This window comes from Carya illinoinensis, chromosome 1 (assembly GCF_018687715.1).
Source record: "Carya illinoinensis cultivar Pawnee chromosome 1, C.illinoinensisPawnee_v1, whole genome shotgun sequence".
Classification (NCBI taxonomy): Eukaryota; Viridiplantae; Streptophyta; class Magnoliopsida; order Fagales; family Juglandaceae; genus Carya; species Carya illinoinensis.
The window spans coordinates 21,500,815-21,572,903 of record NC_056752.1 but is presented as its reverse complement, the minus strand read 5'-3'; the positions used below and the strand labels follow the sequence as shown (position 1 = coordinate 21,572,903).

Sequence of the window (72,089 nt, the reverse complement as noted above, 5' to 3'; positions counted from 1 at the left end):
AAACAAACTCCATCCTCTTCTTATTTGCTTCCAGATCCCCACTCCATACGATCCATTCCCCTCTCTAGTACACCATCCCCCCCATAGGCTGTCATATTTACTGTGAACTACTACTTTCCATAAAGCTTCCGGCTCCATATTATATCTCCAAAACCATTTCCCTAGGAGAGCCCGATTGAATTTTCTCAAGTTCTTTATCCCCAATCCTCCTGAAGAAATTGGTCTGCAAACCGTGTCCCATTTGATTAGGTGAAACTTGAATTCATCCCCCAAACCACTCCAAAGGAAATCGCGATACAGTTTTTCAATCCTTGCCGCCACCGAAGCTGGAATTGTAAACAAAGACAGAAAATAAGTGGATAAGTTAGAAAGAGTACTCTTTATCAGGGTCACTCGGCCTCCTTTCGACAAGTACAGTCTCTTCCATCCAGCCAATCTTCTCTCTATTTTCTCGATAACTATATCTCATATAGCTATGGCTCGTGAAGCCGCCCCCAACGGTAAACCCAAATATGTCATAGGAAGAGTGGCTACCTTACACCCCAGCGTGTTAGCCAACTGTCGAGATCTACTCACATTCCCAACTGGTACTAATTCTGATTTATCAAAATTTACTCTCAAACCTGATGCTACTTCAAAGCATAACAGCAACGCTTTCAGAGTTCTAAGTTGTTCTTGTTCAGCCTCACAGAAAATTAAAGTATCATCAGCAAAAAGTAAATGAGAGATCGAGATAATGCCCCTATTCAGATCACCCACAGAAAAACCAGCCAACAAACCATTGGTAACTAGAGCCATTAACATCCTACTCAGGGCCTCCATGATGATAACAAAGAGAATTGGGGATAGCGGATCCCCTTGTCTTAGACCTCTCGAGCTGTTAAAAAAACCTTCTGGACTGCCATTAATCAAAATTGAGAATCTTGCTGTTCAAATGCACCATCTAATCCACCTACACCATTTTTCCCCAAATCCACACCTCCTCAGTAGATAAATAAGAAAGTCCCAATTTACATGATCATATGCCTTTTCCATGTCTAATTTATAAATAATCCCTGCCATACCGGATTTTAATCTACTATCCAAGCATTCATTGGCTATTAATACCAAATCCAGAATTTGACGACCCCTGACAAAGGCATTTTGTGGCTTTGAGATTATCTTACCAATGGACTCTCCCAACCTGTTTGCTAGTACCTTTGAAATAATTTTATAGACCCCGTTAATGAGGCTAACGGGCCTATAATCCTTCACTTCCACGGCCTCGGTCTTCTTCGGAATTAATGCAATAAAAGTCGTATTCAAACTTTTCTAAAATTTCCCATACGAGAATAATTCCTGGAAGACATTCAACAAATCCTCTTTTATCACCTCCCAACAAGTGTAGAAGAACCCCATCGAAAAACCATCTAGTCCTGGCGCTTTGTCTTTCCCCATTCGTATGATCACTTCGTATATCTCCTCTTCCCGAACGCTCTTTCCAACCTTGCTGCTGTCTGTGGCTCAATGGAATCAAAAACAAGACCATCCAATCTAGGCCTCCATCCCTCCCTTTCTGTAAATAGTTGTTCATAAAAATTCAGCACGTGTTCCCGTATCACAGGGGCCTCAGTACACTCTCTACCATTTATATTCAGCATCTCAATGGTATTATTCCTCCTATGAGAGTTTGCCACTCTATGAAAAAATTTTGTACTTCTATCCCCTTCTTTTAACCACAAAGCTCTTGATTTTTGTTGCCAAGATATCTCTTCACAAGATAATACCCTTTCCAGCTCTAAAGTCAATTCTGTCTTTCTTGATCTTTCCTCTACGGTGAGAGCTCGACCTTCATTGATCCTATCAAGCACCTGTAACTCTCCCATCATGTCTTTCTTTTGCTCCCCTAGATCCCCAAAAGATTGGGAATTCCACAGTTTTAAATCTTCCTTTAAAGCCTTTAGTTTGCCTGCAAGTATATGGGAGGGAGTGCCATTAAACTGATAAGAGGACCACCAGCGCCTTACCCTATCCACAAAACCGTCGCTTTTAAGCCACATGTTTTCAAACTTGAAGTACCTATGCCCACTTTGAATGCCTCCGCCATCCAGTAGAATTGGAAAGTGATCTGAGCATAGACGCGGCAATCTTCTCTGACAAACCTCTGGATATTGACATTCCCATTCTGGCAATATTAAGAATCTATCCAACCGTGACCATGTCTGACTATTGGACCAAGTAAATGGGCCACCGATAAGTGGTAAGTCCACCAAATTCAACTCAAAGATGCAATCAGAAAACTCTGTCATGGCTGGACGTATACGACTATCCCCCGATCTTTCACTTGGGAACCTTGTGATGTTAAAGTCCCCTCCTATGCACCACGGGAGATCCCACCAGCTGTGTACCCCCGCAATTTCTTCCCAGAGTTGATGTCTGATGTTATCAACATTCGGTCCATAAATTCCTGCAAAAGCCCACAAAAAATTATCTTCCACCATCTTAAGAGAGACGGCCACCGTATATTCCCCTATGAACTCCTCCCTCTTCATCATCACCCTTTGTCCCACATCACAAGAATACCCCCCGAAGCCCCATTCGAAGCCAAATAGACCCAGTCTACGTATGGGCAATGCCATACACTTCTCACTATTTTTCTGGTTACCAGTTTCAGCTTGGTCTCTTGTAAACATACAATATCCACCCGCCATTCTCGTAGCAAGTTTTTTATGCGAGCGCTTATTATTCTCATTTAGCCCCCGAACATTCCACGACACTATTTTTGGCTTCATAAAGAAACAAACGTACCCTTCCCTTTGACCCTATCACGGCTTGAACTACCCTCATTCAAGGACCAAACCAATCTCTTAAGCTCCCTTCGTTTCTTGGCTCCTTTATTTTTAGAATGCGAGTGGCCCACCTCTATGGCGGTGAGAAGAGTCAAAAACTGTTCTTCATAGCCTACACACTTCATGCCCACTATCTGTTGAATGTCTTTAACCTTATTGAATACCCAATCCGACATCTCACACTCATTTGGTAGAAGACAGTCTAAAGGAAATGGACTCTTGTCCCCTTGCCCTTCACACTGATTATGGCCTTCCCATTCCACCATTGTGTTCACTATCTCCACTCCATCAGAGGTGGTTTCAGATGCAATACCAGGTATCTCCCTTAAGGTCATCGGCTGATTTAATTCTTGAGAATCAGGGACCATTATTATTTGATCACTTAGAGCCGTAGGATCCTCCCTTAAGATCTCCGAACTGTTCTGTCCCCCAACAGCAAGTGGAAAAGCTCTCGGGAGACGATGTTTTTCGCTTTCCTCCAAGTTCTCTTCATTCCGTTCGAATCCGTGTTCTAAGAGAAGGTCTAGGTGTTCTCCCTCTGAGCCATGTAACTCCCTTTGAGAGAAATACTCCACCATATTACCTATCGGTATGTTCTGTGCGTAAATATCTGGGAAAAGGACCATCGGAGGCTGAATCTCCTCTTTTTCCTCCACACGATGCGGTAAAATCTGCTCCACCCTTCTCGCCGGCGATGTCTGTGATGCCGGCAAAACTTTCGCCATCATTATCTGTTCGGCCTGAGTTTGGGTTGACGTAAACTTCTGTGCTGCCGACATAGAGGGGTCGGGTCTCTGGTTTCGAATCCTCCAGGTTTTTTGAGGTATCGGCCCATGAGATGAGGCCGGGTCATAAGGGTTCCTGACAGGGCCTTTACCCGCAGGTCCCTTGCTACCAAGATTAAAAGGCCTCGTGGCCCTAGACTCCTCCCCCTCCAGGCCCATATCCGGCCCAATATAAGCCTGCCCCATTTCCTTCTTTAATAAGAACTCTATTTTCCTATGCAAGTCTAAAATCTGCGTTTTTGCTTCCCACAACAACTTCAACGTTTCCCCTTCAAACACGCCACCTAGCTGTCTGCTACTACTCTGCCCCTGAACCACGCACGTCTCTTTGTCAGGGACCTGACCCAACGCCATACCTTCATTGTCAGTTTGCTCCTTCGGCTGCTCCACCATCAGTGCCTCCTTGTAGGACAGAGGCTGTGACTGCACCAACCACTGCTTGACTATCGTCTTCTTCCTACGGTCCCCAGTTTGCACTTTTCTCCTTTCATCAACAAAATCCCACAGCGCCTCCCCCATCTTATTCCACCCACTTCCCTCTTCCTCTGGTATGAATATGAAGTTCCTCCTCCCACCAACTCCATACTCTACCACTGCCAGATAACGACCTCTCGAATTTGAACACCGTTGAGCAATGAAACTACTGCTGCCTTCCCTTTTTGAGGTATAAAATTCCTTTTGATCTGCCTTTGAACAGATCGCCATGGCCTTTGCCAACCACTGCACCGCTGATGGACCCAGAGCTATCTTTGCCACCATCCTCCAAGATTTTTCTGTGATAACCACCCTGCCCCCCTCCTTTACGAGAGTGTAGCATTTTGAATCAATCACAACCTCCTTACACCATTGCATAGCGTATAACAAGAACCTAACTAAGCACCGCCGTGAGAACCGTCGTTAACTACCCCAACTAAAGAAACTAAATAAAGCTAACCATCACGGGAGAGAAAGCATTAAGAAACTGAATGTTTCTTAATGCTTTACAGTTGATGTTTTATGTATGATTATGCTTGTTTTCAAAAGAACAATGTTTTAAAAGAAAACCCTATGTTTATACCATGTTTACTGCATGATGTGGTTCTTACTAAGTATTCGACTCATTTTAGTTGTTTTTAAATGTTTTCCCACCCCAGGTGAGGAAGAGTTAGGGGATGCTGCTGGCAAGGATGTAGTCCAAGAGGTTGACATTGGCAATGAGGCTTGAGCTTAAGAATGAAAATTTGGATTCTTATCTTTACTAGTATATGAATTATGCTTCCACAATGCTTAGCACTAGTTAAACTATTATATTTAAATAAGTGCTATGGAACAAGATGTTTATTTTGAGAGATTTCTTTTAATCAAGTTTTCAGTGAGGATTTTGATTATGGAATCTTTTATGCATGGTGCAGAAAATGAATGTTTTAACATCAGTGCACCCGGTTTCCTCTAGCTCAACAAGCCATAGAGGGTGGGGTGTCACAGACATCTCGGTCAAGCAAAAATGATTGGAGAATGGTTTAATTTTTTAAAAATTTGATTTTAGCTGGGAGTTTGATTTGAAATTGGATTGTAATTATTATTTTGTATTGTGTCTTATTTTGCACGGCCAGATTATTTTTTATTCAGGTTTTTATAGATTTTAGAAGCTCTTAAGAGTTTTCTTTATGAGTCTACCTACAGCCAAGATGTGGAGTACAACAAAGTTGTACATCCTTCAATGAGCGATTGACAGATCAGTGTGTGGTTGACTCATAAAATTTCCAAGATGCACTGAATTACTTTTCAAGCAATCAGTGAAATTTAGAAATAATCAATCATGTATGGAAGCACACGTCGTGTTTAATACACAAGCAAACAACAACTAAAAAGAAAGCTTTGTTTCCTCTTTATACCCTTTTCAGGTCAGGCATTGTCAATAAGAGATAGTGGGATCACATAAATATTTTAGCAAGGTCCACAGGTTCTGTTGAAGAAAAAACATCAACTTTAATATACAGCTTTCCTACATTATAATTGTCCTCAACAATACCTTACTTAGTAAGAATAACCCATTATCTAACACCAAGAATCCAAATAAAATCTTGAAACCAAATTCAAAGAGAATAACAACAGAGGCTATGTGAAGTGAAGCATCAAATATATGAACCCCAAATAGGTCCGCACAAGTGAAAGAAGAAAAATATAGGAAATAACCATATATGGAATAAAGATGAAGAAATTCAATTCATTCATGAAGTACAGACACCCTGAAGCAAAGTAAAGTGAGCCACAACAAACTACGTGGAAAAAAGAAACCAGGAATATGCTTACAGCAATTGTCGCTATCTGGCTACGGTCCCCCCACTCTGCTAGAAATGTTAATACAAATGACTGCAAAGATTAAAACGGAATTTGTTTTTCTTCAGATATGATTGTTAAAATAAGCCTCAAAACAAATAAGTCATAAAGGAGTCAGTATTGGATATACTCCACGATATCACAGATAATAGAACTATAGAGCATGTCTAGTTTATTTACCCCTTCTGGTATAAGTATCACACATAATTTATATGTGCTGCAAATGAAGACTTAATAAACAAAGAAGGAAAATAATCGTCACTTCTAGCATTTTGAATGTTAAAAAGAAATAAGAATCATGTGTACACGGCATACCTCCAAAAATATTGGTGTACAGAATCTGGAAAAGGCACGACGGAATGTTGTTTTTCCTTGTCCAGTCTCAAGTTTCTCTTCCACCTAGATACAAGGAAAAACCAAATTTCAGAGCAAAGACAGTAGCAATCCACAAAAATAGAACTAAAGAAGTTGCAATTGCAGGACAGCACATGCTATTTAGAGCAACATCCTTCAATCACTGCCAATAAATTAGAATGTATATAAGAGAGTTGAAAAAATAACAGAACTTTAAAAAAAATGAATCTATGGGTGTGTTCCAACCCAATCAGCTCAGAAAAATTCTTTCCATCTTCAATGAAAGTTCAGAAACAAAAACCACTTTTGTCTCCAACTCCACTCACTTTTGGAGCCAATCCAATCCAGATCCTTTTATTTGGAAGTAAGAAATAACACCACTACAAGCCTCAGATACTCAATAAAACACCAACCATTTACAACTCTAAAGGTGTCGACATCCCTTCAACCAACACAAGCCCACTTTGACAAACACCCCATATCTTCGGCCATCCACACCCATACATCCATTTAATTGGCAGTGTACAACAATTGAATCTACAGAAGCATTGCACCATAGATCTCAAATGGTGAAAGCTGTGGGAGAAAGGGGTTGACATAGATCTCAAGTTTGGGAAACCTCTCAGACAGATCTGGCCATCTGTGGTTTATATATATAGAAAGCCTTACAAAGATTCAGATTACCATCGAGCCCAAGTACATACAAGAAAGAAAGTGTGATTTTGTGCCCCCCAAAAAACTGCCCATAAAAGTTACAAGAAAGACAATTGCAATCAAGCGACACGAAAAAAAGGGGGTGCTTTTTTTTTCCCTAGGAAGGTGTAAAAGTTTTTCCTGGCAGTTCAAAAGACTATTGGAAAGCCAATGAAAAAAAGAATTAAATGGTTGTATTGGGAAGCTAATTAAAGTGACTTTCTATTGGGAAGGAAATTCTGCTAGTCCCAAAAGCATTGTGAAAAAATTTAAGTATATACTTTAGTCTTTGGGGGTATGCACCCTCTAGGTCTGAGATTCAGACTGTGAGAACTGCACTCATCGTAGATGGGAACACCCTGAGTGGTAGCACCTTATGTCTCGAGATCATGCACATACTCTATATATAGACCCTAAATTCAGCACACACACTTCATTCCTCTCATTGGTACCGCACACCCCTTGCTCTCTCTCTCTCTCTCCACAATTCAAGTGACACCCTACCCACTTCACAAGCAACATATTCGGCCACCACCACGAAGCACTCCCACACCATGCACCACCCTACTCCATAGGTAAGTTTCTCTTGTATTTTCTCACACCATCACAAACACATGCATGTCACTGGTTAGCCACCCCTACCTGAGCACTTACACACTTGGGTCACAGGTTGAGCACCAAATACAAAAGCACGCACACATGTCACGGGATTAAACAACCCTATACCCAAGCACATCATCATCATGGCCCTCAATCACACTCATTGCATGTCCCAACCGAGCATGTTAGAGCACCCCAAGAACCGACCATAAGTCGAGGAATTAGGGTTTTTAAACCCTAAAGCTCTCGGCTTCCCCATCCATGTAAGGTCTCAATTTTCCCTTGGATGAGCTCCCACTCCACTAGAAGCACTAAAACCCTAAGCTTAATATGATATATTAGATAGAAAGTCCCATGAACCCTAAACCGAGCATGTATTGCTCGGCTAAGCCCTAAACTAAGAATGATAGAAGCTAAACTGAGCATGATGCAAACCTTTAACCGAGCATTTCATGAGCATAAAGCCAAGTATGTCACATAGTTAGAAACCCTATGCCAAGTATATTATGAGCATGAAACCGAGTATGCCATAGCATAGAGTCAAGTAGGCATAGTGAATGTCTCAAACTGATGATTATGGGATGTGGATGTTGAATTGTAGGTTGTTTGGCAAATTGGGGTATTACAGATGGAATTGGGGTATAATCCAAGTTGACCTGGGTAAAAATTTGATTTTAAGGGAAACTCTATTGGAGTCGTTGTGACTGTCCAAATTGGGACATGGTAGGAAAATCTAATGTTTGTTTAATACATGTCTTGGCTAATGAGAGGAAATTTGGGTTTTAATAATGGCTAGCATGTCACCTTTGAGTTAAGCGAACGTACTCGAAAGAAATAGAATTGGATATATGGGTCTTGATAAATCCGGGTCATGGGCAAATTGGCCTTTAAATGTATTTAATGTATTATGGACCACTAGAGTGTGTTACAGGATTTTTGCTATGATCTATTTAATTCTTAAAAGTACTAGCTAGTTCTGTTAACTCGTAGATTGTGTTAATTATGTTTAGGTGTTGATTGATTTTCGCTTGATTCTATCGTGAGGCAGTTCAAAGATCAAGTTCAGGTAAGCGATGCTCCTATGCCAAACTTCGCCCAAAAGCTAACAGAGATCGATTTTGAGAAACTTGCATATTCTGTGATTTAAAACTACTTGGGTTATTCTATGCATTATTCTCTGTACTTGACCATTGAAATGAGATTTTTGTCATGACTAGTGTAGATATGAAATTTTTGTACTCTATTTCTCAACTGCATAAAATATGAATGACTTCTGAAAATTTTTATGTGATTATATGATATTATCTATTCAGTACATTCTGGTTCCGAGCCCTGCCACAGGTAATAATCGAGGCACTCATTTTGTTAATAGCCCTACCATAGGTAATAACTGTGGTCTGTTCTATTTCTAGCCTTGCCATGGGTATAAAATGAGGCCTCTGTTCTGAGTGCACTTACTTTGGAGACAAATTGGATTTTGTTTCTGCTTCGCTAACTGTAGATATGCACAACCTTGCCAAGGGAGTAAACATGACCTCTGATCCTGTTTATAATTCTGATGTTGTTCCAATTATCCTTTTGTCGATGCTCTTTGTCTATATTTTTACTATTAAATGCACATGAAATATTGCTCTGTTATTTTTTATACCTTGTTTTGTTCTACATCCTACAACTAGCTTGTGTTTCCGCACTATAAGGGTTTGATGCTTACTGAGTCGGTGGACTAACCCGTTTACTTTTATATTTTTCAGATGAAAATTGAAATAGATGGCTCAAGGCAAGATAAGAAGAGAGTAGTAAAATAAAGTACCAAGTGGCACTAGTGGATTTGCCAAGTTTAAGAGAGAATTGCAACTTATGTTTCATGGAAAGATTTTTTTGTGAGATGATGAGATTATTGTATAAAGGATTTGTATTGTAGTTCTTGTTAAATATGGTTGAAAGAGTCACCCCTGAGCACGGGCCGTGACATTGGCATTCCTCATATTAATAATGGATTCACAATTTGGTATTCCACCAATCCTAATTTGTACCCCAACCTGACTCTTGTTGGAGGGAGAGAAAACCTACCACTACCCAAGCTGACACGTCATGTGGGAAATGTCAGGGCTGGTTAAAAAATTGGATCTGTGGAAAGATCTGAATCATAAGAGCTGAACCCAGCATCTCTTGAAAGTCAACGTATATTTGGGCATTTTGCAAGAGAAACATCGACAAAAAAAACAAAACTAAATTCAATATCATTAGATGGCTCAATGGTCCTTTGTGCATATGTCAAAATCAATGCATGGAGGTAACTGCTACAGCCCTCTTCACTTGGCAGTAACTTTACAAAAATGCATAAAATATAAGCATAGCATAAGTGGAAAAAGTGCTACTATACATGACACTATTGTGGAGTTTAATTTATATCCAGCATATACTCTTAAGTACTAATGATGTAAACGGGATGGGATCCAATGGTGAAGTGCTGATGGAACCAAATAACACATGGGTCTGTCGAGGAAAAGCTTGCAAATCTGGTAGCTCTGCAAGGCGGTTAAGATCTATCCCAACTAACATATTTGATGCAGATTGGCATCATCTGTTCACATTCCCAAGTTATTTTCACATACCACAATCCTAACAGTTTCTCTTTTCTTTTCTTTTTTTATGAGTAATCAGACTTTATTAATAAAGACAGGTATAGCCCAAGCACACCAATCGTATATTTCATTCAATTATGAAATATATACTTCATTCAATTATGATAGACATAAAAACAAACATGAAAGAATTTACTATGCAGGTAGACTTATTAGTACCATTTTCATATAGACATCCATAAATTTTGAAAGTGGTATCAGATGCCCGAATGGAAGATAATATACACAAATTTAAAGGTAGATTTGAATTCATGAACTACATACTTCTTCCATCTCTTTCTTCTGAGAAGCTTTTGAATCTGATCTCCAGGCAATGTAAAGTAAACGCAACCCAAAAAATGCGTACAGAACTGCATATAAAAACAATACAGAAATCTTATGTTCATTTAACCTATTCATTTTTTTTATAACCTCATTCATATGCAAAAAAGTGTTATCCACCACCTGTCACATATTGTTTATCCTCTATTCCATTTTAATTGTGCTAAAATGCTATGCATTTAAATCCACACATTATGCAATTGCTAGACTTCAATGGACTAAGTTTTCATGATTTCATTGCATCTTTTTCTATTTCTCATTAGGTGTTTCTCCTGTATACATCCTCTGTAATGGGGCTAGGCCTTTTGTTTTCATCAATGAAATTATCAATTTCTTATAAAAAAAAAAAAAATGGGCACAAATTAAAGACCTGTATCAACTTAGCCTTTAATTTATTTGAGAAGTCAAATATGGGGTTCATTTGTTGATTCATGTTTAAATTAAGGAGAGTAATTTTGGAACTAGAAAACCTTTATTTGAAAGAAAAGAATGGTGTCCACTTAAAAGCAATGTTGACGTCCCCTAAAGATAAAAATTAACTATTTTCTAGAAGGACAAACAATATGGAACAGCACGAGTAATTTCATAGAAAAATAACCACTATTTAAAAGTTCAATACAAATCCAAGAGTTGGAAGAGGGAACGAAAAATTCAAAGGTTCAATCACAACTTAGTAGAGATACAAGAAAGACAGTACAACATAACAGTTTGATACAGTGATTTGAGCTCTTTTATGCAATTATACAGTGATTTGAGCTCTTAGCAAGGACATACTGTAATCCATCAAGACAAAGTATCAATAACTTCAATTCAGGTGGAATAGCCCAGCACCAAATTTTTTCAAAGGGGATCTTTGGATGTAAGATTCTTTTGAAAATTACTGAGACTTTTGATAAAAAAAAATTTTAAAATAAGTTTTATGCGGTTTTATGAAAGTGGTAGACCCATCAAAACTCTATATGGATTAAGAAATTTTTTTAGAGGTTTTATTGGGGATTGAAAAGGTGGTTGGGTTGTTTTGGTTTTTGTTTGTTACAAAATTTATGGTAAGAAGTTTTGATGTTTGAGATTGTTTTGATGTAAAGATGTTTGGATTGAGAGGAAAATTTTGAAAAAAAAAAAATTACAAAAACTCTTTGGTCCCAAATATAACCTAAGCCTTTGGAGTTCAATAGGCAATAGTAACCAGGAACAAACCTCATCAAAACTGGCATGTATGGCTTGTACTCAGGAAACACTTATTTTGGATGCAGATTAACTTCTTCATATCATTATCCGAGAGCTATTGCCAGATTATTGAACATTGATTTGATATTTCCATATAATCACAAGTAATTTTTAAGTCAACACTGCTAGACTACTGTCAATTTTCTGCATGCTTCACTATCTATGAGTAATGTGCAAGGGAGGACAGAATCAATTAAACAGGCGGCAAAAAATAAAAAAGCAAAAATAGAGACTCATTAAAAAAAAAGAAAAAAAAATAAAAAGAAAAAACTATATAAGCACGTATAGCATTTCGGATAATCAATGTAATAAATGTGAGGTTTCAAAATGGAGGAAAACAAACACAAAAGAAGAAAACAATACATATACCTGTAGCTGCGCTATTGGTATGCTTCCTGGATATTAAATTTGGCACAATCCTACCAAGCCCAGTGGATAGCACCTAAATGACATGTACAACCTTTTCAATATTGATAGCAATAGGACAAAAGAGCACTTAGCAGAGCATTGTAGTTACTGGAACAATTCCCTTACAGAACCAATAAATGCATAACACCATCAGAACAGCATAAAAAGAGCAAGGGGCAAAAGAAATTATTCCAGTATTGCAATCAAAGAAACTAAGCCAACTTACTGTCATTACAACCAAGGCAGTGAGCGCACCAGATAAAACAATTGACTTGGGGTGACGCATTGCCATCAGAGCTGCTATTATAAATGTCTCATCTCCAATCTATCAGCAAAATTGTCAGTTAAAGAGGAAAAAATCATCAAGTCAATGAACAGAAATCCCATAAAGAAAGCAGCGTCTATGATATAGCCAGCACCAAAAATCAGGCTTAGTCAATTATTTGTTAATGTGACTCAGTCTGCCATTTTCATGCTCTTACTGTCTGGAAATTTTATTTTATTTTTTGATAGGCACCGGGTGTCCAGGAACAGCATCCTGACTAATCCCACAAGTGCACCTCAAGTAATTCAAGGGGAAAGTCCCACAGTCCGATAGCCCCTATAGATTGCACCCAAGGGTATTTGAACCTTAGACCTAGGGGGAGCATATCCCCAAGCCGAAGGCCTTTACCACTAGTGCCAACCCCTAGGGGTTTGTCTGGAAAGAGAATAAAAATGAAAATGAGAGCTTATAGATAAGTTTTGCCTAAACCTTTGCTAAACAACGCAAGGAACTGAGTGCACCAACCTCACTGACAAGAATCATTGACAAACTAGCTAAAAAGGCATCGAACATTCCAAGCCCTTCAGAGTCCAAGCGGAGACCGACGCCAACAGAATCCATGATAGCCTTGTCCCCAATATTCTTGAGGTCACTCAAATTGATCTGTACACACATTAATTCTTTTTTATAAGTACAAAAAATGCTATTTGGAAGCCTTCAAACTTCTAACGTGGACTTTTCTTTTCTTTTTCTACATAAATTATCTAATTTCTTTTGCATCACTTAATAACAAAAACACTAATTTTTTTTTTATTTATAAGTAACAAAAACACTACTTTGCCTCGGTTCTCCCCGTCAAAATAACCAAAATTTAAATATTCACTCAAAGGAATATAAAGTCCAGAATTCAGATATTGTGCATATAGTAAAATTTTCATTATGTTGTTTCTCGTCAAGCTTCTCAGCAGCCAAACAGTATATTAGAGAGAGAGAGAGATGTGAGAGTACCTTGCTACGGCGGCCCAGATCTTCGGATCCACTAGATTTCTCCTTCTCAGTTCCAAACACAGATTCCTATGTTAGACCAAAGACAACAAAATTAAGTAACACAAACTCGTAAATACATCTATACATATACATATATGTCGAGAGAGAGATAAAGGAGAGACCTGCGCAGAGACCGGGTGGGCAACCCATAAGACGAAGGCGGTGAAGAGAATGAGTAAGAAGAGAGAGGGAATAGTGATTCTAGGGTACGAGCGCAAATCCATGACAATACGTTTTTCCAGAAGCTCTGCTTCCCCCCGTTTTTTTTTCTTGGAGAAAATTTTAGATCTGTGTTCTGAGAGAGAGAGAGAGATCAAAATGGATCGTGCAACTCCGCTCTCTCCTCTTTCTCCAGCTGAAATTGAACGCAAAGCTTTTGCTTTGACTTACCCGTCGAGATATGAGAGAGATCCTGCGAAGATCTCCCAAAGGTGAAGTAGAAAGACGTTCGAATATAAAATAAAATAAAAAAATTTTAAAAATAAAAAAATCTTGCAGCGGTGCTATAAAGTGACTATTTTTTTCAAGGGACTTTCCTATTGAAAATTTTTAGGCCTCGTTTGGTAAGAAATATGAAACAGATGAGATGGAATAATCTGTACGGTTAAACATTCTCACGTATTCAAACGAAATGTCAAACATAAAACATCTTATCCCACTAGGCTATGTTTGTTGATACACTACTAATATTTATAAATAATTTATTAATATTCACAAATTATTCACTATTTTTTATTACTATTTACTATTATTTACTATTGAGAAAGACTAAATAACAGAGGTGCAAAAGCCATATTTACACCATCCACTCATAATTTGACATGTGTTTCTCACCAAGTTTACAGTACATTTGAGTATATGAAAATAAATCTTGTGAGACCCATTTCTCCCTCCCGGGTCAATCCCTCTCTCCTTATCTACTAGCCAGATCAAACCATTTCTTTAGATCTCATTTTCACTCTCTCTCCCTTAACTCAGAATCTCATTAAATCAAAACCTTTCACCTCCATTCTAACTTCCGTTTGGGAATTTAGTAAAGAATTTTAGATCTTTATTTGGTTTTTTTCCCATAGAAATTACTGCAAGATCCGATCTTTCATACTAAATTTATCAAGAACTTAATACCCAACCACTCTTACTATTTTTCCAAGGGTTTTGATCCAAACCTATTAGGAAAGGGTCTTAACTCACTCCTACACTGTTGTTTCATCAAGTTATTTTGGCTTAATGATTTAGGGTTTCAAAAAGGATAAATTAGAATTTCGAAAAGAGGAAGAAGGGAGAAGAGAAGAGAAGAGAGAGAGAGAGCTTCTTTCGGGGGAGCTAAGGTGGGGAGATAAGGGAGAAGAGAGAGAGAAGGGAGGAGAAGAAAGGGAGAATGGGAGAGCCTTCTATCAGGGACGAGGAGAGAAGGAATTAACCAAACCATACCCATAAATTCCTCCACTAAATTGCATACATGGGATTAGGCCTGTGCAGATGACCCGGCACCCTCAGTGGCCCAACCCAACCCATCAAATGACGGGTTACTAATAATCAGTTCACCAATCAGATCGAGTATAAAGGGTTTGTCTTTTTGTGTCAAACAGACCGACTACCAAGTATAAACTTCTTATTTAGCTCAAACCCTAGCCTCCAAGGTTGCCATGGATGAGGTGGCAATTATGCATCTAGGCCACGAGATCTCACAAGGCCTTGTAGTAGTGCATGTGGGCAGTGATGTCGATGACAAGGTTGAAGGAGGAAGATGAGTGAGCGAAGGCCATGGATTCTTCTGCTCTTGGGTTCTTTGTTACTGCCCTCGATGCCTTCAAATCCCAAATCAATTTCGGCTAAAATGTTAGTGTCTTGGCTACTAACTAGTCTATTGAAACAAACTAAAAAGCTTGACAGCTGAAAAAGTTTTCAAGTTATTTGGCCGGCTTTTTGGTTCTATTATATAAATGGAGTTGTTTGTTTAGGTTTTTAAAAAAACAAAAAATAGAGCCTTTCCTACCTGGAAAGAATATGAATATAGAGATGAGAAAGAAGATGAACATCAAAACAAACATTCCCACCTAGGTCTCAAAGGAACAGAGAATGAGTTTCATAAAGTAATCTTGCGATGGTGGTGGGGGCAGCATGGTGGAGAGGGAGTGATGGATCAATTTTGTTTTGATGGGTCTCGAAGGAGCATAAAATGAGTCTCGTTGGGAAACTTTCAAGTTGTTTTTTTTAAAGATCAGTCAGATCATATGGGTTCGACTCGATTTTGTTTTAACGGGTTGGTTTGGATCAAGTTGGGGTCTTAAACATAGATGCTCGGGTCGGGTTGGGCACAAACCCGGTAACTACAGCTCGAGTCGCAAGCCTATGTGGGATGTTATGATTAGAGGGTGTAAAACCATATTTTACACCAAATCTATTTTGAAAATATTCTCTTCACTATTTTTTCACTACTATTAACATATCATGTGAAATCACCTCAGTATCCAAACATAGCCTTAACTTTTATCATCTTTGTTCACAAAAATGACCCTTCGTACGGCACTAGGATATAGATAATTATAGAAAAAGATTTTACCTGGAATTGATTTGCGATAAACCCACCTCGGAGGGTTCATTCTTTTTTTTTTTTTTACCAAGCAGGCTCAATGGAGTGTTCTTTTTTTTTTTGTCTCTTTTAAAGGCAACGGAGGGTTGGTTCTTTTTCCTTCATTGGTGAGGGAGATGAATGTTATAGATTATAACTATGATTTAACTTGATGAAGTCGTCGTTTCGTTGAGTTGCACTGCCTTTTTACTTTGTTTAGTTATAGCAAAATTTTATTTAAAGTAATGAAAGACCTCTAGATTTCCTCTAGATTTCTAGACATCCAATATTTTATCTCCGTAAATCCATAATTCTGATGAGGTTTGTGGGGCTTAACGACAAGTTTTATGATTGAATAAAGAGAGTGTATGTGAGTTGGAGTGATCATGGGAGGCCCAAAAGAGCTAATTACTGAATCAAAGGCTTTCGTTTTGATGAAGGAGGAAGACTCCTTAGTCATTACAGAAAGGAGTTGGAAGGTAATGAAGGAGATAAAACTTGGGAAAGTAATGGTGCACTGGTTTATTAGAATTTTGGAGGAATGTCTAAGGGAAGGTGATAGAAGCTTCATAGCACAGAGGTGCTCGAATGCTCATGGCAAAATTATGGCGCTAGTGGAATATTGTGGGGGTGGAAGATGTAACTTTATCTTTATTCTAGAAGATGAGGAGGGGAGGGGTTAAAGGAGGACGGTAGCTGCGTTGAAGGAACAGTGACTGTCAGAGGTGAACAATAGTACACATAATCGATCATACAGGAAGGCTTTAATACAGTCAACAGGGCCAATGTAGTCTAGGGAACAATATAGGGGTGGAGTTACTGGCGGTAAAGTAGCTCATAGTAACTGCCATAAGTCAAATATGGCTCCTAAGCTCACTGGTATAGTACGTACGTAGAGGGAAGGAGGTGGTGGCAAGTCCTTTGTCAGCCTGTCAAAGAGCAGCATGCACAGTACCTTGAAAAAAATGCAAGCATAATTGGAGGCCCTATAGGAGCAAGTTAATTTATTGATACAGTGCATTGAGAAAGAAGCTGAGGTGGGCTTGGGCCATGAGATAGGGTATGGATAAGGTTGTAGGCCATAGCCATAGGGCAATTGGAAAGTGATGAAGTCTTTGTGGGCCTTATGAGTGGTAAGGGCTAGATGATTATGAAAGAAGTGAATAAAGATTGAGTCTGTAGGCCACAGCCCATGGGGCATGTCAAGGGTAAAGCGAAAGTAGGAACCCAGCTCTTATGGAGAATCAGAGAGGGAGGAGAGGCTAGCCATTCCACTGGCGGGAGGCAACAAGGGGAGACTATGGAGATAGTGGTGTCACTGGAAGAAGCATAAATTGATCCTATGGTTGTCACATAATTGAGCATCAATTCTCAGTCCCAACAAGGACAAAGAAGGCTAATGGATAGTGGAGGACAACCCTTTCTTGAGATTTAGGCAGAAGCTTTGCTTGCAAGTGGTTTTTACCCACTGGATGTAGTCTGTGTGCTATTTTCAAAGACCGAGAGTGACGAGGGCAAACATGAGGCCTTAACGAATGCTAGTTATCACAAGTGATTCCTCTAAGTGGGGGGAAGGCCTATCTGTCCCAAGGAAGAATTTGGAGTGCCGATGAAGACACAACAAACACCTAGGGATGAGATAAACATGGGGGGACCCGATACCTCTAAAATACATACTGCCAAATGAGTTTAGTGTCTTTGATTGGGTGTTGCATAAGATAAAGGAAATTAAACATTATTTAAGACTTAAGTGTAAGGGTTTCAAGAACAATTCATGGCTTTACTAACAACCATTGAAGATGGACATAGTCAGTTAAAGAAATTAGGTTCTAAAAGACAGTGGGAACTAAAGAGGCTAACATGGTCTTTAAACTATGGGAGTAGCTCAAGTTCAAGTAGAGAAAGAGCCAGGGGGAGGGGCAAGCTCCATATTTATAAAGCCCAAAATCGTATATTAGAATGTTCGATGGCTCAATGAGGCAAATAAGTGCCTTCAGGCAAATGAGTGGGAAGTGGACGTTGTATGTTTACAGAATATTAAGTCGAAATTTATCTCAAGGAGAATTGTTCGAGTTTATGGAGCTATACATATGTGGATTGGGCCTATCTTGCTTCATATGGTACTTCGGGAGGTGTATTGATGATGTGGGATAGAAGAGTGGTGGAGAAAATGGAGGAATTTATTGGGGAGTATAAAGTGGTATGTACCTTTAAGAGTGTAGATGATAATATTTTTATGGGCTTTTGCTAGTATTTATGGGCTAAATCTAGACAGCAGTAGAAGAATCTTATGGGAAGAAATTACCAAAGTTCATTGCTAGTGGAATCTACCATGTGCATAGGTGGAGATTTTAATGTTGTAAGGCCAAAAGTCTCGTTAGAGTTAGAAATCCACTGTCTGGACCTTTGCCAAAAGTGGTTGTCTTGCCTTTGTTCAGATTATTTCCCATTATTACTAGATTGTAGAGGTATTCAAGGAGGGCGCTAGTATTTTAAATTTGAGAATATGTGGTTGAAAAATGAAGGTTTTGTGGAAAGGGTTAGGCAATGGTAGTCTTCTTATCAGATTCATGGCACCCCTAGTTTCATGAATTAAAGATCTAAAAAATGAATTAAAGTTATGGAATACTCAATTTTTTAGTGATGTACGTGACTGTAAAAAGTCCATGTTGGAGGAGCCTCAAGAGGTAGAGAGGACACAAGGGGGTCGAGTTCTTTCCTCAGAGGAAGTATCTTGGAAGGCTGAGTTAATGGTAGAGTTAGAAAGGGTCATGCTATTGGATGAGATCTATTGGCGTAAAAAATTAAAAGCATTGTGATTGAAAGAAGAAGACCAAAGTACAAAGTTCTTCCACAGAGTAGCCAACTCTCACAGGAGAACTAACACTAATGACATGCTAAAAATAGATGGTGTGGATTGTGTGGAGGCTCTTATGATTAGGGAGCACATTGCTAGATTTTTTTAACACTTGCTTCATGAACATATGGGATGGTGGCCAAAACTTGATGAAATAGCTTTTGAGTCCATTAATACACAAAAAGTCTTGTGATTGGAGAGGCCTTTTGAGGAGATGGAAGTTCACAGAGTGATAAGGAGAATGGTCAAGGATAAAGGACTTGGTCTAGATGGTTTTTCCATGAGATTTTTTCAAACATGTTGGGATATGGTGAGAGAAGATCTAATGAGAGTGTTCCATGAATTTTTTTTAGTTGTGAAGTTTGAGAAGAATCTTAACGCCACATTTATTGCACTCATTTCCATGAAGGTTGGGGTATCAGAGGTGAAGGATTTCGGCCCATTAGTCTTGTGAAGGGGATGTGTAAGATCATATCAAAAGTGCTTACAAATCTCCTAGAGGAGGTTCTGGGCAAAATCATTATAAAACCCCAAAATGTATTTGTTAAGGGTAAGAAAATTCTGGACTTAGTGCTCATCACCAATGAATGCATAGATAGTAAGCTAAAATCTAGTCAGTTGGGGATCCTATGCAATTAAATATAAAGAAGGCATATGACCATGTTAATTGGAAGTTTCTCCTTTATTTGCTTAGAAGGTGTGGTTATGGGGAGAGATAGTGCTCGTGGATTAGATGGTGTGTTTCAACGGTGAAAATTTTCAATCTTGGTGAATGGCAGCCCAAATGGTTTCTTTAACAGCTCTCGAGGTCTAAGACAATGAAACCCTTTATCCCCACTTCTATTTGTCATCGTTGTGGAGGTTCTTAGCGTAATGATCATATCCCCACTCTCTTGCCTTTATTGATGGATTCTCAGTTGGTAATCCTATTATGGGCTTTATTAACATATCTCACTTATTGCTTGCAGATACACCAATTTTTTGTGAGGTAGAACAAAACCAAATTCAGGAATTGAGAGAATTTTTACTTTGTTTTGTAGTGACATCAAAGATGAAAGTGAGTTTTGATAAATCAAAATTGGTGCCAGTGGGTAATGTTTGTAACATCCGACAGTTGACTAATACTATTGGATGTAAAGTGTCCTCTCTTCCCTTGAATTATCTTTAGGCCCTATTTGGTTGTTGGAGTATACTAAGATCAACTTAGTTCAGTCTAATTTTAAACTGAGTCTAATATCCAAACACACAACTCTCAAATCACTAAACTCAGCTCAATTCAAAACCTTCTTACACTTGGGACCCACAACTTTTTTTAACTCAACACATCTTTACACGTGGAACGCACAATCTTTTTTAATTTTCCATAAACAAATCTAAACTCATCTTAATATCCAAACACATCTAAACTCATCTCAGATAGGCCAGACAAAAATTATTTCACTATTTCAATACACTACTATTCATAAAGAATTCAACTCATTTAAGCTCAATTTAACATCCAAACGTAGCCTGTTTCCTTTTATAGGCAGCTACTAGATCTAAATCGGTTTGGGATATAGTGATTGAGAATATTGAACGCAATTTGGCAGATTGGAAGAGATTGTATCTCCTGAAAGGTGGTATGACCATTCTAATCAAAAGTACTTTTTCTAATTTACCAACATATTTTTTTATCTGTATTCCCAAATCTAGCAAGTGTGGCAAATCACATCTAGAAACTTTATCTTGATTTCTTATGGAGTGGGTTAGGAGACAAAGTTTCATCTAATCAAGTGGGATAAGGTATACTCTCTAGTCTCTTTTGGTGGGTTGGGTATTAGAAAGTTGAAGATTTTCAATTGAGCCTTCCTTGGGAAGTGGTTGTGAAAATACAATACGGAACCAGAAGCTTTATGGAAGTTGGTAATTGAATTCAAATACGAAGGTATGTGGGTAGGGGGCAATAGGGAGGTTCACGGGATTTATAGAGTGGAAATTTGGAAACACATTAGAGGAGAGTGGGGGATTTTTGCTCAACACACTCGGCTGGTGTTGGGTGATGGGTCCAGAATAAAATTCTAGATTGACCTATGGTGCGAAGTTCATGCCTTAAAGGATTCATTCCCTTCAATTTTTAGGATTGCATGTGAGAAAGATGCATCAGTGGCTAATTGTATAGAGTTCTCTAGGGACCTAGTCTAATGGAACATGAATTTCACTAGGGTGCCCAAGATTGAGACGTTGGCAGCATTGAGGAGTTCTTTGGTCTTATATACACCATGTTATCGAGAACACAAGGAGCTAGCATGATGTGGTGATACCCACCGGTAAAGGTACATTCTTGATTCATTCTTTTTATAAATCTCTTACACAACCACACAACTTTCAATTTCCATGGAGAAGGACTTGGCGAAATAAGGTGCCTCCCATAGTGGCATTTTTTGTATGGGAAACATCATTGGATAAGATCTTGACAATAGATAATCTACGGAAATGCAGAGTGATTATAGTAGATTGGTATTGTATGCTTAGGAAAAGTGATGAAACTGTGGATATGTTGTTGCACTGTGAGGTCGCTAGAATGTTAAGGAATGAAGTGTTCAGCAGGTTAGAGCTAGCTCAGGTTATGCCTACCATAGTAATTGAGCTCAAGACCAGTTGGACAAATCTACGAGGTCTCCCACAAATCTTAGCGATGTGGAAAATGGTTCCAATCTGTATCTTGTGGTGCATATGGAAGAAACTAAATGATCAGACGTTTGAAGACAATGAACATTCATTAGAAGAACTTAAATTATTTTTTGTCAACATAAATTATTTTTTGTCAGCACTCTTTTTCTCTACGCCATAACGTACTGTAGATTTTCATAGCCTTTATTTTCATGAATTTATTATTTCCATTCCTCTTCCTGAATAGATGTTACCATACCATCTTGTGTATTTGGGCGATACAAGATGTTATTTCCATGAATACGATATATACCATCTTATTTTCATGAATTTCTTATTTCCATTCCTCTTCCTAAATAGTTGTTACCTTTTATATACCATCTTGTGTACTTGGGCGATACCCATTCATATCAATATAATTGTTTACTTAAAAAAAACAAAATTATTTGCATGAATACGAGAAAGACACATTTTTATAATCACTAATATGGTAATATTTAATTTATAAGAAAATTAAAAATATAAATAATATAAATTAAATCTTATCATGGAATACTAAATATATTATTGTTATAAAAAGATTATTATATCAATTAATTTTTTTATAACTATTCTAATTATTCGGTGCTATAATTGAATTTTTTTCAGTGTTTATAGAATTTGCAATTTTTGAATTAAATAAATTTGAGAAGAAATAATGTAGGGAATTTTCTAATCTATAATTGATAATTAGAATGGTGTATTTTATATTGATAATTGATATTTTTGAAAACATTTTAATTATTACAATTTCAAAAAAATTAAATTTATAATTTTCCATTTTAATATGGTTACGAATTGTTAATTTAATAATTGATAATTGTTAATGAAAATAAATATTACCAAATTATTTAAAAATCTTTTCAATAATGAGTGGAAGCACCACTTTCTCAAATACTAAACTGGTACGTCACCCAGTTGGGAGTTTGTTTCCCACTATAGAGGTCTAGCACACAATTTTGACATCGAGTAAGTAGGCCAGGCCGTAGTTGACCAGTTTTGTGAATCAATACAAATTTAACATGAAATAATAGACGAGGTTCTGCTTGGCCACTGAAAATTTTCATATGAAAATTTTGAGTTTTAAGATTAAATATAAAATATTATATTTTAATATTATTATTATTTTGAGATTTAAAAAAATTCATAAAAAGTTGAATTATTTATTATATTTTATATGAGAATTTAAGAAAGTTGTAATGATGAGATGAGAATTTTGTGTTTGAGATGAAAAATTTCAATGGCCAAACAGTACCTTTAAAGTTGTAAGTAAACTCAAACCTGATATCATATTAATTAGATCAAATCCACATTGACTTGGGAGGTTCATGTGTTGGGCAAGGCTGTGTTTTGGCAGGGGAGTGTTTTGAGAATACTACACTTATATTTATTATTTTATCATTATTTTTTATCTAATTTTTATTACTTTTTACTATTATTTAATATTTTATCATTATTTTTTTACTATTTTTATAATACTATTTATAGAATATCTGAAATCTATCATATTACCTAAAGTTAGCATACGGGTGCAAAACTCTAAGGTGAAAAATCAAACGGTTAAGGTAAAAGATTGGAATAGAGTGAAAAGGGTATAAAGTATGAAGTGAGAGGAACTGAGAAAACCATGAAATCCTATAATGGGGTCGTTGAGGATTGGTTGCCTCAAGATTTGATTATATGATATAATTAATTGGGCCATTAAGGTCTCGTTTGTTTTCACAGACATTCTCATTTAATCTATTTATTATAATTATTCTGAGTTTTCACACAAAATAAAATAAATTATTCAAAATTTTCAAAACTAAGATAAAAAATAATATTAAAAAAATATATTATAATAATATTTTATTCAACTTTTAACTTTTATTTTAATTCATCTTATCTTATATACAAAAACAAATGAACCTAAAGATTCTATATCAGTAGGTTGCAACGATTTTTTGAAAGAGGTGTTTAAATAAGAGGTGTTTCTTTTTCTTTTTTCTTTTATTTTAAAAAAAATAATTTTGACAAAGTTGTTTTTTAGACTGTTCATTCGGGTTCCTAGGCTGAATACCCAGGTATACTAGGCCGAGAACTCGAGTTTGAAACCCCGGCCAGGTTCCAGCCATGGTGAAACCTAGATTCCAGGCTAGGTATACCCAGGTTATGACTTGGGTCCGAACCTAGAAGAATCCGAGTTTTTACAACCTGAAAATCTGGATTCCAGGCTGTACTTGGATTTATTTTCTTACAAAAGCTTATGTTATTAAACTTTTTTAAAAAATAGGATAATGTTGAAAAGTATATTTTTAATCTAAAAGCTTATATTCTATTACAATTTTTTCAACAAAAAAATTTGAAAAACATATATATATTTTTTAGATATAATACAATTTATTAACTAAATGCATCTTGTGACGCCCCCAAATCCTCACGCACGGACACAGGGAAGTCAAGACGTCTGGATGGTGACATCACGAGTCACCACCCTAACGACATGTGTCAAGTGTGTGTATAAGTAACAAATGTGCACGAAGAAACACGCAGCAGATAGCAAAGTCATATAACTAAATATCAGATTTTTTTTTTTAATTAAATACAAAGCTGTTCAAATCAAACAACAAGACATTAACTTCCACTTAGAACTCCGGCGGAGCTGCATTCTAGGGCTAAGCCTCCTCCTCCTCTTCCTCGATCTCTGCATCAAAAAATCTACGGTACCGCAGGTAAGTAAAATCCAAACACCACTAAATAAAAATATATATATCTCAAACAATATGCATGAAAGAAAAGCCAATGCACATGTCCCGTAAAACCTCATATTTTTCCATGCACACCAAAAAAACCCATTTGGCCTAAAAACATTACCATTAAAACCATTCCTCGCCATTATCCCAGATAATGGCCTAAAACCGAAACCACCATTTTTCCAGAAAATGGATCACAAAGCCTCAACACATCCTCGCCATTTTTTCAAAAAATGGCCCGTATCCGAAAATCATAAAAACCGATCTAATTATGCCTGCACCATGATCTCCCCTAGGGATCATCCGCACACCCTGGCTCTGTGCCACACCGCAGATAACGACTACGCGTGTGACACCTAAACGAGCGATGCCCAGACTCGCGCCTAGCGCGTCCCTGACCAGACCATCTTCTAGTCCCCGCCACTCTAGGGACCACAGAGTCGACACGACAGTGTTACCGAATCGTGTGATCTAGTCGTCGCCCTGCGACGAACCAGGGGATGTCACTCAGTATTATCCACTCTTGACTGACCAGAGGAGCTCCACCGAGATAATAACTCATCCCGGCTTGGGCTTGTGAGACACACGCACAAGAAACTCATTTACGCCAATAAAACTGGGTTTTCTCAAATAAATAAAATGCACATGCATGCATCATGTAAATGCAATCTCAATGCACAAAACAACCAACCAACCACAAATCAACAATCCAAACAACTCTATCCTCAATCCATCCGATCCCCGAACTCCTCGGACTCAGTCCGGAATCAACCAACCAACAACAAATATTTATTGTAAGAGTAAAATATATTTAAATCTAAAAGTAGAGTTTGAAAAATACTTACAGCGCTATACGGTATTTTTCAAAAACTCGCGACGTTGCAAACGGCGGAGGAAAAGCAACGTAATAGTGTAATTTATACTGTGGCCGTGGGTAATAAATTACCCACTTTCGAACGGGGACAAACCAAGGCACAAAATTGATAGGGAATGATCTAGGGATGTTTATGAAGCTAGTGGAAATGGAATTTGGCTATGGGTGGCGGCGAAAACGGCGGAGGAAGCGGAAAAAGCTCAAATCGGAGTTGAGCTCGTGGGAGCTACTCTGAAAACGGATCGAGGACGGAAATGGGTGGTTTAGGTCGGCAAGAGGTAGAGAAAGAAGCTGTGAAGAGATGGTGGCCGGAGGTGGTGCGACGGCGCCGGAATCGGTGAAAAACTGTGTAGCTTGGAGGAGCTCGTGGTGGCTAATGGTGGCTCGGATGAAGGTAAAACTTGGTGGAGATGTTCACCGGTGAGAGGGGAAGAAAACTGGGTGGGTGGTGTAGGCCACGCCGCCGGCGAGCGGCGGTTCTGGACTGCGAAAGCAAGCGGCGATGGGGAAAAAAACAGACAGGTGCCGTGACTTCCAGGGGCTCGTGGCAGCTAACGGCTGGTCCGATGACTCTGAAAATTGGTGGGGATGATCTCTGGTGGGAGGGGAAGAGAATGGTGGTGGTGGTGCACTACACGGTGGTCGGACGGCGGAGAACTGGGCGGTCAAAGGGGCGGCGACGACAAGGAGAAAAAGAAGTTGTTCGGCATACACGGGAGAAAGAAGAAGAAAGAAGAAGAAAAGAAAGAAAAAGAAAGAAAAAGAAGGAAAAGAAAAAAGAAAAAGGAAAAAGAGAAAAGAAAAATAAAAGATGAGGAAAAGACATGAGGTACAGTCCTCACTCCGGAAACCAAAACAGATCCGCCGAAAATGATTTTAAAAACCTTAAAACGACTAAATAAATTAAACACAACATCAAATAAATTAAAAACCAATTAAAATACATTAATTTAAAATAAATAAACCAATATATTAATTAAATTAAAAACAACCATTCAGTAAAAATACACGCAAAAGCGGGTCATCACACATCTAGAAAAAGAAATTTAATATTTATCATATAAAATGCATGCAACACATAATACAATTCATTACATATTACATTATTCAGTATTTATATATTACATTACAAAATATAAAATTATAATATATGAAATTACATATCTAATGGTCCTGTTTTACTACAGGACTCATGAAAATTAAATATCTATGGTTTTTTTTGTAAACTATAGCAATTTTCCATAGCACACCTACATGTCCACTCAAAAGGAAATAATGTCCATAAATTTTATAATAAAAATATTCCAGGCTGCAAATAATGCATAGTGACAGCGCTTTCACAAATTGGGTGAAAAAGTAAGATTGATTTGTCATCGCCTATGGTCGAGAATACAAGGAAATTGGTGAAGTAAGATTATTCTTTCAAACAAGTAGCTTCCAATTCTGTGATATGATGGTGGCATAGAACTCTCTAAAAAGTTATTGTAAGAAAGATCTAGTTCAATGCAAATGGGCGCAACTAGTTTACATTAATAACCACTTTGAGATAAAAATTATTAAAGTTTACTAAATAAAATCATGCAAATTGGAAATCTATATAGCACTGAATGTTCCATGCAGTTATTAGTAATTCAATATCAAGATTTATAATTATTACCAAATGAAGAAAACTAAGAGGGAAAATAAATTTTTATGAAAATAAATGTAAAATGGGATACATAAACAAGGTGGAATACAAAAATAGAATCACAATCATATAACTAACAAAAAAAGACCAATACATTTATCATTTAACAGAGTGATTGAGAATATCTTCACTCACAAATCCTTTAACCTTTTCAAAATAGAAATATATGATGGTATGGGTCCTTCGTAGGAGTGTAACTGATCTAGTTTTGAATAAAATTTATAATCGAACCGGTATGTACATGTTTTTCATTTTTCAAAATCGATTACACACTGGTTTCCCTTATAAATTGATACTCCAGTCCGGTTTGGTCCGATTTTTCAGTTTTAATAAAATGCAAATTTCTCATAAAAAAATCTGTTAATAAAAAAAAAAAAACTGTTTTTAAAAAAATCTATTTTATTACAAATCTGTTACTATTTACAAAAGTCTACTTTATAAAAAAAATCTGCTATAAAAAAAATCTGCTTTATAAAAAAAAATCTGTTTTGTAAAAAAAATTCTGCTATAAAATAAAAACTGAAACAAGAAATCAGTTATTAAAAAAAAAAAAAAAAGATCTACTATAAAGTCAAAACTACTACAAAAACTGAAAACAAAAAATCTGTTATAAAAAGAAAATTCTGCTATAAAATAAAATAAGTCTAAAAGTCTAAATTACAAGTCCACTCAACCCTACCCAAAAAGCTTCCCTTTCGACCCAACCCAAAATGGATATACTGTCCAACTAATACTCGATTAACCGACCCGAAACATTTTCAAAAAAATTGGGTTTTCTGAACTGAACTTTTTTTTTTTTTTTGTTAAGAAATGGCAGCATTAGATATATAATACATTGTCTTTGATGACCTGACATAGTGAAGCATGGGTTATGGAATATTTTCTTGCCTTAGTGATAGAGGGCCCTAGTGATTTAAGGAAAGAATGGGCTTTATAAGCTTAATTATGGATTTTAACTCTAAGAACTCTCAGTGTAATTCGGCCATAAAGGAAAACCCATGCCCACTTGGACTTTAGCCTAACATTCAAAACCTAATGGTATCTAGTGTTGATAATGGGCCAAGGGGAAGAGAAGAGTGTTAGAAAAGGCCAAGGGAAGGCTTGCACGGCTAACCCTAGTAGCATTGCCATTTGTCATTCATGCAATGATGCTTCTAGAAGAATGCAATGATGAGATACATAGGGAAAACCAAGAGGCACTCGGCCAAGCCATCCCACACGCCTAGCATCTTCTAGATGAACACTTTTTCAATTTCCAAGAGAGGCATGCATAGAGAAGACCAAAGGGATTTCTAAGAAGAGTTTGTGGGAGAAAGCCAAAAGACAAGAAGAATTTTCGGTTTCCTCCTATCACATGCCCACCCATGAGTTTTCTTAGATTTTTGCTAAGTGTCAACCATGCAAGGAGTTTCTAAAAGAAATGATGAAAGGATATTTGCACAAAAGACCATCTTAACCCTAAAGTTTCGGCCACCACACTCAAGGCACACACTCAAATGCCAATTGTCAACTAGGGTTATAACAAAAGGCTTTGGAAAGTGGAAGGTCACCTAGGGAATGTGCATGGAAGGGGAAAGATCTCCATAAGGAAGGGAGAGAGAGAGGGGCAGCATCTAGAAGCCACCACATGCCTAAGCCATGTGGCATCCATGCAAAATCTTACTTTGGGAAGAGGAAGAGACTAATGAGTAATTTTACCTAGTTGACCTAAGGTACATTGCACTTAGATACTTTTGAGAGGGGCATTTGAGGCATTTGGCCAAGAGGGGAGGAACCCCACACGCCACCTCAAACCTTGGTCTTTTCCAAGGCAATCTCATGATGAAACTCAAGAGACATGAACGACAAAGGGGAAGTAAGAAGGGCAATGCCATTTGTCCTTCATGCATTGGATTTCAAGTAACCAATAAGATCTTGTGGGAAAGTTATATATAAAGGAGAGAGAGCTACATGCCCAAGGGTTTTCTTTTGCCATTTTCGGACCTCTTATGTTCTCACCTTCTTCATTCTCTTTCACACATGCACTCAAATGATTTCTCACTTTCTTACACTTTCCTTCCAACCAAACAAAGGAAAACTACCTTCAAGAAGAGATTTCGGCTTAGCAAAGGAGAAGCACAGTGAGATTTTCTTTCTTGATTCACGCATACACCCACACATGACACATTTTCAACTCGTGGAGATGAGAATCTCTAAATAGTTTCAGTTTTGACTAAACTCTCACAATCTCACACTTGTTCTTAAGGAACCAACTAGGGTTTCCTAGGGTTTGGTATAAGTTGAATAATGAGGAGTCCAAATCACTCATGTATTTAGCCAACTACTTGTCATTTCACCTTATTTTGAGTTATGGAGAAGAACACAAGAAAATGAGAGATTTCTTGACTCAAAATCCTAGAAACCGATTGATCTATTGGTGCTTAAACTCAAGTAGTAGCCTTAGCAATTACAAATGCACTTTAACCTCATGGATTAGGATTTTTAGAACCTTCATTCTAACTAGTTATACTTTGATTTACAGCTTTCTATTTGTCTCGTTACATGGATTTTTGTAAGTATACACTCAACTTACTTCTTGTTAATGCATGTATACTTTTGTGTAAATCTTTAGTTTGTTTTTATTACTTTGGTTGTTATTCTTGTTTGCTTGATTGAATAATCTTACATGAACTTTGAATATGATCATGGAATGACTAATGTGAATTGGTTTATGATGAAAAATAGTAATAAGATTCCTTACATGTTCTGGTTTTAAGGAAAATGATGTTGATGTTTTAAGACTTCTGATGATTCGGTTTTACCCTACTTTAAGTGACTTGGATCTTTTTCAAATGCCATGATTTCATTTTTTTTTACTATGCCATGATTTCTAAGCATCTTGGATGAAGTTTGAAGTATGTTTAAGTGATGATTTTCCACGTTCATGTGCATATATGTTTCGGCCAAGGCTAGTTTACCTAGTTCCATGTTTATGCTTAAATATCTTATGAGTTCTATGTTATCATGCTATGAATTAAACACGTTATGCTTAGTTATTTCATGCATGGTATCTCATATGGCATATGAAGTATTTGCACACATGTCTTAAGTCTCATGTTACATGCATTTGGGAAAAGTGATTTCAAAGAGAAACGTTTTCAAAAAACAAAAAGGGTTTTTTTGGGAATAAAGTAATGTTTTAAAAATTTTTTTATCACGACTCTAAATGTCAGGGTAGGGAAATGTCCTAGTGGAACTCCTTTGTTCACTCTAGAGTGCTTAAAATGGAGTGGTAACTACTAGGTCAACAAAAAACGGTCAACGTGCCTTGGATGGATTCTTTTAGAGAATGCTAGAGAGGGGTAGTGCCAAATGCTACTAGGTGCATAAGGCATGTAACTTCACAAGTATTGTTAAGTTAATAAGTTAAGTTATGTTAAGATATAGTCATTTGTAACAACCCCACCCTGGAAAGGGTGGAATCTCTACTTAACCCGTTCTCATCATGAGGTCGAACTAACAGGGAAAACACTAAGCGTCCACCTCTCCCTGCAGTAATGGCTCCCCAGCCTCTTCATCATTACCTAGACATTTAAAACATAAACAAAAAGTGAGTTGAATACTCAGTAAGCAGTACACCATGTCGTTAACGTAATAATTATCTATTCTTTTTTTTTGAAATCATGCATACATAAACATTTGCTAATTTGCTAATGCTTTCACGTATAAACATTTTAAGGAATAAACAATACTTTCATGAATAAACACTTATGGAAGTAAACATTTATGAGAAATAACTATACTTTCATGTTTCACTTTCTTTTGACCGGTACACACTATCACGCCCTGTGTGTGAAGGGTTAGCAATCTTCCTTTGGGCCTCGATTCCGCCAGTGGCCACGGGTTGGGAATCCCTTTCAGTCAAGGGACAACATTGGGTGCACTACCAGTACTACTAATCTGATATTGCAACTGCCCATTCATTCGGTACCCTTTCATTCATTCATATGACCGTCACGTATTTTTATACATTAAAACATTCATTCATTTAGTCATTTCTTTTATTCTTTCATTCATCAATCCGTTCATTCATAAACATCATTAAAAACATGAGCTTAAACATCATCTTTCAATGCATCATTTAAAACATCAGTTCATGGCATCTTTTAAAGCATCAGTTCCTAGAAACATTTAAAGCACTTTCTTCGCATCATATCAGTTCATAGCATCATTTAAAACATTAGTTCATAGAGACATTTTAAAACACTTTCTTCATGTTGTTTAAAGTATAAGACATAAGCATTAACGTTTCTTTTCATTTCCTTTCGTAAAAATAAAGACAATAGATACTATTTACAGTCATCTATCACATGCATACAATTACATACTTGGGGTGCATAAATAGGGGCTGCCAAGAAGGGCCATTACATACTTTATAACTTTGAACATTTTACATAGCATACTTTCATAAATCATTTCATTTCATTTTATAAAGCATTATAAAGAAAACATTTTCATTTTATATCATTTCGAAAAACTCAATAACAATATGAACATAATACCTACATTAACTTTTTTCTTTTGAAGAACATTTGTTGTTTCAATTCAATATTTTCTGACTTCGGAATAGGCCTTATTCTAATAAATAACATAAGTGTGTTAATCCTCATTCAATATTCCTTAGCCTTTTCTTCTAAACGAGAAGGCCGCGATATTATAACTTAACATCCCTTTTTACACTTAGCCTTAACCCAATGACTATTTCTCACCTTAACTTACAGTAATAATATAATTAATACTAAAGCATGCTAGCTGTCAAAGAAAGGGCCAATTGGGTATTTTACATGGAAATGTAGTTGAGAACTTATAGGTTTAACAAGATTTATTTGATTTAAGCTTACTTTGGAATTAATGGAAATAGAAGCTCAAATATGGAAATTACTAACAAAGATGCTTGGGATAGTTTTGGCATCTTGGATAGGTTATATAATTTTAGGAACATGCCCTTTTAAAATAGCCAATTGTGTTCCTTATTAGAAAAAAGGCTAACTTGCAAACGATTGGCCTTTGGTTTGGGTGGAAATAAATTGGGACAAGGGCAACCAAGGGCTGCTTTAAGCATCTAAATAAGGGCATTTATAGAATTTTCTGCATTGTTGGACGGCTTGCATACCATAGTACAAAACAGCAAGGTTAAACCCATGAAGTAAACTATAATTTAATGCTAAAGATTTCCAGCTTAACAAATTTTAACACATCTAAAAGCACAAATGTAAAAACCATGTAACACTACAACAAAGTTCCCTTTTTTGAAAACCCACCTATTTCGAAATACTCGAAACAGAACACCAAAGTGGCTATCTTTAACATACAGGGCTATATGAAATCTAGAAATTACATAGGATACAAGGCATATTTTTTTTTTAAAAAAATCCACAATGTATTAAAAGAGATAAAATCTAGAAAAGATACAAGTTTTCACTACCAATGGCTTGGTTTGTACCAAAAACAACAATCCAACAAAAGGAAATCAAGGTTAGGGTTATACCTTAAGCTCATAACTCCTTTCAAGATGTAAAATAGAGGACCAATTAATAGTATGGCCGTGTGGATGAGGAGCAATGATGACATTGCTGTAAACCCCCAAAACCGAACATCAATAGGTGAAATAAATAGTGAAACTTGAAACCTATATGGAAATCATAATAGAAAGTGAATAAAAAGTTTATTACCTTCAAGATTCTACCCATTGAAAGATTAAATAAGTTTTGAATTCTAAACTTTAAACATAACTCGAAAATGGGTAGGGAGGGGTTGAGTCTCTGTGGCTTGGAGATGAGGAGAGGAAAATGTCTTCCTTCCCTTGCTATGAAATCGCATAGCTTGGAGATGAGGAGAGGAAGCTTTGATCTCTTGAAGGTAAAAAGAGAGGAGGAAGAAAGGAGATGAAGGCGTCGGCTAGGCTTCAAAGAGAAGAAAACTTTTTCTTCTTGCTTGAAGAGACTGACGAGTTCAAAGGGTAAGGACTAAGTTGTTTTTTGGTCAATCTTACTTTATAAGCTAAAAAATAAACGGTGGGGATCTATCCACTTCAAGATATTTTCCCACCTACCAATTCAATAGTGGGGAATGATTGTGGTCAATCTTGAATAAATAAAACTAAAGAACTTAAGGGAAATTATTACAAGTTCTTAAAATCATGCTCTTGATTTATTTTAATAAACCATATAAAAATAAAAGCACACCTATCTTAAAATAATAAATAAAATAATTAAAATCTTTATTTTAAATACATAAAAGAATATTTTACTTAAAATAATTAATGAAATGACGTAAAAGTCTTTGTAGTAGGACTCAGGTATTACATCAGCACAGCACACGAATCGGTGATGGTGCGGTAACTAGTAGGAACACACGGTGCATAGGATAACCGTGATGTATCCACAAGTGTTATAAGAACGAGGCCATGTGCCTACATGTTATGTTATGGATCACATGATGTGAATCATACCATATAATATGATATGTTCCAAATCACGTGATTAACTAAGATATGAATGATTATGAAAGTATGTTTTCTGAAAATGTTAAGTCTCTATTAAAAGTTTTAAGAATGGTCAATGCATGAGTCACAGCTTAGTCTCAGTTATGAGTTATGTACATGTCCATACATGTATTGCATGATATACCTCTTGTATGCTTGTATTAACTGTGGTATGCTGTGTGATTACTTATTGAGATTTCTTGAATCTCATTGTTGCAATTTTTCACTATCATTTCTTCCCCGAAATGGTAGAAGTAGTTATAGGTATGCTCAACAATCCTGAAGCATGACTCTAGACGGTACTGTGATAGAAGACGAGTACACCATTTAGGGATGTATACGCTATGCAGCTACTGCGTTGGATTGCACTATTCCATTTCTCCAAGAATTATTGAAGGGTCTCCACAACCCTAATTTTGATGTTTTGATTTTGGATCCCTTATGGGTATTGAAGTTTTCATGAAATTTGGACCAAGTAACGCAACTTCTCAAGGAAATTAGTGAAACCTACGTGGATGGAATGAGGCTCATTATGGAAATAGGACTCCCATAGCCAGAAATGCAGAAGTCGATAAGAGCTTGCTTAATTATGTTTCTTGATGGACCCTTAATAGTGGGGAGACTGAATAATGAGAACTTAGGAAGTTTTAAGTGGCCTGCTCATTTCTTGAAAAAGGAATATTTTCATCTCGTGTTTTTGAAAACTCTCTTTGTTTATGGATGTCATTGATGAGACAAAGTTGGGGTAAAATATTTTTTTTTTGGTACCATGTACTTTGCAATTGCCTACCACATTACTTAGATTTTCTTTACCTTTTTATTATTTTCACTAAACGTTTATTGCATACTACTAGAATATCTAGGAGCATTGCATATTATCTATCATGTAAGAGGGGGTGTGTAGTTTTGTGTTGCATGTCCCAGTGTCTTAGTCACCTCTAAATCCCAAGTGGGGGCTAGGGGCGCCACATTACCTTTTAGCAATTTAATGAGTTAAAATGCAGCTCTAGTACTAGTTCCATGACATTGCCATGTCTCTATCCTAAATCAATAAAATTGAGAACAAGAAGCTAGAATGGCAGATCAAAGGTTTATCTCAAACACAACTTCAAGCATATTAAGAGGTATTCTTCAACAGTTTCATGAAAAGATTTAAATTAGTAGAAAATGTGGTTTCTGTAAAACAAAATGATGTTTCAATGGGTTAACAATACAATTAACAGATTGCAAACTTCAAAGAGAGCACAACTCCAAGTGGGAAGCAAAACAACAAACTTCAACAAGCATACAAAATTGGGAATGTCCTCCACAAGGTATATATATTCACTGTCATATGACGCAGTCAAATTTGAAAAAATAAAACCCATGTATTATCCATTAGAACATAGAAAAGAAACAAAAAACAAATCTGTTTGCTCATGTTCCAAACTCAGATTTCCTAATTTTAGCTTTCTTCTAATACCAATACTGCAAATGGAAATTAATCATTACTTGAATGGCCCATCATCAAAATAAGAAGAGAAATGTTCAACGTTTTTACAATGGCTCCTTGAAATTGGCCAATCAAATTCCACTGTAGCTAATTGGGTCTCCCACAATTTTGTAGCACATTACCCAACCACCAAGATCACTGAGGAATATCTTAGATCAACGGGGAGGAGGAGAAAAGAAAAAACATTTGATATAACTAAGGAATATCTTCACCATAGCGTGCCAATTTTGCAATTAAAATTTAATGAAACTATTAAACAAAAACTGGACGTACCTATTTGATGGAAGAGAAAAGGGAACGGCAAAACGGAGAAAAAATAGCAAATCCAATGATAGGGTAAAGCGATGATTGGGCTAGAGATGCCATGAAGATAAAATGCGAATTAGGGGATCAAATCTAAGATTAGATTTATAACAAAAAAGCAAAAACAACTCAAAGCCACATTTTAGATCTAAGAGTAGTAGGGTTTTGGCATTGGTTAGGGGAAGGCTAGGGATTGATCTAACAAATCAACCTTCATGTTCCCTAACTTAAAATTTAAAATTTAAAACCCATCACAAAACTCGAAACCCATGACAAAAGCATATTATGAAATACCGAAATTTCCTTCACCTAGTTGTGGACTGGGACCTTGATGATGAGAGAGAGAGAGAGAGAGAGAGAGTGAGTGAGTGATGGAGGTGATGAAGATGACGACACAAGCAATGGAGCTTCGATCGACAGAGGTGGCAAGGGTCTTGACGTGAGAGTGAGAGTGAAGAATTTGGTGCAAGTTGAGAGAGAGAGAGAGAGAGAGAGAGAGAGAGAGAGAGAGAGAGAGAGAGAGAGAGAGAGAGAGAGAGAGAGAGAGAGAGAGAGAGAGATTTGAACTTGAAGGAGTGACTTCGAGAAGGGTATCTGGTTTCAACTCTTTGAGGCTTTGAGTATGTTGTTTGGTACTGGTTTAAAAAAAAAAAAAAACCAGAATTTCGGGTTTAAAATCGATACCCAGACCGGATGAAACCAATTTTAGTCTTGTGGGTACTAGCTTAGATTTGTTCCCGGTCGGAATTCGTAACCGGAACCACCAGAAAAAAATTTGGCTTGGATAAACAGCCCTAGTTGTTTTGACTTTTTTGTGTTTTTCAAATGCTTCTTATCATTGTTTTAACTATGTTCTTTCATCACCTTCCAAGCTTTTAAGAATAATGAATAATATTTTCTTATGAAAGATTTTAAGGAAACTAAGGCAATAGTTATATGAAATTTTTTTTGATAAATTGAAACATCTTTTGTGTTTATAAGATGTTTGAATTTAATGGAAAATATATTTTAAAAGAATGAGAAAAGTTGAAACTAAACATATAAAAACTTAAAAAAGCTAATTTTTAACTATTTTTCCCAATAAAGTTTCTAATTTTTTCTATTATCTTGTCAAACAGTTTTCATCTTATATTTTGTCATTTCAATTACTTACTCATATAACATTTTAAGTGATTTTATACACCAACTATATAAATAGATAGTCAATTAAAATTTATTGTATTTGACATCAAAAATTAAAAGTCTAAGATGAAAGAATAGCATTTTACTTCATTCTTATTTCCTTCAAGCTCTTTTCTTCTTCACCAAAGTTACAATTATTGATGAAAAATTGAGGTTTTTGTTGGGCTTCGCTTCTGCACAAAGTGCCTTACAATGAAAATTCATTTGTTCAAAAGGATTGCTTAAAAGGCTACCATAAATTTCTAGAAATTCTAATGAATCCAATACTGCAATTCTTTTTGTCTAATTATGATCCTAATCACTTCAAAAGGATCCATGTGGTTTCCGGGTTCACTTTAAGTAATCAACTTAGCTTTTTTGATATAAATTTCTAACTAATGTAATCCATCAATGCGGCCTATGCATAATTATCCCATAAACCTCAATAGGCTTCTATCAACATTGGCCCATTAAAACAATCCAAAGTGATCCACTAAATCTTAATGGGCCTTGGGCCTATTGCTCTACTTCATATTGCATCAGTTTGCTTATTGGATCATCCCCTCCGGTTGCATTCTCAAAGCAGTGTAAAGATCCGTTCCAATAATAATTTTAAAGAGAATTTTTATTTGGCCAATAATTGATTTTAAAGCCCATTAATATTTATGGAATAAGTGAACCTTATTAAATTATTAATGGTTTAAGAAATCTTTTAAAAAGTCTAAAGATATTTATTAGACAAGTCCGACTCATTTTAAATTAAGATCGGCCATTAGAATATTTTTTATTTTAAAATCATTTATGATAGAGGTCCCTTATATAGTCTTAGTTACTTCCATTTTTATATTAAATAAATTATTAAATTATATTTTTAAATTTAAAAATTTTATGTACAGTTACTTTTATGTATTTACTGTTCACTTTACTAATATGATTAGTTGTATCATTTTTTATAATATAAAATAACTGTTTTGATTAATTATATTATTAAAGCGTATAAATAATACGTAAAAATGATGTACGTAACAACCTTTTTACCACCCTCCTTGTCTCCTCGTAACCATGATGAGCGCGCCGTTGGATTCCAGTCGATTGCACAAGTTATTTCTCCCATCTTTAAATTCTCGTCTTTCCGCAAATTTCCCAAAAGCCAAGCAATATTCTCCACAAGTAGGAAAAGCCAAACCCCAAGTCGAGTGCATGGGGAAATCCCACTTTTGGTAATATTCGCACGAAAACCCCACCACGTCCGAATATGATAGGTCTCATCGAATCACAAAGGCCAATCCAAGATATTTGGATGTGATCATTGGAGAGGATATACTCAGATGGCAGAGTTGAAACTTGAGAAAAAGTAAAATAGAGTGTGCCCCAGGAGGTGGACTGCACGTGGATTATAGTAGTTATAATTAGTTTTGTCCAGGAATTATTTGTTATTACCAATGGTATTGTGATGTGGTAGTTATGTAGTATTGTCTGATTAACGGTTACCGGAGCATGTGTAGTTACTATATATGTGTAAAACTGTAAGTCAGAAAGGTGTGTTTTGTTGTAATGAATTGTGGTATTCTCACAATCTAAGTGAGGAGATATTTAATTACTATTCCATTCTATAGATTTCTTGTCTCATCCAATCAGAATTCACGTTAAATACAAACTCTCGCAAACTTCACCACGTACGTCCAAATTGCTGGCTTACGGTAGCCATTATTTGACCCAAATCAACTACGTCGGGACTCTCTCTCCCTTCTATATATACCCTCCTTTCCTCTGCAATCAGGAAAAAAATATACAACTGAGCTTTCACAGCAGACCACTTCAAACCGAGACAACCAAAAAATTCCTCAGTCAAACCCAGCTCCCCAGAAATCGGCGGAAGACACCCAGAAACAGCCGGCTAGTCATTCCCTTCACTGTCGCACCTTCTTGCTTTGCCGTCGTAGCCTTGGCCCAGTCACCACCCATATCGGTGCCCTCTGGTTCCTCTCGGTAACCCTTTGGGCACTACTATTTCTCTCAAGCTCTCTTTCTTTGCTCCTCTTCTCAAGACTGAATGCTTATGTTGGCGTCAAATTGTTTCTCTTCTAAGACTTTCGCTCGACCCCTTGTTTTTTTTTTCCTCAAAGTGCATGCATGTTCTAAACTACTCCTGCTTCTACGGAGATTGCTTTATTCCTTCCTTGTGTCCTTTTCTCAATTTCATGTTTTTCCCTCTCGGCTATTTTCCTATCTTGCACGGCTATTTTATTCTAATGGCAAACATTCAGCTTTGTTTAATCCCATCATGATGTTTTTTCAGAAGAAACTACCGTAGGTAAAGCATTAAGAACATGTTTGGTTGGGCCATATAGGCTTGTACCGCGATAATACCCTTACTTTTGTGGTTAAATTTCTCCCCTGCCCTTATATCATAAATCATACTTTGGACTTATCTTTAATGGATTTAATGAAGAATATCGATTAATGATAATTTGAGCCCATGAAAGGAAATCAGTAGCGCCTTGGATTAGTGCCACAAGGTAAATAGTTTGATCATAAATTAGGATGAATATATATTTACTAGTTATATATATTATTATTAAAGTCAGTTCTTTAGAAGCTAATGTTTATGTATTACCCATGTCATGATATATGCAAGCATGTTATTCATCATTCACGATCATATTTAATTCCACGTATTATAGTTATATATGTTTTATGCATGTCATGCATCTCACGTTGCATAAGATACGTAATCTTTCATAAAATCAAGTGTAAGATGAGATCAATATGTAAGATGACCATTTATATGTATGGTACTCATGCAATTTTTTAAGTTGATGTGCAAGTTATGGACCTAAGTGTAGTCTACTATAGTATATTATAATATTATTAGCGATTCTCCTTGTGGCCACAGGATGTGGAGTCGGTGCACAACCTTGCATGCAATATTAAGTGTGGGGAACAGCAAAATAAGTATGATAAGTTAGATAACTCAAGACAAGTCATGCATGGCATAAGCATACGTATGAACAATCATGATTTTAAGTTCTTAGGATGAAATTTTTTATGAAAAACCTTATATTAAGTATGTTTACTTTATGATGAGTTTCTTATTGAGTCTTCGATTCATTTTAGTTTGTTTTATGTTTTTAAATCATCTCAAATGAGAATATTTATGAAGATAGATATTGCAAGATAGGACTTAGTCCAAAGATACCTGCCAGATTACAGACATTTTAAATTATGATTTTTATAGTAGAAAGTTGGATAAACTTTTAATAAATGCTTTTGCATAATCTCTTATGATTTCTGTATTTTTAGTAAAGAATGATTTTATTTATTACATAGAATCTTTATATCTGGCACTTCTATTAGAATAAAAATAAAAGAAAATATTTTTAAATCAAGATCAGTAGTAGCACATTGATTTTCTAGTAATTTTTAAAATTGACTTTATTATTAACCGTGGGGGAGCAGGATATTACAAGCATATTCCTTTGTTTCATGATCATGGTCATGATTGAGTAAATAATAATTTCCACCATCTCGCATCCTTGCAGATGATGCATATCCTTTATCCATCTAAGGTTATGGTCATTCTAGATTTACATCAATAGCTCAACAACAAGGACGTTAAATGAGGTGTAACCAAAGGGGCGAGGTACCTTGTGCAGTTCACAGTTGTCCAACTACTCATTGCCCTTACTCAATCTCTCCTCTTCTTGTTTTGGTTTTTTCTGTCACAAGCTTCAACTAAATCTACCCGCCTTCCCCTTGGTCCATGATGACCTACAAAGTATCCTCATCCATTGACATTCATAAACTCATATGCTAGGTCCATAACCTCAGAGAGTTGAGGGTGTCCTGCGGCCTAACCTTTTCTTTCACGAATGGGCTGCATGCCTATACCCTTCCCAACAATGTAGCCACCCTTTGTTAAACATTGTGATTAACCCCTTAAGCAACTCATCCTCTCGTTACTTTAATGTCTAAAGGTAGTCGACCTTCTCCTTATCTTGCTCACCTTTGAATTGGTAATGAATTGCATTCCAAACTCGTTTTTTTTTTAAAGGAACACTTGTATTCAATAACAACTGATTACAAAAGAGAAGCAATGCATAAAGGAACATCCTCAATGTCAACAAGGACATCATTGATGTGTAAAGCATCTCTAGCTAAGCAATGAGCCAAGCCATTACAATTTCTAGGAACATAATCAACTGTAAAAGAGTCAAAACTCAGTAGCAGCTGTTTGATATCAGTAATTATCAAACCAGAATGTTTCCAGCTATCTTTGTTGCCTTTGATGTCATTCACTACATTCATAGCATCCCCTTCAAGCTTTATCTGTTTAAGTCCAATGTCTAGAGCCAGTTTGACAGAATGTAGAGCTCCAATAGCCTCAACCAAGTAAGGGTCAGGAAATAAAGATATGCACATTCTCATGCAAGCAATTACCCTTCCTTCCCAATCCCGAATCAAAGTCCCAACACCCACTTTGCAATTCATTTTATCCACTACAGAATCCCAGTTGATCTTGTACACATCAAGAGGTGGAGCAGTCCATTGAATCGACTGAGGTATGATTGTAGGATTAGTTGTCTGTTGAGAGAGAAGAGCATTGAGATCATCAATTTTTTGATAAGCCTGTCTTATAATCAGTTGAGGGGAGGAAAAAGTTTGGTTAAAAACCAAATCATTCCTTCTTCTCCAAATTTTCCATGCCATAACAGCAACTTCCATTAAGACTTCATCTTCAAGATCCTGTAACATATGCATCAGCAAGCTCCTGAAAGAAATATGATTCAAACATTGTTTCTGCAGTTTTGATGAGCAAAGGCACCACACATCCCTAGCTGCCTCGCACTCCCATAAGACATGTTCCACAGATTCTTCATGATGATTGCAGATAGGACACGAAGGTTCATTTACAACCTTTCTCTTAAAAAGGTTTAGTTTTGTAGGAAGACTATTATGGCATGCTTTCCACAAAAACAACTTCTCTGCATTTGGAACTTTAATCCTCCAAAGCTTGTTCCAATTTTCACTATCAACAAGAGTTTGAGAATGCTGGCCTTTAGCTCTCTGATGAAGCTCAAGTTGAAGATGATATGCACTTCTAACAAAGAAAATTCCATTAGAAGTACATCTCCATATAACTTTATCAGGACTGTTACATAAACTTATAGGAATCTGTCTAATTATTTCAGCTTCACTCTGTAGAAAAATTTGATCAATTAAGTCAGACTTCCAGGTTTTGGCTTCATGGTCAATAAGTGCAGAAACAGATTCCTCAGGATCAAAACAAGAAATAGGACTTTGGACTTTAAAAGAAGTTGGAATAGGCAGCCATTTATGGTGCCATATCTTAGTGCCTGCTCCATTACCAATACGCCAAAATAAGCCCTCTTCCAACAATGGTTTAGCAGCCATAAGACTCCTCCATACAAGGGATGAATTCCTTGGAATTGTAGCATGTAGGAACTGGCCATCAGGATAATATTTAGATGAGAGAACTTTTGCTGCAAGAGAGTGAGGGAAATGAAGTAATCTCCATCCTTGTTTAGCCAACATTGCATGATTAAAATGTTCAAGATCTCTGAAACCTAAACCCCCCACTGCTTTGGCCTTAATCATCTTATCCCAGTGACACCAATGTATCTTTCTCTCCTCAGCTTTCTGACCCCACCAGAACTGTTGAGTCAATCTACCAATTTCTAGTAGAAGAGACTTAGGAATCTTAAATACACCCATGCAATAAGTAGGGATAGCTTGGATAATAGACTTGATAAGGGTCTCCTTGCCAGCCTAAGATAAAAACTTCAATCTCCAGTTACTAATCCTCCCTCTAACTTTGTCAATAATACTTCTAAAGGCCTTGGTTTTTGATCTTCCAATTTCCACAGGCAGGCCTAAGTATTTATCATAAGGTAGAGAGGATTGAATTCCTGCCACTTGAATGATTAGATCTCGAACTTCATCTTTAGTATTTCTGCTGAATAGAATTGATGTTTTTTCCTTATTAAGTCTTTGACCACTTGCCAGCTCATAGGTGTCAAGAAGATGAGATAACCTGGACCATTTCAATGGGTTTGCTTTACAGAAAAGAAGACAGTCATCTGCAAAGAACAGATGACTTATTCTCACCTGATTTCTTCCCAATGGAATACCTGTAATAGCACCAATCCCTTCAGCATGTTGGATCATTCTACTTAGAGATTCAACACAAATAATAAAAAGGTAAGGAGACAAAGGGTCTCCTTGCCTTATTCCCCGAGAAGGAGTAAAGGAGCTTTGAGGAATTCCATTTAAAAGAACAGAATAAGACACAATAGATACACATTTTAGAATAACATCAACCCATTTAGAGTCAAATCCCATCCTTAACATGACAGCTTGAAGAAATGACCATTCAATCCTATCATATGCTTTGCTCATATCCAACTTTAATGCCATGAACCCTTCTTTTCCTCTGATCTGAGTTTGCATAGAGTGCATAGCTTCAAAAGCCACCACTACATTATCAGTTATCAACCTGTTGGGAACAAAGGCACTTTGAGTGTTAGAGATCAACTGAGGTAAGAATAGTTTAAGCCTGTTGGCCAGAACCTTAGCCAAGATCTTGTATATGACATTACATAGGCTTATAGGCCTAAACTCAGTTACTCTTGAAGGGTTTTTCACTTTGGGGATGAGAGCAATATAAGTTGCATTGAATTCCATCGGCCATTCAGCAGCTAGAAAGGCATTCTTGACAGTTGAACATATATCAGGACCAATCACACCCCAATGATTTTGGTAAAAGATGGCAGGAAAACCATCTGGTCCTGGAGAACCAAGACCATTCATATTAAATACAGCCCTTTCAATTTCTTCAGTAGAGATCCCTTTTGTAAGAATTGCATTCATTTCTTGAGTAACCATAGGTTGTATATTCTGGAGGCATTCTTCAAAGTTGGCTGGCACTGTGGAAGTAAATAGATGACTGAAAAAAGAATGAAATAAAGAGCCCAATTCCTCTGGATTTTCAATTATATGTCCCTCATCATCTGTTATTCTTTTGATAGAGTTGACTTTCCTTCGTTGGGAAGCACATTTGTGAAAAAATTTAGTATTTCTGTCCCCCTCTTTCAGCCACTGTTGCTTTGCCCTTTGCTTCCATCTTAAGTCCTCTTCTTCCATTAATGTGTCAACTTCCTTCTTGAGTTGATAAATCTCTGAATTTCTGTCTCCTCTATTAGTACTTTGCAACTGTTTAATTTGGTTTCTTTTGGACTGGATCACATGCTTAGTACTTTGGCTAGTAGTCTTACTCCACTGGGACAGTTCCTCACTGCATCTTTTCAAGCCTTGCATAGATTCTTTTATCCTTGAATGCTGAAGTAATGTGTTGCCCCATGCTCTTTTAATCACTTCCTCACAGCCATCCCTTAAAAACCATCTGGCTTCATATCTGAATTGCCTTGAACCAGAAGCTCTAGTTAAATTTTCACTGCTCAATAAAAGGAGAATAGGTGCATGATCTGAGCATTGAGCTGCAAGAGTTGATATAGAGCATTCAGGAAAACAATCAAACCAAGCTTGATTACCCAATGCCCTATCCAGTTTTTCTTTAGTAAAAGAATTCCCTTCCCTTTTATTACTCCACGTGAAGAAATCACCTTGGAATGGAACTTCCCTCAAAGCACAATCTTCCAATGCAGTTCTGAAATCCTCCATCATTCTGAAAGGCCTGTCTGCTGCACCAAATTTTTCATAACTATGGAGGATTTCATTAAAATCCCCTATACAAATCCAGGGCAAATTAACATAAGGCTTTATGGCCCTGAGAAGCTCCCAACTAGCAGCCCTTCAAGCAGCATCAGGAAATCCATAAAATCCTGTTAGTAAATAAGGACTTTGTTCACCCTCATCAGACACCTTTAATGAGATATGATACTGAGTATAAGTCAATAACTCCACCTCCACTTGATCTTTCCACAAGAAACAAATCCCACCACTTAAACCCCTGCTCTCAATAACAAAACTGTGCTGGTAGCCAAGTTTATTTCTAATACTTTCCACCTTATTCTTGTTACACTTTGTTTCCATTAAAAAAACAAAGTTTGGGCACTTAGAGCACACCAGGTGGTGCAACTCTCGAACTGTTTGAGGGTTCCCAAGCCCTCGATAGTTCCAACTTATGTAACTCATAAGGCTTGGTGGGGCTGCGAGGCAGCCACCACCATATTATCAACAAATGACTCCACAGTTGTCTTTTGTTTCTTCTCATGAAGAGAAGACACATGCATAATAGAATTAGACCTCAAAGCTCTTTTTTTGTCACCCTTAACTTGTAAATTTGGATCAGAAATAAAATCCTTACCTGGTCCCTCACGTGCCTTCCTTTTCTAGGTGGATTTTCTTTTCATTAAAGAAGATTGTGATGGGGAGCTAAAAGTAAAAAGATCAACACCAGCTTCAAGTCCGTGTGTAACCATCTCCATAGGCGCCAATAACTCAGCTTGATTGTTCTTTAAAATTGAATCATTGCTGCCTTCAGTTACTAGATAGGGACAGGCCTGCTGCATGAAAGTAACGTCTCCTTTATTAGAAGTAACTGCCTTGAGTGAAAGCTCCTTTTGTAACGGCTCCTCAGAATGACCTCCATTTTCCTGCCCAACAGAAGCCCCACCACCTTCCTCCTCCCGTGACTGATCAGAACCACCACCTTCACCACCATATTTTTTCACATCAGCCAGTCTACTTTTGATTGAGATAGCCCTTAACCATGGACCAAATTGCAGCTCTTCAATATCATCTCTATGCATAAGAGGACAGTTTTTACCTTTGTGTTTGAGGACTCCACATTTGAAGCAGAAATTTTGCAACCTTTCATATTTGAAAGCAATCCAAATCCTCTGTTCACCACTTTGCACCCATCTACCACGAATCAATGGTTCAAAGATCTTAACACAGACTTTAACTCGAAGACTCCTGCCCCAACCCGTGCCATCCTCTTTCACTTCCACAGCAAGAACCTCCCCAATTGCAGAAGCAATAAGCTTGCCATATTCCTGATTCATACCTGCAAGGGGCATATTATGAAGTTGCACCCAGAATGGCTCTTGTGTAAAAGAAATGGCATTGATAGGGAGGCTGCCATCAACTTCTTGCAAAGCAACCAAATATCTGTCAAAGGTCCATGGTCGACCTTGCAGGACTTTGTCTCTATCTGTCAACAACTGGAATTCAATAAGAAAAGAATTGTCACCAACCACTGGGAACTCCACCCACCCCTTCAACCTCCAAACCATCGCCATTGTTGTTTTGAAAGCTTCTGTGTTGATAGGTTTATCTGAAGAGATCAAAGACAGAAGACAGTGTTTACCTTTCAATGACGCTTCTTGTATGTAGTGATCAGATAAAACAACCACCTGCTCTTCCACATCCGAGAGTTTGAGACCCTCCCATAAAGATGTCAACCTGTCCGTAGCCATGCATGCACAAAACTCCACAGCCTCAAGCTGAGAGACAAAACTCTGACACAAGCAGAGAGAAACCCTTACTCAGAGAGAAGGACCCAACTAGTGAAGAAGCTTGTACGAACTGTGGTTCCTAGGCACAGATTATCAAATCAACTCCTTGCCAATCCTTTAAGAGTAAGCAAGAACACACTGCATGCAATTTTGTTAGGAATGTAAGAAAAAGCTGTAATGAATAAAAAAAAGATCTATAGGATCTTTTACCTTCGGCCATTTGTGCTTGATAACTGGAAAGCTTCAAATCTACAAAAGAGACTAGAGATTTTGTAGGGAAGGGACTTCTAGTCTTTTGCCTTAAAACTTTTTTTGGGTGAGTCTAATGGAAAACACAAGCCCCTTTATATAGGCAAGACTAGGGACCCTCATTTATTACTCCTACAACCTTTAGGCTACCCTCATTATTCCATCCATCACAAAATAGCAAGGGTCACCACTTTATTTATGAAGGGCAATTACCTATGCTTGATAGATGAAGTGTATCATCTTAGATGAAGTGAACCACTTTAGGGAAGACAAAGGTTTTCTAGGAAAACCAAAAGTCTAACATTCTCCCACTTGGTTCACTTAATAGGTAAAACTGAAATGGCCAAAATAATGCCCTTAATTCTATTAAGGTATCCTATATACGAACCATGGTGTTATTGCTCTTTATAGTGAACATTTCCCTTCCATGTGTCACAATATATAGTATCCCTTAAAAATACTTTATAAACAACTATTAAAAGTCATTCGGGTCCAACTTAATCACCCAATGAATATGATGAATTCGTTACTTTATGCGCAAAACTAAAACTGAATTCAACTTTATTCTATATAGTAACATGAGAGATTACACTTTAGTTAGGCCCATACGATCCACATGACCTTGAAACTGTTTTATCGGTAAACCTTTGGTCATTGGATCAGCTAACATCAAATCTGTACTGGTGTGCTCAATATACACCACATTATATTTGATGCTCTCTCTCACACTTAAATACTTTATGTCGATATGCTTGCTTCTGCTTCCGCTCTTATTGTTCTTTGAGAAGAACACTGCAGCTGTATTATCACAAAGAACACTGCAGCTTTGAATGGAATCGACAATTTTAAGACCAGAAATAAAATTTTTCAACCATATGGCTTGTGTCGTTGCTTCATAGCATGCAATAAATTCTGCCTCCATAGTAGACGTAGCAACTATAGATTGCTTCGTACTCTTCCAAGATATAGCTCCTTCAGCAAGAAGGAAGATATATCCAGAAGTAGACTTTCTGGTGTCTACACAACCGGCAAAATCCGAATCTGAATAGCCAACCACTTGTAAATTTTCTGTATGCCTGTAGGTTAGCATGTAATTCTTGGTTCCTTGCAAATACCGCATCACCTTCTTTGCAGCTATCCAATGTTGAAGTCCTGGGTTACTTTGATAGCGACCCAATAATCCAACTGCTAGACATATGTCTGGACGGGTACAAACTTGAGTATACATCAAGCTACCCACTACAGATGCATAAGGTACACTTTTCATCTGCTCTTGTTCCAATGCATTTTCAGGTGATTGTCCTTTATGAAATTTATCACCTTTGATTATGGGAGCTACAGAGGCTTTACAATCTTTCATACCGAATCTCTGTAAAACTTTTTCAATGTAGGCCTTTTGAGACAGTCTTAAGACTCTTTGTTTCCTGTCTCTGTGAATCTCTATGCCAATGACATAAGAGGCTTCACCCATATCCTTCATTTCAAAGTTTTGGGAGAGAAATTATTTAGTCTCATGTAACAATCCCAAATCACTGCTTGCAAGAAGAATATCGTCTACATATAGGACTAAGAAAATGTATTTGCTCCCACTGACTTTAAAGTATATACATTGATCAATAAGATTCTCAATAAAATTGTATGAGATAATAATCTCGTGAAACTTTAAATACTATTGACGGGAAGCTTGTTTTAGTCTATAAAGAGACTTCTTCAATTTACATACTTTCTGACTGTTGTTACTGAAACCCTCAGGTTGTTTCATGTATAACACTTCATCAAGATCCCCATTAAGAAAAGTCGTTTTCATATCCATTTGATGTAGCTCTAAATCAAAATGAGCTACTAAAGCCATGATTATCCTCAACGAATCCTTCTTTGAGACCGGAGAGAAGGTTTCATGATAATCAATGCCTTCCTTCTGAGTGAATCCTTTAGCGACAAGTCTAGCCTTATATCGTTCGACATTACCAGAAGAATCTCGTTTGGTTTTAAAAACCCATTTGCAGCCAACTGTTGCCGCCCCTTCTGGTAATTCGACGAGATCCCAAACTTGGTTCTTATAAATGGATTCTAACTCATTTTTCATGGCATCCAACCAAAATATAGGTTTATCTCCACTCATGGCTTGTGAAAATGTAATTGCGTCTTCCGGAAGTCCAATGTCAAAATCAGACTCAGTTAGATATACAATGTAATCATCTGGAATAGCAGGCCTATGTATTCTTGAGGATCTTCTTAGAGCCATTACATCATCATTTGGAGATGACTCAATTGGCTCAGACTGTAAATGCGGAATAACTTCAGATTGAACCTCATTTACGGGAACATGTTGTACTTGAATTGGTGTCATTACATGATCTTGCGATCTATTTTGCCTTAAGACAACCATTCTTTCTCCAAAAGAAGGCAAAGTAGCATGTTCAGGTGTTTCCTCAAAAGTGACCTCTTGAGGATTCACACTCCCACTAGGTTTAACATCCTCAAGAAATTTTGCATTTTTAGATTCAACAATTCGAGGGCTATTATTGGGACAATAAAATCTATATCCTTTGGAGTTATTTGAATACCCAATAAAGAAACTGCTAGTTGTCCTTGGATCTAACTTCTTTATGTTAGGATTATAAATCCTAACTTCAGCAGGACAACCCCATATGTGTATATGATTTAAACTAGGTTTCCACCCTTTCCACAACTTGAAAGGTGTCTTAGAGACAGATTTGGATGGAACCCTATTCAATATATACACTGCAGTTTTAAGAGCTTCACTCCACAAGGAAAGTTGCATATTAGATTTACTAATCATGCTCCTTACTATATCCATTAGCGTACGATTCCTTCTTTCTGCAACACCATTTTGTGATGGTGTACCAGGCATTGAATATTGGGCAACAATGCCTTCTTCCTGAAGGAAATTTGCAAATGGACCCTTAATTTGTCCATGTTCTGTATACCTACCATAATATTCCCCTCCTCTATCAGATCTTACGATCTTGATTTTCTTTTCACTTTGATTCTCTACTTCCGCTTTATAGGCTTTGAAAACATCTAGTGCTTGAGCCTTTTCATTCAGAAGATAAAGATACATATACCTAAAATGGTCATCAATAAATGAGATAAAATATCTTTGACCATTCAGGCAAGGGGTAGAAAATGGTCCACATATATCTGTGTGTATAATCTCAAGAACACTTGAGCTCCTTCTTGAACCTTTAGAATTATTGATGGTCTGCTTACCCTTTATGCAGTCCACACAATTCTTGAAGTCAGTAAAATCAAGATCCTGTAGGACCCATTCTTTTACTAACCGTCTCATACTCTCTATAGAGATGTGTCCCAATCTCTTATGCCATAGTAGAGAAGATTTTTCATTCAAAAGGTTTCTCTTAATGCCGACTGAATGCAGAGAGAGATAATTCTCTTCAAAATCGGGATGAATATCTAATTTAAAAAGGTTCTCAACTAAAGTTCCAGAACCAATAGGAATTTTATTCTTAAAAACGGTCATAACATTTTCAAAAAGGAAACTGTATCCTTTGATAACAAGTTTGGAAACAGAAATTAAATTTCTACAAAATTTTGGAATATAAAAAACATTATTTAAATCCAAAACATGTCCCGATTTGAGAATCACTCTAAAAACTCCAACTGCAACAACTTGTGAATGCCCTTTATTTCCAGTGAAAACCCAAAGTTCACTTGTTGTTGGTTTCCTTCTGGTGAGAAAACCCTGCAATGTATTCACAATATAAATTGAAGAACCAGAGTCAATCCACCATGAATTTTTAGGAGCATCAATGAAAAAAGATTCATGACACACAAGAGATATAGAGCTACATTTCTTTTCAAGTCACTCTTTATACTTGATGCAACTCTTCTTTACATGTCCCTCTTTTTTGCAAAAGAAGCAGGTCACCTTTTTTCCATTAGATCCATTGGATTTTGATGGCACATTATGCTTCCTTTTCTTTTAAGGTCGACTTTGGCCCTTCTCGGTCTTAACTTTATCATTCACGACCATATTTGCACTTTCAGGTCGATCATACTTCATCCTTTCCTCTTCTTGCACACACATGGTCAGAAGATCCGTAATTGACCAGTTTTCCTTATGTGTGTTATAAGAGATCTTGAAAGGTCCATACTCAGATGGCAGTGAGTCAAGGATGAAATGGACCAAGAATGGCTCAGATATCTCTATCTTTAAGCCCTTAAGTTGAGAAACAATGTCTCTCATTTCTGTAATGTATGCACGCATACCTTTAGAACTGTCGAAGGCTTTAGTGGTGAATTGCCTAATAAGAGTGCTAGCTAAAGCCTTGTCAGAGCGAACAAACTGTTCCTCAATTGCCTGCATTAATTCCTTAATTGTAGCGCAATCACTAATAGAACCTCTAATGCTCTTACTCATGTGAGACTTTATGAGCATTAGACTTAGGCGATTAGATCGCTCCCACCATTGGCGATTTTCAATAACTTCCTGTACATCCGTATCCGTGGCAGCAGGTGGTTGCTCCACACGGAGTGCACAGTCAAGGTCCATATACCACAAGGTAAATTGAACCGAATCTTTCCAGTCAGAAAAATTAGTGCCATCAAGCATTGGAATAAAATAAACACCACCAGCTAAAGATTGTGGTACAACAGCTGCAAAACCAAGAAAAACTTTAATGCTATGAATTCAAGTAAATTTTAACCTTCCTGTGGGAAAAGGTTGCATAACAGCATAAATTTACTCATCTTTATATATAAGACAAATTATTCCAAATATTAACAAATAAAACTATCTACACCTGTAGGCAGAAGATAAATTTAACTGTTAATACCGAAAATCATTTTCTTACACTAATTAAATCTCAAAAATTAAAGATTTTCCCATAGGGATAAATCCTTAAAACCTATGATTTAATTACAACGAGATTCCATTTTTTTTTATATGTATTCTTTTAAATAATAAGGATGCTGTGGCATTACCTTCATTATTAAAAGAAATACAACTGGACATCTCCTTAAAAAAAAAACTGTAAATTAGCCCAAAGGCCCAACAATATGAATTGAACTTAAAATTGAGCCCACAAAAGGTTGAAATCATGACCCGGCTTTTCTCTCACGACATAGATTATGACAAAAAAACATTGATCATGAAAAGAACAAAACTAGATTTCAAAGCCCATTATATGAACAAAAAGAAATACTAATAATTCAAACACAAAGCTGAAAGGCAACCGCTCTGATACCAAATGTAAGAAAAAGCTGTAATGAATAAAAAAAAGATCTATAGGATCTTTTACCTCCGACCATTTGTGCTTGATAACTGGAAAACTTCAAATCTACAAAAGAGACTAGAGATTTTGTAGGGAAGGGACTTCTAGTCTTTTGCCTTAGAACTTTTTTTGGGTGAGTCTAATGGAAAACACAAGCCCCTTTATATAGGCAAGACTAGGGACCCTCATTTATTACTCCTACAACCTTTAGGCTACCCTCATTATTCCATCCATCACAAAATAGCAAGGGTCACCACTTTATTTATGAAAGGCAATTACCTATACTTGATAGATGAAGTGTATCATCTTAGATGAAGTGAACCACTTTAGGGAAGACAAAGGTTTTCTAGGAAAACCAAAAGTCTAACAAGGAAACCATGCAACAACATATGCACCTTGTATATCTCCAAGTACTCTATCAGTCCCTTTGACCCATCATACGTATCTTTTAAGGGACTTTGAACTTTTTTCAGGAGATTATCTCTCAAGTAAATGGGATATTGGTGTTGTTGAGCACCATATATTGACTTTCCTTGCCATTTCTTCATATTTCTCTTTTATATCTTTGAATCTCTCATGGATCTACTGTGAGAGCCTCTCCGAACATTAGAAGGAACCCTTTTGCACAGTATAAATGTAACCATATCGGCCATTGTATCATTGAATAAGGAAAGTCTTTCTGGGCAAGCAAGTGGGCAAACCTTAGGTGAGGGAAAACTTAGGCAAACTGGAATAAGTAAACACATCATTTGGGCAAGTAAAGATTTGGGTGAGCAAAGGCAAATGAGCAATAGAGAGCAAAGAATAGTTGTGTGTAATGTGGTATGGGCAAAGAAAATATAGCAAGCGAGCAATGTGCAACATAAACACAAAGCGGGGAGAGCAAGGACTAATTATATACCAACCCCGTTAGAAGAACTTGTTAGTTAAGAAAGGGCGAGCAACTAACAAAGCAGTATAATTCAGGCAAGCGCCTAGAAAGTTGGAGTGCCCGGAGGCAACATGGGAGTGCTCAGAAGCAGTGTCTAACCAAGTGCTCTCACAAGCTTCTTGCTTTCACCTAAATGAGAATGCAATAAGGAGAGTCATGGGATCACTATCTATCCGACCACGTGTAGAGACTTTATCACCACGTGGACGACATTCACCTGTTTAAATCAGAGACCAACCCCATTAGAAGAACTTGTCGCTCATTGGTTAACCTTTTGAACTTTGGCAGAGCAAATTATTATAGATTTTGCCACCATCCCAATGCACATACACCTGGACAGTTGGCAACTTGCTAACCAATGGACCAATCCCACGACCAGCTGCAAGGAACTCATGAAGGATTTCTTTCCCTTTTATTCTCTTTGCACAAACTCTCTCTCTGTCTCTCTCTCTTCATGGAGTGAAAGCTCATGCTAGCACTTGATGCTAGAGGTCATCCTCGGACTACAGACAACCCGACAACTATCTAGCTCAGAAAAGATCTTCATTAACACATGTAAGTGTCTGCCATAATGATGCTTACAATATGCATGTGGGGATGGTTGTGAAGTATGCATGTGTTTTTTAAGAAGGGATCTCATTATACGGTATCCTCTCTTTATCTACTTTGTTATATATGCATGTTATCTTGCCCTCACTATACTCATGTAACAGTCGTTCAAGAATTTTTATGATCTTGCCTACTTATGTATGTAGAAAAGTTTTCCAATATGTTTGACTAAAAATCTACAAAAAAAAACTCCTTTTTGATACTATATTTCGGTTTCGGTTGATGTTTAAAGAAGATTATAGGGGCGTGTGTGTCTTATGAACCCAAGTCAAGATGGGGCATTATCTCAAGGGAGCTCTCCTGATAACTTTGAAGTGTGTAATGATGGAATGATATCCCTAGGTTGACGATGGATGTCAACAAGCTCAAACGAAATAGTAACGCTCTCATATCGTAATCATTGCCTCTCTATTAGCAAGCGCTAGAGAAGCTGTGGTCAAGGACTAGTACGTGAAGCTAAGCATTACTTATAACAATATGTCATGCGTGGTCATTATATGCGGTGTGATGAAGTGAGCCAGTATGTGTACACGGTCATTATAGGGGAAGTTGTGGTGCATACCTTGGAAAGGAATGCTTTAAGGATGGGTTAATGAGAGGGCCTCTGGTGCTTAGTTGAACTAGTGGTTAATGGAGAACTTGGGGTCCTTGAATTTACAAGCTTTGGATTTACGTTGAGCATGAGATTCTCGGATAGTGTTTTACTGTGTTGAAGTAGTATTATTTATGATTTCTTGGGATATTCATAAGTTGATAAGATAGAATGTTTTGTTTTTTCTAATTTCTTTTTAATGTTATGGATAGTATTTGTTCAGTTTCCTTGCCCTTTTTAAATCTAAAAGTATGCATGAAGTTATTCATTTCGTTTGCTCGAGGTGTGGCATAGCTGGAGTAAATATTGATTGCTCAATTTTCTTTTTTCTTTTTTCTTTTTTTTAATTTCTTGGTAACTAAGTCTCATTATCAAGATTTCATTATGTCACTCTTCCTACACTTTCACATTCATCACTTATATTTTATGCCTTGTCATGGCTTCTTATTTGTTGAGATTTCAAATCTCAACTTGGTAGTCTTCTTACAATTTCGCTTCTCGAAACCATATATTTTGATGCATATATAGGCTTTGAAGGTGAGTATAAGTAGGAGGACCCACCACAACTTGCAGAGTGATGGGAGCATGTCCTCGTTTGGATAAAGATCATGTGGATACATTAGTGTTATGTTATGAGAGACTTTTGGTGAACTTGTAACATCCCATCCTTCTATGGCTTGTAAAGCAAGATGAATCAAAAGCTACTAATATTAAAGCATATAGTTTTTTGCACTAGGTATAAGGATCCCATAAATTCTTTGCACTAGGCATAAAGATCATGGGCATACTTTAGTGTTATGTTATGAGAGACTTTTAGAGAACTTGTAACATCCTATCCCTCTAAAGCTTATAAAGCTAGAGGAATCGAACGCTGCTAATATTAAAACACACATTCTTGACACTAGGCATAAAGATCCCATAGATAAAGTTCTCACTAGGTATTTTAATTAAACAAATCTCTAAAAAATAAACAAATTGTTCAATATCACTTATTTAAAATATAATAGTCTAACTTATGTTAAATATTGTGGAAGCATAAATCATTTAATAGCAAGGATGAAATATCTATCCTCTCTCTAAGCCTCAAGCCTTAGTGTCAATGTCAACTCTCTAGACAACATCCTCGCTCACAGCTTCTTAGATCCTGTTTGGATTCAGAGTTGATCTCAACTAATCTCATCTCCTCTAATTATTATAATTTTTTTAAATTTTCACACAAAATATAATAAAACATTCAACTTTTTTAAATTTCAAAATAATAATAATATTAAAAAATAATATTCTATTAATATTTTATTCAATTTTCAACTTTCATCTCAACTCATCTTATCTTAACTCACTATCCAAACCTCACCTAGGGTGGGAAAATATTAAAAAAAAAAGAGAACAATTAAAATGAGTTGAATACTTAGTAAGAACCACATCATGCAGTAAATATAATATAAACATAGGGTTTCCATTAAAATCATCATTTTTTAGAAAACTCAACCTCAAATATGAATAAAACATTAATCATAAAGCATTATGAAACATTATGTTACCTCAACTTTAGGCATAAACATTTATCTTCATTAACCTTATTAAATTATTAATCATTTGTTATTTTAACCTCATCATTATAGTCGTTACAAATTCTAAACCCCTGTGTATTTGGGATGGCGGCTCTCGAGATCAATGGTTCTTTTTAGAGTGATCAGCTTAAAAGCTAAACCTCAAGAATGGGTCGTCACTAGGTGCACAAATAATGATGCATTTCGACACTGCCATTTGTCCCAACCTCATGGTACTGTCCTCAATCTCATATGGTCAGTTCATTAACCTCGTCAAATCATGCAGTTATACATTCACTTTCCTTTCTTTTCTTTAACATTACCTTACCTTTCTTCTTCTCAAATCGCTCTAGTACGATGGATCGAGAGGGTGCAGCTACTCCGGCATGACATCGCATTTTCCCACTCTCTCATCTGTCTCATAGATGAGTAAGGCTCATAGAATCTCTTAAAAGCCCTCTCCCACCTTAAAAAAAATAAAAATAAAGGAGGTCAACAAGACAACTAATTGAGCATAGAAACAGAGAAAAGAAGGGCAACTAAAAGGTGGATATTCTAATAGTACCTGAAAAAGAAAAATGATTTAATTGACTGCTCAACAAAGCTCAATGAAGAGGTTGGAAATACAAGCTGTAGCAAGAACTTTTATAGTTTTCTATAAAGCGATGTGTAGAAGAACATAATCATAGTCAATCAGCTCGATCCTTATGCAATTTAAGCTAATTGTTTAAGTAATCATGTAAACTTTCTGAATCCTTAAGCATTATTTGTGTTATGCTTCATGCATAGATCTCTCAGTTGTCTATGTTGTTGTCTCTATTCCTTGCCTATTATTATGTCTACTCGATGCTATACTATGGCTTGCTTGGTTTCATGTTGATAACACACTTGACTTAGGGCTTATGACTTGTGACACACTCGAGCCTAAGGTTCAAAATATGCTTGGTTTAGGGGTTTGCATCATACTCGGTTTGGGGCCTAGCTGACGCATGCTTGCTCAGTCTAGAGCCTGTAATATGTGACTATTTCTCTCTTTCCTACTTATATAATATATCATAATATACTTAGGGATTTAATGCATCTAGTGGAGTGGAAGTTAATCTAGGGCAAACTAAGACCGACAATCAATGGGGGAGGCTGATAGTGTTATCGTTTGCAAGACCTAATTGTTCTTGGCCTATGGGTAGCTTAAGAATGCTCTAAGAGGATTGGTATTGGCTTAGCCAAATGCTAGTGCGTCTAAATATATGGCTTTTTATCTCTTAAATTCGTTGCATTGGAGTAGTCATAACCTGCTAACTTGATATTTGAGCTACAATATATGTAAACTCATCTCCATCTTTGGCGTAATACTATTCATAGCCAAAAGAATATTTTATTCCAATAATTTAGGTTGAGGAAAAATAATAGTTGGGAAATAATAATTTAAGTAAAAATTAAATTATTAATTAATATACGGTTGGTGTAGTTGCAAAATATGAAAAAAAATTTTAAAAAATTATTATTAAAAAATAACATTCTATTATTATTTTGGCTAATCCAATGTGGAGTTATATCTTGAATGATTTTGGTTTTATGCAAAACATGTACTTTTAGCTAAATTTTGAAGATGGCTTTGGCTAGACCAATGTCAATGCTCTAACATGATTTGATGGCTAGAGTATACTATAAATGTGTAGTTGGGGGTCATGGTGTTGTGATGTTGATGTTGGTTCTGGGTTGTGGTGTGCTCGAGCATGGGGTGGTTAAATCATTGACTTATGTGTGTAAGTGCTCGAGTTTATGGTGACTAACTCGTGGTATATGTGTGAGTGCTCGGGAAGGGGTGGTTGGCCCATGACCTACTTGTGTATGTGGTGGTATGAGGGAAAAATAAGAGAAACTAACCTACAGAGTGGGGTGGTGCATGGAGTGGAAAGTTTTGGTGGCTGAAGTCTCGGCTTGTGAAGCGTGTAAGGGGTGTGGCATGAATTGTGGAGAGTGCAAGGGAGTGGTGTGGCGCCAATTTGAGGAGTGAAGTGTGTGTGCTGAGTTTAGGGTATATAAATAGGGTTTGGGGGATGTAAGTCCCAGTTCGATAAGACTCCTAATATTTTTCCCTAATGGAATCCAACCTAGGCATGCAAGATTAGAAGGTAAATTATGAATTGAAGCAAACATAGAGGAGAGAAAAAGGAAAAGGGACTAGCTATCTTCTACAATGAACTGAGCCCTAAAGAATAAAAATAGAGAAATTGGATCACCTTGTATGGTTGGTTGATAAGTTGGTTTTTCTAGCTTTTAACTTACTCTTCTTCGACCATCTACTTAATCACTCAGTTATGCACTCAACTACCTAATCAATAAAAGTAAGAGGTCATGAAAAAACAAGAACAGACTTCCCTAAACTAGTGAGCACATATGAGAATCAAAGGGACTAGTTTGATTTTTAGGTGAATTGTAGGAAACCATGAGATGAAATGAAAGGAATAAATGATTACCAAATGGCTTAACTACTCTTTGAGGTGGTCTTGAAAAAAGTCACACAAGTGCTTGCAGATGGACTGAGCTGAAGAGTTGAGAATGAGAGTGAGAAGTTATGACACCTTTAGACCCCGCTTGGTGGAGACTTAAGCATTGGGATATGTAACTCGAGGTTACACACCCCTCATTTATGACAGTTAACATGCAATGCACCTAATATATTTCTAGCAATATACAATAATTGCAGCGGAAAAAGGGTCAATACTAAGTAAAGATTGAGCAACAAAAGTATTGGTACCAAATAAAGAGAACTATTAATCCTAAAAGTTCTTGTTCAAAATTCTCCTAATAAAAAATGAAGGGTTTAAAAACCATGACCCTTGATACCAGGTACATCACCAAAAGGTCATGAATGACATATAGGCTATTCGATTTTTCAAATAGAACGTTTCTTCTTATTCAAAAGTTCTTGGACTTCCTTAATAAACTCTAGTAGCCTGCTTAAGTTGATGACTACGCTTCAAGGATATCTCCCCTAACATGTTGAGAGCTAGAGGCTACACTACCCTCACCCTTCCTATTGCCTTCCTTGCTAAACTCCTTTTTAATATTCGGGGAATCTGGGAGCTTGAGCTTTCCCATTGCTAGCGTCTATTATTGTACAAATTCTACCATTTTAGAGGAAATGATAGTAGAAAATACTATAATGAGATTTTATGAAATATCAGCAAGTTAAATCAATAAAATACAAGAAGATAATACAAGCATGTATAGGCAAATCATGAGTATGAATACATGGACATGAACTTGACTAAAAACTCATTTCATTCTTGTATTCTTTTTCAAAACCATAGTTTAAAATTCCGTTCCATTCTAGTCTAATATTCAGTATACTATACCTCCTTATTCCGTTTCGCTCTAAATTCCAGCCTGTTCAGGTCAAATTTCAGCCAAAATTGGCGTTTAGGGCCCTATTTCGTTTTAGACTTTTTTGCAATTTTCTTGTACTTGAATGACATTTTTGTAAACTTTAAATCTAGATGATACTTAATTAATTCTAGAATATAAAATGTATTTACATAATTTTAATTTTTTGAAACTTTAAATATGTCCCCTCATTCTCTATTGTTTTTAAATATAATTATTTTTAATAATTTCTCTATTTTTATTTTTTTTCATTGTTTTTGTGTTTCAACTCAAGTTTGTGATTTTCTCAATGTATATTTATTTTATAAGTTTTCAATTCTTTTATATATATATATACACATATACATGATATACACTTACACACACACACACACACACACACACACACACACACACACACACATATGTATTTATTCAAGTAGTTTTTAGTTTATATATACATATAAATATTTATATATATAGTTAATTTTGAAACGGTACACCAGAATGCACCGGTCCCGAAATATTTTGGTTTAGTACTTAAACCATAATGATCACAAAAACGAAATTTAAAACATTATTCAAGACATTGACCATGTAATCATGTAACATAGTAACGAAGTAATCTTGTAAGAATATCATTTTTCAATTCATATTACTTGCTTATAACCATTAATCCATATAATAATGTTGGTGGATACCTCACGACCCCCCTAACCACCGTGGGCTCCTTGCTAGTTACCGTATCACATTGTTGGCTCTCTTAACTTGGTGTGAGTACATCAGAGTCCATATGATATGACAGTTCTCACTTCACTTTCACCACATTTCCAATGTGTTACACACATTAGCGTTAGGTGCTATTCTGCTTCAAAATCCTTTAAAAAAAACCCATTCAAAGTCCGTTGATTTGCTTCATCGACTTAAGGGTTACCACTCTAATTTAAACACTCTGGAGTGGATAGAGGAATTTCACTAAGATATTTCCCCATCCTAGCATTTTGGGTTGTGAAAAAACCACTTCTTTAATGTACAACCAGAAAACCATATGATATGTGACCATGTAACTTTTATGCAACAATGCCATGTACTTATGCTACATGTTAAGGCTGCATCACGTATATGGCTTGAAAAAATTTATATTAGAACATGCAGAAGACACACACTTATGTATAACCTATGAAAGCTCATCAAAGCATGCCTCATTTATCGAAACTCCAAACATGTCTTTTATACCATTTCATTTGACAAACAACATCTGAACATAGCAAGCACATACAAGATATGAATAGTGTGACAAGTAGCAATTCCATAATCCAATTCGAGCAACTGAAAATACAAAGTTTACACAAAACATAAATACATTATTCAAGAGTAAGTTGGAGGCTAACTTACAAAGCTTCAAAAATATAATTTCCCAATGATCAAGCAAGCTGAAAGTGTATGTTTCAATCATTAGACTTATTGAAAGCAACAATACTTCAAATCAAACATGTGCTTCAAGTTCTAGGGTTTAACCCTAATAGGTTCTAGCGTTTCTTTTCTCACTTCATGACCCTTCCCTTGGCTTTAGCTTCATAATCTCATGCCTTGAGGAAAAAATCCCTAGGCCGAATGGTGTTAGTACTCCCCCTTACTTGGTAAAACCTATAATGGTTCTGTGCTAGTTGGTCCTTGTAACCTTAATTGTCATTTGTGTGCATTACATGAAAAGGGCATACTAGTGTGTGTATAACAACTCCATGACTGAAAGTTTCTTGAAGATGTGCAAGGATTTCTAACTTGTGGCTTACTAGAAGGAAGACCTTCATGGGAACCCTAGTGGTGGCACAATGTTACCCAACTCTACAAGGGGTTCCTTCATTTCCATCTCACCATTGATGATTCGGATTCTTTGAAAAAACCTTAGACAACCTATACTCAACAAGATTGAGCATGGTTGAACAAAATACTCCATTAATCCCATAAAACTCGCAACAAGGCCATAACATCCATTCCCTTAACTTTCACAAGTTGAAGCTTCTTCAACCCAAAACCCCTTGCAAGTGTGTGTCTATTCATGAGAAGAGAGTGGGATATAAGTTTGAAGATTCTCACCAAGCAAATATCTCCAACATGATGTCTGTAGTTTCTTGCTCCTATGCTTATGCAAAGAAAGTGTTGTGATGGAAGGAAAAGTAGTGTTTGGTCTTCTTCTAGAGTGGGTAGGATAGAGAGGAGATGAGAGGAGAGGGAAAATCTGAAATGAGCAAAATGACTCTTGGTATGCCTCCGGTAGGGGTAAGGGGCACTGGCCACAAATGCCTCACATTTATACTTATCTTCTCCTCTCTCTCTCTCTCCCTCCCTCTCACATCATTACTCAGATACGGAATCTGAAGAGTTTATGGTCCATGAGTGTGAAGTGGTGCCCTTTTCTTGCCATGGCCTAAATCCCCTCTTCTTTTCTCTTATAATTGCTTTTATTAGGAAACTAAGGGTTACTTCTTGGATGAAGGACATGTGTCACCTTCTGTCTTGATCGAAATACTAAGTGCTTCTTTGGCTTTCCCTTATTATGGTCTAGGTTTAATGAATCCATGCAAAAGAAACGTGGCATGTACATCTTCATGGCCAAAGCCCTCAATATCTCCCTTCATGATTGAAACCTTCAAGAAACCCTAGGATGGCGTGTGTGGCAAACCTAATGAGGGTGGCATGTGTGTCCTTTGCCATGCCCAAAAATCCTTTATTTCCCTTCCATCTTCCATTTTTGGGTCCAAATACAATGAATCTAGTGGAGTGATAGTGCATGGTTGGCAAATGGTGTGCGCCTCTTCAAAACCGAAACCCCATGGTCTTCCTCTATTTTTGAAAACTCCAAAAGTCTCAATGCATGTGTGCCAATTGGCACTTCTTCTATATTTCCCTTCCTTCTTACAGGAAGCGCGTTCTTGCCAAACCAAAAATCCCTTGAAGATGGTTTATAAAGGGGAAGAGAGAGGAGTGGCTAGATAATAAAATAAAAAAAAGTGAGGAAATATACCTAGTACAAGCTGTCACGTGAAGAGAATTGGAGAGATTCTCTAATTTCTTTAAGTGTTTCGGGACTAATATGTTATGAATATTTTTCCCCCTTTTTCTTGATACTCATGGAAGTTTATGGGTTGAGGATGGTTTATATGACATGGTTGAGATTCTGGAAGAAGAACAAGAAAAGATTGAGGAAGGGAGAAGAAAGAATTGTGTTGTATGTTGCTTCACTACTATTTTAAGCTACTGCATGACACTATTGTTGTTTCTTTTGTTGCTGTGGTTTTAACTTGTATGCTGCATGTATTTCAATCCCTTTGCTACTGTGTTTCTCTTCCTACTACTTGAGGTTTAACTACAGCATGATGAGAGGAGTAAAGAAATCAGATGAGAGCTCTGTGTGTGTTGAAGGCTTGGCATGTATCAATTCTGGGGCTTAAGGTGAAGATTGAGTACTACATATTTGTGTGATTTGAATTAAGCTTAGAGAGGAGATTGAAGGATAATTCCAACCATACACTTGGTTCTCATATTGACTTAATGGTGAAGATAAATCATGGAGGAAAATAAAAGAAACTTGAAAGAATTAAAGAAATAAAGATAAGAAGATAATGGGACTAACTTTAAAATCCAACTTTATTTTCCTTTATCCAACAATTATATTTTTCACCATAAAATAAAATAATGAATTTTAATAAATACTCATAAGAGAAATAAGATCATGTAAATAAAAATGAATTACCAAAAATAATTTTATTTTTGGTGCTCCATACTTAAGTAGGTTCACTTTAAAAATTTAGATTTGGTTCAATAAAACTAAAAATACCCAATTTAAAATAATTTTATGACTTGTAAAAATACTTGGAAGATTTTGTATACGTGGCTCAATTTTGAAAACGCCTACTAAATTTAAAAATAAGATTTTAAGTTTCATGATTTTTAGACGAGACTTGTTACCGACCTGAGAGGAAATTGGATAAGCTGGTCAAAATCTCCCCTCCCTATAAATATCTCATCCTCGAATTTGCTTATAAATTAATTGAATTGATTCATGCTCATCCTTACATTGTCTTCATGCTTTCATGCACTTTCATTGCTTCAATCACTTCTTGCATAGTAACATGCTTCCTCATATTCTGGCAATCCTCTATTGACATGCTTGAGTTGTCAATCTTCCATTACTTAATCTGATCTGTTCTGAAGCACTTTTACATTTCACACTACAATTCTTACTGAAAGAGCTTGAAGTCATCATGTTATCATTTGTCATGATTTTGGCATCGAATTATTTCTACAATTTTATAATGCTAAGACCACTCCTCTACATCTCCTCCATGCATGGAAAGAAGAAGGCATATCTTGGCCAATGGGTTTCAATGAGTGACAACTTTGATACTTAGGTTAGAAGAGAAGTGAGCTTATAAGTGGTGAGTGAACAATGAGAGATCATCCCCTTTATGTTATACTTCGAGGTATTTATAGTTGGACTTCTGCTACTGTGTTGGTGACATCTTAACCACATTACATTTGGGTGGTTGCATTTAACGTGGGTCAAATCACTACATGTCTTCGGTTGGCCATAGTTTTCAGCTACCTTTAATGGATTGGTCTATTTTGCTATGTTATCACGATTATTTGGCACTATGCTTTATTTACAATATATTAATTGTGCACTATTCACCTTTTTACACTTAGTACTCGTTACTTTTTTAGTTCTATAGCATTTAATGTGCCACCTCCTTTAGGGAATTGTGCTAATCATCTCATTGTGATTGACAATCTTGCTTTTATCCACCTGCTTCTAATTTAGTTTTGGGGACCTCGGTCAAGCCTCCAAACCCTAAGGGTCCAATCCTCGCCTTGTTACTCCTCTAGTGACCGATGGGACTCCTTTGCTTGGTGTAGATCACATGTAGCCCAATGGGAGTTTGGGTGAAGTGAGACTAGGGTTCAATGGTGGGAAGTATGGATGGTGTTTGGGCTAGGTGATTAAGGTTTGGGTGATGATGGTGCACGGCCAGTGACCCTTGGTGTGCTAGGCACCACTTGTGTGCTAGGATTGGATGAAGGGTGATCTTGACTAGGGTTTAGAAATGAGTGAGTGAGACTAGGTTTGATGAGGGGTTCGACCAAGGCTTATGGGAGTGGGTTCGGCTAGGGCAAAGGTGACTTGTGAGATCCTAAAAGTTAGGAATTGTGAAATTCCTAAAAAATAAGATTTGAGATCTAGAGATCTAAGAATGCAAGGGTTGGCCGAAAATGGGTAGGATGGATAAAAAAAATGTGTTTTGGTGGGAAGATGATATTTGAGTGAGCCAATGAAGGAAATTGGCTAATCAAATGATGGAGGGAAAATTGGAAGTGAGACTTTTTAGGATCTAGGGTTTCGGCCAAGCCAAGGAGGCTATGGCCGAATTATGGGATGAGAGATCTAGGGTTTTTGTGGTTTTCTTGGCTATGGGATTTGATGGGGGGCATGTATGGCTTGATGGGAGGCTAGGGCCCTAAGTATAGGTTATGTGATGACCTGCTTTTGAGTGTATTTTCGCTGAAATAATTGTTTTTATTTTAATTAATATATCAGTTATTTATTTTAATTTATTTGCGTTTTAAAATTGGTTTTTAATTTATTTGATGTTGTGTTTTATTTCTTTAAGTTGTTTTGTGGTTTTTAATCTTTTTGGCGGTTTAGTTTTGTTTTCCCGGAGTGAGGATTGGACCTCATCCTTTCCCTACAGCTCTTTTCCTTTTTCTCTTCTTTTTCCTTTTTCTTTTTCTTTTTCCTTCTTTCTTTTTTTTCCTTCCTTTTTCTTTTTTCTTTCTTTTCTTTTTTTTCTTCTCTTCTCTCTTCCCGCTCGAGCCCCCCTCGGTCTCTCTCTCTCTTCTCTCTCCTCACCCACGCCGGAAACAGTTCCACCCTCGACCCGCCGCCGTCCGGCCACCGTGGTTGACACCACCCCCACCATCCTCTTCGTCTCCCTCCGGCGCACCACCCCTCCGAACCTCAGCCCCATCCGGCCGGCCGTTTGGCCCGAAAACGCCCAACAAAGCCGCACGGTTTTTCCTTCGTTCCGCCGCAGTCGCTCCACCTCCGGCCACCATTTCTTCACCACTTCATCACCGGTCCCTTGCCGTCCTAACCACCCATTTTCGGCCTCCAACGACCACCGGAACAGCTCCTACGAGCTAGCTTTCCTTTTTGGGAAATCCGGCCTATTTCCGACGATTCCGCCGCCACCCACGGCCAACCACCACTTCCAATAGCTTCACAACCATCCCTAGACCATTCCCTATCAATTTCGTGTCCTAGTTTGTCCCCGTTCAAAAGTGGGTTTTTCACAACCCACGGCCACAGTGAATTTTCACTGTGACGTTGCTTTTCCGGCGCCGTTTGCAACGCCACGTGTTTTCTAAAATTGCCATATAGTGCTGTAAGTATTTTTCAAACCCTATTTTCAGATTTAAATATATATTTCTCTTTCAATTAATTAATTTGCTGGTTGGTTGATTCCGGACTGAGTCCGAGGAGTTCGGGGGTCGGATGGATGGAGGACGGAATTGCTTGATTTATTGTTTTATGATTGGTTGTTCGTTTTGTGCGTTGATAATTGCATTTGCATGGCGCATGCATGTGTATTTGTTTTATTTGAGAAACCCTGTTTTGTTGGCGTGATTGGATTTTAGGGTGCGTGTGTCTCACGAGCCCAAGCCGGGATGGGTTATTATCTCGGTGGAGCTCCTCTGGTCACTCGGGAGTGGATAATACTGAGTGATGTCCCCTGAGTTGTCGCTGGGCGACGACGGGAGCGGGGCTAGAGGATGGCCCGGCCAGGTACGCGCAGGGCGCGAGTCTGGGCATCGCTTGTTTAGGTGTCACATGCGCGATCCTTACCTGCGGTGTGGCACATAGCCAGGGTGTGCGGATGATCCCTAGGGGAGGTCATGGTGCATGCATAACCGGTTTGTTTTTATGGTTTTCGGATGCGGGCCATTTTATGGGAAAATGACGAGTTTTGGTTTTGAGGCTTTTGATCCATTTTCGGGGAAAATGGTGGTTTGGGCCATTATCTGGGATAATGGCGAGGCGTGGTTTTTAAGAATATGTTTTTATTGGGCCAAATGGGTTTTTGGCGTGCGTGGTAAAAATGTGGTTTTGCGGGGCATGTGCATTGGTTTTTCTTGCATCCATGTTGTTTGAGTTCTATGTGTTTTTATCTGGTGGTGTTTGGGTTTACTTACCTGCGGTACCATTTTTGGTTCCGTAGCTTTTGGTGCAGAGTTCGAGGAGGAGGAGGAGGAGGCTGAGCCCGAGGATGCGGCTCCGCCGGGTTGCTGATGCTATGTTTTATATTTGTTTAAAACTTTATTTGTGTTTTTGTAATATTTTATCTATGTACGTTTTAAACAGCTTGTATTACGTTAAGAAAAATTCTGGTACTTAGTTATGACTTTCGTTATCCGCTGCGTGTTATTCCGTGCACATTTGTTGCTTTTGCACACACTTGGCACACGTCGTTAGGGTGGTGACCCGTGATGTCATCATCCGGACGTCTCGATCTCCCCGTGTTCGGGCGTGGGGATTTGGGGGCGTCACAGGTGGTATCAGAGCGGTTTGGCTCTGGGTAAAACCACATGTCCCGTAGGCAGTACCAGAATGCTTTTTAAAGTTGTGTTTTAAAAATTATGTTAAGTACAGTTGTTTTATTTGTTCTATTTGTTTGAGCTTGTTTGTTTGTTTGTATTTATTTGGTTATGTTTTTGCAAGCTGGGTTCTTTTGTTTCTTGCTGTGGGGTATGGTTTTGTTTTTGTTGGTTTTATGATGGTTTTATTTGTTTTCTTAAAGGAGGGTCAAGAGTGGTGTTGTGGTAGGAATATGGGGAGACCAAGGAAAAATACCCAGGAACCACGGGACAATACCTCCAGGGATGACTCCCTAGCCGAAGCAATATGGCAGATGACAGAATTTATGCAGCAGAGTGCGAGGTCTCAACAGACAGGGCCTTGGCCACAACAAGGACCTTGGCCACAACAAAGGGGTCCTTGGCCACCATCAGGAGGACCTTATCCACCGTCAGGAGAGCCTTGTCCGCAACAAGGAGGGTTTTAGCCACAACCAGGAGGTCCTTGGCCATACCAGGGAGGGCCTTGGATGTATCCAGGAGGGTCCAGTAGCATGGTGCAAGCCGGATGCACCTATGAGCGCTTCCTGGCGCATAGGACTCCACACTTCACTGGAAATGAGGATCCACTTCAGGCTGGAAAATGGATCAAAGATTTGGAGAAAACTTTTGAGGTGTGTGGATGCACTGAGGCACAGCAAGTACTCTACGCCAGCTACCTCTTGCAAGGTACCGCTTCTGATTGGTGGGATACCAAGAGAGTGTTGTTGGAATCTGAACTGGGATCTTTCGCTGCGGTGACCTGGCAGCGTTTCAAGAAGGAGTTCAATGACCGCTTCTTTCCCGCAACGGTAAGGAAGCAAAAGGCAAGAGAGTTCTCCAATCTGGTCCAAGGGGGCGCGACAGTGGAACTATACGCTCGGAGGTTCATAGAACTTGAGCGGTTTGCTCCTCACCTTGTCGCCACTGAGGAGATGCGAGCAGATCGTTTCTAGGAGGGGCTGCGTCATGACATACGCCGTATGGTGGTCAGCCATCGGATATCCACTTTTCAGGAATTAGTGGATGTGGCCACCCTGGTGGAACGAGAAAACAATCTGAGTATGGGCTCCCCTCCAGGGCATAAGAGGCGGAGTTTTTCTGGTGAAAGAAGCAGCTCGGGCTGGCCTCAGAAATTTGTTCAGCGGACCGGGACTCGACCGCAAGCATCTTCAAGTGTTCGCGTGGGAGGACGTGTGCCTGTATGCAGAGTTTGTAACAGAGCCCATGTGGGTGAGTGCCCTTCTGGTGGGGCTCGATGTTATAATTGTGGCCAGCAGGGTCACTTTGCCCGAGAATGTCCAAGAGCAGTTCAAGGAAGCCGTGGAGGTAGACACGGTGGAAGGACAAACCCGAGACAAACAGTGTAAGCCCGGGTTTATGCTGTCACACCCGGAGAGGTGGATGATGAGGCACCAGCGACCCATGATGCTGGAGTAATCACAGGTATGGATTAATATAATTTTAAGTTGGATTTATTTCTTTTGGTGTTTTTGGTTTATTCTTTGTGTTTTTGGATTTCATGGGTTGTGTGCTTGGTTCAGGAAGAGTCCGTTTGTATGAGTTTTATGCTTGTACCTTGTTTGATTCCGGTGCTTCACAATCGTTTGTGTCTTCCACGTTTGCATGGGTGTGTGATTTGGTCACAGAACCGTTGCCGAAGGCTATGGTAGTGGCTCTACCCGATGGTGAGATGGTGTGGTGTTCCAAGGTTGCTTTGGGATGCCCGTTAAATTTTGAGGGAAGATTCCTGGATGCTGATTTGGTGGTGTTCAAGTTGTTGGGTTTTGATATCATCCTCGGGATGGATTGGCTATACCGATTTTCTGCGAGTATTAATTGCAGAAGTCGGATAATTAGCTTTCAGCTTCCAGATGGTGATTGTCTGGAATTTGCGGGGAGTAGATTAAAAGAAAAGCCAATGATTATATCGGCGATTCAGGCAAGGAGAGAGATTGCATGGGGAGCTGATGCATTCTTGGTTCAGATGGTGTCCACGCCGTCTGAGAAGAAGTCCTTGGCAGACATTCCAGTTGTGGAAGAATTCCCCGATGTGTTCGTGGATGACTTGTCCGGACTATCCCCTGTTCGGGAGATGGAGTTTGTTATAGACTTGGAACCTGGAGCGGCTCCTGTGCATAAAGCTCCTTATCGTATGGCACCGGCTGAATTGAAAGAGTTGAAGACTCAGTTGCAAGAACTGGTAGAGAAGGGATTTATTCAGCCTAGTACGTCGCCGTGGGGTGCACCAGTTTTATTTGTTAAAAAGAAAGATGGAACCCTCTGTATGTGCATTGACTATCGGGAATTGAACAAGGTGACCATCAAAAATAAATACCCTCTCCCGCGGATTGATGATTTGTTTGACCAGCTTCAAGGAGCAGCCGTGTTCTCTAAGATTGATCTGAGGTCGGGATACTACCAGCTGAGAATCAGAGACCAGGATGTGCCTAAAACTGCTTTCAGGTCGAGGTATGGGCATTATGAATTTAAGGTGATGCCGTTTGGGTTAGCTAATGCCCCTGCAGCTTTCATGGATTTGATGAATCGAGTGTTTCGACCTTATCTGGATTCCTTTGTGGTAGTATTTATTGATGATATACTGATTTATTCCCGAGATGTTGAAGAGCATGTGTATCATCTTAGTCTGGTACTTGAGAGGTTGAGAGAACACCAGCTATACACCAAGCTCAGTAAGTGTGAATTCTGGTTGGAAGAAGTTAAATTCCTTGGGCACGTGATTTCCCGGGGCGGAGTGGCAGTTGATCCTAGTAAGGTAGAAGCCATTTTGTCATGGCAGCGCCCGACAATAGTGCGCGAGGTCAGGAGTTTCTTGAGGCTCGCCGGTTACTACCGAAGATTTGTAGAGGGTTTTGCTCGCCTATCCGGACCTCTCACAGCTTTGACTCGGAAGAATACGGAATTTGTTTGGTCAGAGAAATGTGAGAGAAGCTTCCAGGAATTAAAGAACAGGTTGACAATGGCACCAGTGTTAGCGCTCCCAGAACTGCATAAGCCATTCGTCGTCTTCAGTGATGCGTCTAAGTTTGGTTTGGGTTGTGTCCATATGCAGGAAGGACGGGTTGTAACCTATGCATCTCGTCAGCTAAAGGACCATGAAAAGAATTATCCGACGCATGATCTAGAATTGGCTGCGATTGTTTTTGCCCTTAAGATCTGGCGGCACTTCTTGTATGGGGAAGCTTGTGAGGTATTTACTGATCATAAGAGCTTGAAGCATTTGTTTTCCCAGAAAAATCTGAATATGAGGCAGAGACGATGGCTGGAGCTAATTAGTGACTATCAGTGTGAGATCAAGTACCATCCAGGGAAGGTTAATATAGTTGCTGATGCTTTGAGCCGGAAGTCACATTTGGAAGATGAAGCCGAGCCGTCAGAATTGGAATCGTTGCTTTGTGGGATGAGAAGGCTCCTTATAGAGAGTTCGCAGCAAGTAGAGATTTTGTCTTCAGTTCTTGATATTCGGGTAATTGATTTTGAAGAATTGAAAACTCTCCAAAGAAAGGATCCGAAGCTACTGAACATCAGGAGAAGAGTCCGAAAATCTCGAGGGCCGTTGCATTATAGCATGGATAATGATGGGATACTTCGGTTCTGAGATCGCAGAGTGGTCCCAAAGGACTCAGATTTCAAAGAACGGATCATAGCGGAAGCTCATGCGGCCCCGTATTCAGTTCATCCCGGCAGTACGAAGATGTATCGAGATTTGAAGAAAAATTACTGGTGGGATGGAATGAAGAAGGACGTTGCCTTATATGTTGAGAAATGCCACACATGCCGTCAGGTAAAGGCCGAGCATCAGAGACCTGTAGGTATGCTCCAACCCCTCCCTATTCCTGAGTGGAAGTGGGATGACATCACGATGGACTTCGTAGTGGGTTTGCCGAGAACGCCTAGTGGGAAGAATTCTATTTGGGTGATTGTGGACCGGTTAACGAAGAGTGCTCATTTTCTGCCTGTTAATAACACCGACTCTTTGGGTAAGTTGACCCGTTTGTATGTCAAAGAGATAGTGCGACTACACGGCGTACCAAAGAGTATAGTGTCGGATCGAGACCCGAGGTTTACGTCGCAGTTCTGGAAGAGTTTGCAGGCAGGTTTGGGTACTAAGTTGAAGTTCAGTACTGCTTATCACCCGCAGACAGACGGCCAGTCAGAGCGCACCATTCAGACCCTGGAAGACATGTTGCGAGCATGTGTCATGGAATTCCAAGGAAGTTGGGAAAACCATTTGCCGCTCATCGAGTTTGCATACAATAACAGCTTCCATGCGACCATTCAGATAGCTCCCTATAAAGCTCTTTATGGGAGAAAGTGCAGGTCGCCCTTATGTTGGGATGAAGTTGGGGAGAGTAGGATAATTGGACCCGAAATAATTCAAGAGATGCAAAGCCAAGTCCGGATCATCAGAGATAAAATGGCGGCAGCTCAGAGTCGCCAAAAGAGTTACGCTGATACCAGGAGGAGAGAGTTGTCGTTTGAAGTTGGTGATTGGGTTTACCTTAAAGTCTCTCCCATGAGAGGTGTTAAGCGTTTTGGTAAGAAGAGGAAGCTAGATCCGAGGTACGTCGGCCCTTTTCAGATTCTGGAGAGAGTAGGGTCCGTCGCCTATAGAGTTGCTTTGCCAGATTATTTTGGGGATGTTCATGATGTCTTCCACGTATCATCCCTGAAGAAGAGCTTTGGACAGCAAGAGCCACGTTTCGTCGACCCAGCGGGTATTCAGTTGCAACCGGATCTCACTTATGAAGTTGTTCCGTCGTAGATTTTGGATTGGAAGGAGCAACAGTTGAGGTCTAAGACGATACCTTTAGTTAAAGTGGCTTGGGGAGATCCGTTAGCTCAAGACTTCTCTTGGGAGCGAGCAGCGGACATGAGGGAGTAGTACCCGTTTTTGTTCGAATAAGGAAGGTATGTGTCTTAATCTTGATCACAGATGGTTTATGTGTTTTCTTGTGGCTTGTTTTGAGTTGGTGGTTGATTTGCAATTTCGAGGACGAAATTGTTTTTAAGGAGGGGAGGATGTGATGACCCGCTTTTGAGTGTATTTTCGCTGAAATAATTATTTTTATTTTAATTAATATATCAGTTATTTATTTTAATTTATTTGCGTTTTAAAATTGGTTTTTAATTTATTTGATGTTGTGTTTTATTTCTTTAAGTTGTTTTGTGGTTTTTAATCTTTTTGGCGGTTTAGTTTTGTTTTCCCGGAGTGAGGATTGGACCTCATCCTTTCCCTACAGCTCTTTTCCTTTTTCTCTTCTTTTTCCTTTTTCTTTTTCTTTTTCCTTCTTTCTTTTTTTTTTCCTTCCTTTTTCTTTTTTCTTTCTTTTCTTTTTTTTCTTCTCTTCTCTCTTCCCGCTCGAGCCCCCCCGGTCTCTCTCTCTCTTCTCTCTCCTCACCCACGCCGGAAACGGTTCCACCCTCGACCCGCCGCCGTCCGGCCGCCGTGGTCGACACCACCCCCATCATCCTCTTCGTCTCCCTCCGGCGCACCACCCCTCCGAACCTCAGCCCCATTCGGCCGGCCGTTTGGCCGGAAAACGCCCAACAAAGCCGCACGGTTTTTCCTCCGTTCCGCCGCCGTCGCTCCACCTCCGGCCACCATTTCTTCACCACTTCATCACCGGTCCCTTGCCGTCCTAACCCACCCATTTTCGGCCTCCAACGACCACCGGAACAGCTCCTACGAGCTAGCTTTCTTTTTTGGAAAATCCGGCCTATTTCCGGCGATTCCGCCGCCACCCACGGCCAACCACCACTTCCAATAGCTTCACAACCATCCCTAGACCATTCCCTATCAATTTCGTGTCCTAGTTTGTCCCCGTTCAAAAGTGGGTTTTTCACAACCCACGGCCACAGTGAATTTTCACTGTGACGTTGCTTTTCCGGCGCCGTTTGCAACGCCGCGTGTTTTCTAAAATTGCCATATAGCGCTGTAAGTATTTTCCAAACCCT

General features: G+C 37.9%; 2 protein-coding genes and 1 long non-coding RNA gene across 3 annotated transcripts in view; 1 reads left to right on the top strand and 2 right to left on the bottom strand.

Moving 5' to 3' along the window:
- LOC122313338 (GDT1-like protein 4) overlaps positions 1-14,019 on the bottom strand; it is a 19,786-nt gene extending 5,767 nt beyond the window's left edge. The window contains exons 1-8 of the mRNA XM_043128238.1: positions 13,615-14,019; positions 13,454-13,519; positions 12,971-13,108; positions 12,407-12,505; positions 12,142-12,214; positions 10,489-10,574; positions 6,248-6,331; positions 5,906-5,965 (exon numbers count right to left, since the gene is read on the bottom strand). Coding sequence (XP_042984172.1) covers positions 5,906-5,965; positions 6,248-6,331; positions 10,489-10,574; positions 12,142-12,214; positions 12,407-12,505; positions 12,971-13,108; positions 13,454-13,519; positions 13,615-13,716 — 708 coding nt within the window. The 5' untranslated portion in view covers positions 13,717-14,019. The remainder of the gene's footprint in view (positions 1-5,905; positions 5,966-6,247; positions 6,332-10,488; positions 10,575-12,141; positions 12,215-12,406; positions 12,506-12,970; positions 13,109-13,453; positions 13,520-13,614) is intronic.
- Positions 14,020-28,834: 14,815 nt separating this feature from the next.
- Positions 28,835-34,166, top strand: LOC122302133. Its single transcript, XR_006240380.1, has 3 exons — positions 28,835-29,022; positions 29,424-29,453; positions 33,678-34,166. It is a non-coding gene; the product is annotated as an uncharacterized LOC122302133 (long non-coding RNA).
- Positions 34,167-50,097: 15,931 nt separating this feature from the next.
- Positions 50,098-52,041, bottom strand: LOC122274361. The gene is made up of 2 exons (XM_043083425.1): positions 51,975-52,041; positions 50,098-50,771 (listed from the first exon to the last, which is right to left on the bottom strand). Exons 1-2 carry the CDS (start codon positions 52,039-52,041, stop codon positions 50,098-50,100), a joined length of 741 nt encoding a protein of 246 aa, XP_042939359.1.
- Between the last annotated feature and the right edge of the window lie 20,048 nt (positions 52,042-72,089).

Bases quoted from the DNA above. Each gene is read 5' to 3' on its own strand.
- LOC122274361 (XM_043083425.1), bottom strand. From the start codon at position 52,041: ATGGCCGATATGGTTACATTTATACTGTGCAAAAGGGTTCCTTCTAAT. The intron at 50,772-51,974 runs GTAGATCCATGA...TTGGTTTTGCAG, and splicing joins TGTTCGGAGAGGCTCTCACA to CTGTTGTACCACAATCTTTA.